At 47.4% G+C, this 72089-nt stretch overlaps 1 protein-coding gene across 1 annotated transcript; it reads left to right on the top strand.

Moving 5' to 3' along the window:
• Positions 1-41196: 41196 nt before the first annotated feature.
• Positions 41197-49841, top strand: LOC120843931. The gene is made up of 4 exons (XM_040215416.1): positions 41197-41240; positions 43027-43248; positions 44830-44915; positions 49745-49841. The coding sequence occupies exons 1-4, from the start codon at positions 41211-41213 to the stop codon at positions 49839-49841; spliced, it is 435 nt and encodes a 144-aa protein (XP_040071350.1). The 5' UTR covers positions 41197-41210.
• The last annotated feature ends 22248 nt before the right edge of the window (positions 49842-72089 follow it).

Below are 72089 nucleotides of genomic sequence, written 5' to 3'. Positions count from 1 at the left end.
GTGTGAGGGCAAATTGGATCGGTGTCTTGGGCACAAGACTTGAATTTTCGTGCTAAATTTAGCGGTTAACTGAATTGGTCTATTGGTCACGTTACGTCTATTTCTCGCTAAATTCAGCCGGGAAACTGAACTGATGTTCTGCTCACAAGACGTGGCTTTTCCTATTAAATTTAGCGGGAAAACAAAGTTGACGCATAGGTACAGTGCCGTTAGTATCCCCAAGTTTTATAGGTCACGTGATGTCAGGTGACATCACGAGACGCAACTTCCCGACCAAGTTCAGCGGCGAAACTGAATTAAAGTATAAGTCACGTGGCGTTCTTTTTTCCGCTATATTTATCGGGGAAACTGAATTGGTCTGTATGTCCCGTGACGTCACGCAATGTGACATCAATTTTGCTGGTAACATTAGCTGAGGAGCTGAATTTGTGTTTAGGTCTCGTGATATCAATTTCCCCGCTAAATTTAGTGGGAAATGCAAAGACGGACGGACACAATGTTGGGATTCTGGGTGACGTTAAATATAATTTCATGCTTTAACACATGTGGTGTGTTATTTTGTTGGCGTCTACTCGTTTCCTTCCATTTTTTCTTTTTTTTTCATTTTGAGCCGGCATCCTTAATTCCTGCTTGTTTCCTGGTCTGTGTTCGGTTGCTTCCGCTTGAAGATTACAATCTCTGAAGTTTGAGCTGGGCGATTCCCTTTTCCGTCAAGAAATTACCATTACATAAAAATATTGGCTTAGGATGTTCTGGTGCAAAAATTACGTGAACGTGCTCAAGCGAGCGAGGGTAGTCCCTTGACCAAGGAAGCAAGATCTAGCTGGCTCTTTTGAACTGAGGTGACCGAGATTAGGCATCTCCAGTCTTTGTTGTTCTTATTCCAGCTTATCTTCCACCCCCCCCCCCCCCTCCAAGTTCGTCTTAGGACGCTTCTTTCCTCCCATTCCTACTCCACGCAATATTTCATCCTAGAAATCCTGCATATGAGCACTGAAAAAAGTATTTGAGATAATGATACTAAGATATGTCATTAAGATGGAGTAGCAAATAATTTTCAATCAAATGTATTTGCAAGTTACCAAATTATTACCAAAATTATTTGAAATAGAGAATGTGTGTTGTGTATTTAAAACCGACAGAAGTCTGCTTTTCTGCCTCCATGTTTACGAGAGTGCCTTCGATCTGGAGGCGCAGTTTGGCCAGTGCAGTATACGACTATACTAACGTGCGTTGTAGTATTTGAGCGGCATTACGCACTAATAGGCGCCCGAATGCACGCCTGTACAACACCCGATCATACTAAACCCAACACGAGCGTTTTGTGAGATTTTATTAAAAGCATAAAATAATAAGTGTGTTTGAAGCCATTATCAATGGGCAATGGTACACGTGGTCTATTGCCAAGTTTGTCGAGGCCGAGGGCGTGAGACGTAGTCTTTACTTTCTGTCCATTTGTGCGCTTTGAAACTTCCTACCACTAAAGGAACCATGAAATGATCTCCCAACTTTTACTAAGTAATTCCCATTAACGTTGAGCGTTCATAGAACTCAGAAAAGTTATTAATTTTCTTTTATTTCGATGTGTTATACACATGGCAAGAGGGAAAGCCAAAGAGGCCGTGAACGATATGTGGTTCAAATGGTTCTCAATTTCACTAAGCTTACTGGCAGCAAGATGAACCGAGTGCACTCAACGCCACTGACCAAGGAGCTTCTTTGTTGCAGTATTATTTTAAGAATAGAAGCGGTCCTTTTATTCAGTTTTTCTTTCGCTCAAAACTAAAGATACAGGCAGGGTCACAGGGCTCACGTAGTCATATTACCCCATGGTGACGATGGTCAAATTAAGATTATAAATCGGACACGATGATTGCGAAAGCAAGCGATTTGGGCTTGTGAGAATCAAGACCTGGCCGCTGATTGTGGTGTTATCCAGCGGTAAGTTTATAATTCAGGCTGGGGGGGGGGGGGGGGGGGGGGGGGGAATGATTTGGTGGGGAGATCAGCAGAGAGATTTGCTAAAAAAAAGCAGGTGTATGTCGACTTTTTGTGCAAAGTCGCCCGCAAGAAGCTTTATGAAAGCCCTTGCCCCCCCCCCCCCCCCCTTCCCCACCTCGCCCCCTTCCGCCTTAAATTTGCCCCTGGTAGTAGATTGTGTCTAATCGCTGCAAAGACGGCCGTTAGTTAGTCAAATTTCAACAATTTCTGGACCACAGCACTTGTCCTATGCCTCGCAAACCGTTGCACGTAGCTATGATAAACATTGGCGGCATATAATCAGCTCCAGATCACTTGGCCGTTTGTCCTGGCTGCGATATGAGGCGGATGATAGGGTTAACGCTCCTCGTTCTCTAACTTTGCACCGCATTTGTTGTGCTCTGTTGGGAGAGCCGCAAATGCCGTTCACGACAAAAACGCGTGCATGCTTGTAAAAAAAGATATAATAATAAGGTTGCAACACGCGCGTAGATTTGCTGTAAAGGCATCAAAAACGCCAAACTGGTCCGCTTTTTCCCTCGCCTCATCGCCGTCGTCTAGTCCCCTTCCTTGTTTTAGAAAGGTTCAATGACTACAACTGCGGAGTTCATGCCGATTGAAAACAGAGCATGTAATGGCGCATTCATGCTAGCGGTTGAGCTGCGATTGCGAAGCGGATGCGGATGCGGCTCGCGAGCGACCCTATTCAGACACACAAAGACGTGGTTGGCGGTTTCAAGGCGTTCACGCGTGATCTTTTGAGACTTGAATTTGGCGACCCGGTTTACAATCTAAAATTTATCTTAATTCACGAATCAAAGCCAAAATTTAGCAATTTTCGCGCCCCAAAGATTTTTCTTCAGGAACAGATCACAGGTTCAGGCAGCAAAAAAAAAAAAAGACACGGACCCGACAAAGCCGTCTGCGAATCCCTCGACATTGCCCACAAGCAAAGCCCATCTAGGCGCGTCTTGCTGACTTAGTGTTTTGGCTATCCAATTAGTTTTACGACGTCTTTATCGGCCTTCGTGGTGGCCATGCACGCTATCAAAAGATTTCAGTAATACACGCGACTGTCTTAGTGGGTACGAAAGCTGTCATTTCGGTCAATATGTAGCGGGTTTCCACGTTCTATGGGAAAATAGTAACAAGGCAACGAGTGACGGGCTTCGGCAACCCGAATAATACACAAACTCTAACCCGAGCCAAATTGTCGGAATGAAGCCCGTTCAGATTACAACTCAACTCTTTCCACGGCGGATTCGAGAGGCGGACTTGAACATCACGTTTCTTCGTTGATTTGTCTGCTGCAAGGCTAGGCCTAGCGCCTTGGACGCCTCACAAGCGACAAATGCCAACATGTTTTGAAGACCACCTATGCCACGTCAGCATCGCGTTGCGATTAGTCGCCGTTTCGCGGTTTGCGAAAGCGGTTGGGGCAAATAGGTCCTGAAGCGATTGGCAAAAACGCGCTCCAAACGCTCGATCCCAGCCGCTTTGCTGTTGAGAAGGCACCGATCCGCTTCGCGTTTGCGGATCGGCATCCAGTGGATGTCCGGACCCCCATAATGAGCACGCTTAAAACCTTCATCCGAGGTCGGAAGCAAGAAACATCCTAATTCCCGGCAAAAAAAAAAAAAGTCTCAAATTAGAACAGGGCTTGAAGAAAATTTCCACTTTTGGTACACCAAATCTTGTGACAGAAGAAACAAAGGATGCGAACCTTTGGTTGAGAACGGAGGGGGGGGGGGGAGTAAAGGTTATCTGCTTATTGCTCTCGGACGCAGGGCGCGCGAGCCCGTCTGCAATTTAACGCAATCATCTATTGCTGACTGCACCATTCACGGAATACGACCAAAGAAGAGGCAATGTACCATACGATCATTTTGAGCCACGTTCGAATACAAGCCTATTTCAACATCTCTCTATATGCACTAAAAGGCGCTAAAAAGTTATGACTAAATATTGCAGTTTGAGGTCTCAACGTCTCATCAAGACTTTCGTTCAGTGTTATTATTTCACTACCTTTTTTTTCACTTGACGTGATAGCGAAGCCGAAGCTGCAAGCAAAGGCATGTTTCCCTGGAATGGGCGATGCAAGCATGTTTGTACTTGCGGAAATTCCGCTTAGAAAGAATCTCTGATTTTAATGACCTATGAAACACGCGTTTGTTTTTCACCACACGCAATAAAAGTCGGAGAAAAAATTAACGAAAAACGAGCAGCGTTCACGCCCTCAACGCCAGAACAAGTGGCCACGTGATCTGGAGCCAAATATAGGCCGCCAATGTTGATCACAGCAACGCGCACAGGTTGGCAAAGTACAGACCACTATGGTTTAACCAGATTTGGACCACTGGCAAACTACCCGATAAGTGAAAACTTTTGTGGGTAACCCATGCACCTAAATCCGGGAAGCCTCCAACTAAACCAGGCAGTGTACGACCCGTTTCACTCGCTTCCATAATGGGAAAACTCATGGAACGAGTGGACTTTGCAAGAATTCAATAGAAAGCTGAACAGCTAAATGACTTCCACCCCACACAGACCGGCTTCTGGAAGATTTTTAGCACACACGACAGCCTAACAATTATTTTCAAAGACGTGGCCAGCCTGCACGAATCGAGCCGTCAAGTTAGGGCACTAGTGTCAAAAGAAAGTAAGAAGGCTTTTGACATGGTACCCTACGACTCCTTTGTCAAAGCCATGGAAGAAGCTGGACTTACGGAGAGTCAACTCAACTTTGTGAAATGCTTTCTCGACAACCGAAAATACCCAATCGGAGCTGTGTACGGAAAGGACAGCCAAGACGGCCCAAACAAGGAAAACAACACCGGAGTTCCCCAGGGAGCTGTGCTATCGCCGTCTCTATTTACCATCGTGATGGCACCGCTGCTCTGGAAGCTGCAAACGATCCCACAACTAAAGGCAACGGCTTACGCCAATGACATCCCAATCTGGACTCCCCTAGAGGCAGAAGAAATACATGAATCCACACTCTAAAGAGGCCTAGATACCTGTTTATGGTGTTTATGGTGGGGTTTATAAACAGTGTCACACAAGCTCTTGAGGCTTATACCGGATCGTTATCTGTATTTGTGTACTGTTGAAATGAAAAATAAAGCTATGCTCTATGTTCTATGTTCTATCTACAGAGAGTGGGCATGCAACCATCCTGAAAGAAGTCTAAATATACCACTTTCGTAAAAGTTCACGATAACAAAGACCTCGGCCTCACTTTTGTTGAGAATGCATTACAATGCGAACCCTTCGTCAAGATTCTCGGCAAAAACTTTCGTTACAAACGCTTATTGGCAACGGAATTTGTAAAAAAATCGGCAAAGGAATGGAGGCAAGGGATGCAGCTTGTCCGACGTATCGTAAGCAGACTTGGCGGTGCTGGGGAAAAGTTGGCCAAGACTCCATGGCGACCGCAGTCCTGATGGCTAAGGTCACGTACGCGGCCCGATTCCACAAACTCAGAAGCAAACACTTTAAGAAGTTCGACACGCTCTAAAACGAGGCTCGAAGAGCCATTCTTGGCCTACGAAGAACGACTAGGCTAAATGAACTTAGGAAATGTGTTTTTATACCGAGCCTGCAAGACTCTCTCATCCAGCAAAGTCGCAAGACTGGAGCACACGGTAGAAAGCAGAGCTATAGCCAAATACCTCGGCGTTCAAAATCAAGCTAAGAACCCCATGCCACGAGCCAAACCGCCTTGGAAACTAAAGACCCTGTCACACTGAGGCAACACGACGGCAACAACAACACAACACGTTGTTCAACAGTCGGGCAACTTGTTGCTCGCTCCCCGTGTTGTCCGACAAATCTGTCACATCGCGGCAACAGCACGACAACATGGACGACAACTAAAATGTTGCCTCGGTATGACAGCTTTCGGCAACAAAAACAGCAGCAACTTGTGTTGGACAACGTGCGTTGCCCTGATAGCTGGCTAAGCGAATTTCGGGCCAGCAACACGACAACATAGATAGCTTCGATGGTAGAGCTAGTCATCTATCAATAAAGTGTTACTCAAACAAAGGCTTCGAAAACGTTATTTAACAATAATTAGGGCTGGCGTGCAGTTAATGTATATTCGATTAATGTTTTTGCTGCAAAGTTACGGAAAGCGGTTTTCGAAATGGCCATAGCTGCGGTCATGAACGTTCAGTCTGGTTTTAAAATTAGAACTCCCGAGAGACCAGCTCACATTACTGACAGTGAAATAAAATGGCATGCCTACTCACCCGCTAATAAAGTATAATAAAGATAATCCAGAAAACCAAAGATTAAAAAATCGAAGCGTAAAACGACCACTCTGATCATGATTGTTGATGCTTGGAACTTGGAAACAGCCGCTACCAGACACCTGATTTGTTTTAAAAATATCCAGGACGTTTTGGGGTAATGAAGCGGACACATAGCAGGCGATAGGCAAGTAGACAGCGTTGAAACATATTTATTCCACCGATTATTATGAAGGCCGATGGTGTCGTTGTCGTAGTTTTGAAGCACTGTCAGTTCAGCTGAACACCACGTTACAAAAGACGCTTTGGGTTGGTACTACCGGTGCTAACGCAGTTTTACAGCAGAAATGAGAATTGCTTCAAAGAGCCGGAAAGAAACACTTCATGCGGTGGCGTGAATGCCGAATATTTATCAGCGATGTCACTTTCTCGGTTGGGGCTATCCGCTTTGTCAGTGAATGAAGAAAATTTCGATAAAATAAAAAGCGGGAAATACCCCGAGTAGAGTTTTCTAAACACAGTCACTGGTTGATATGCACCGTGGTAATTCCCGGCCCTTCGAACGCGCTAGCACTTTGTAGCGTCACATTTCCAGCAATTCCGCACCGCACACGAACGAAGGTAAACAATCAAAATGGCGGAGTGTTCCCCGTGTTGTCCTCGCCGTCAGCGCATTGTGACAGGGCTGTCAGAAAACAAATCGGGCCACACGGTTGCCGGGCGGCAGCAACATTTTGCCCGACTGCTGTTGTTGCCGCGATGTGGCAGTGTCGCCGGCAACACGACTTCCCCGTGTTGCCGGAGAGAGTTGTCCAACTGTTGCCTCAGTGTGACAGGGCCTCAAGGGACATTGCCCAACCCAAGCCGCTACCCAGGAACATGAACACAGAGAGGCATGAAAAGTATAGAGATCAATAATGCCCGCTTCCACCTCGCAGTAGTGTCACAATTGAGCCACGAAGACACCCGAGTTGTCTATGTGGACGCACCAACCGATGCAACGGCAGCATTCACTGCGGTGGTATTTGTTCGCGACATAACTTTTAGAACACAACCAAAGTGTGTTACGAACGCAGCGATAGCTGTTGGTGCTTCAAGAGGTTTGCTTTCAGTCGATATGCTTTCATTCAATGCGGAAGGAAGTGTAGCTTGCCATAATAAAAACGGCGAATGACCAGATACGGTAACCGGAATCATGAGACGTAACTGCAGAATACGGCCACGGATGCGATTTACACATTGTGTTTGACGGACAGACTACTGACCTTGAACCTCCTAGCCGCGGCACTTCGCTCGATGCCTCGGGGAATGACAAGGCCAGTTAATTGTCAAATGAAGGTTTCGAAAACCCGAAAAAGGTCTGAGTGCGCAGAGCTGGCAGGAGGTTCGAGGACCATCAGAAACGAACTACTTCTAAGGAAATAGTTATTCAGTTAAAGGACAACTCAGGTCAATATCTGAGACTGTTCTTAGTTCAGACAGTGCCCCCGTATTACACGGTACACTTATTTCTTGTAATTAAGTGTACTTTTGCAAACAATATAGCTCACATTTTGGCTTTGCGTTCGAACGCAGTTTCTCAATGTGTTCAAACAGTGAGTTGAGATAAAGGAGAGCTAGCTTTGCTCTCTGCCCACTAATCATTCCAACCAGAACTCGGTGCTCAGACGTCTCCGAGCGACCTCGTCTTGTTCTCGACCTTAATTTCGGTTCGCAAAACAACGTCCTTGAAAAAAAAAAAATCTTGGCCAGTTATTTAATTTGTTGAATTATTCAAAAACTAAAATTTTGTGAATCCGAGAGTCGAATCAAATTATTCGGTTGATCTGTACTCTACTCAAATTCGAAGCTCGAACGTTCACACACCCCTTTGGGGGGTATCAACGGAACACCATATTTGAAGGCAATGTTTAGAGTGCATGCTAAAAACGAACTTACATTAAGGCCACGGTCCCACTGAATGTGGCAGTTTAGGTACTTTTTGGCAGGTCATTACTCATCTCCATTTAAATACTGTTTTGTGGGATTGATGTCATTCGAAAGGAAATGCAATCCTCTTTCATTTGATATTATGTGTGTGTTGGTTTTTACTGTTCATGCGCATTTGTAGCGTTGGGAATATGATGGCGCGGACCCTCACCTGCTCCGCTAGTTCATGTTTTATGAACGATCCATTAAAGATAACATGGATCTAATATAGCAGTTTTGTTAAGATGATGTCGGAGCAGAATGTAACGATACACTTTTTTGGTATTTGCGCTACTTTGTTTTATTCATCCCTCCAAATATTGCCTAAAATTGACATTTTTCAGCACAAATATGTTTTAATAACAAGCGCTAGGACTATGAAATTAGCTACAGATGTAGTGCTTATAATTGGTAATATGCAGAAAAAAATTTAATGTTGGGTAAAATTTTTTGTTTAGATATTTTATATCAAACGTAGCACTTTTTTGTGCTTCGAGTCATGGTACTTCAAATCCCGCTGAGGAAATAATTAAACTATGATAAAATCTTTTATAACATTTAGAGCTAGAATGGTTTCCCAAGAGGTGGACGATGGCTTTTTTTTATTTTCAAAGTCATAACGCTTCAGGAGCCCTTCAAACTTACCTGTTTTGACGCATATCTTTTTTGGACATCAAACAGATTTATTGGCATCAAATAACATTTATTGTTTGGAATAGATATACATTGCGATGTATTACATTCTCACAATGATCTTGCTTTGGTTTTTTAATAGATGTAGAGATTAGCTAATTTTAAAAACAATTAAAAACTGTTTGGTTGTTTTGTTGCGCTACCTGGCGGATGGCAGACAAACTGCTGGTTTCTAATGCTCAAAAAATTTCCGAGGGCGGCGTTGGCGTCTGTATCATCGTCAATCTCCGTGTCTTTTTACCTTCACATTTAAAAATATATTGGAAGATTTACTATCCATAAGGGAATATTTTAAGTACTGAGTCAGGTTAATAAATCTAAGACAAATAATTACACAAGCGTAGCGTGATATAATGTGTTCAGTATTCGATATCATTGAAATCATTAAACAATTCAGACGAAGAGGAAAAGAATACACCCGAGCTCACTTCATGCCTAGAGTCGCTAAATGAGCTTTAAAGTATCGGCCCTCCGTTCCCCAAAATTGTTTTGGGCGCGGCCATTTTGGGTCTTGTTCAGAGCAAACGCACCTGCCGATCGTCATGGTCCAAAAGTACGACTTCCTCAGCATTAAATGCAGTGATAGGAAGCTGATGCAATATTGCAATGCTCTGTCGCGGGTTGTTTAAACATTTGTGGGGGACGGAAAAGCGTTTCCTATGATTTTAGATAAAGCTTCAGATAACTGGCAACCATAATTTTAAGCCACAATATGGCCAAGTGTCGTTACTCTGAACCGTAGCTAATTTACTGGCACAAGCGGGAACAATGAGGAAGAGGCAGGTGCCAAAAGGTAGTGGCTTGTGGAATCCACGGGGCTTACGCCATGGCCCCTCCAGGTATTACAAGCCTCTTGAACAAGAGCATGAATAGTGTCATTAAATAAGCTACGCTTCAGAGTAGCGACAATTCGCCATATTGTGGCGTAAATTCATGGTTGCCAGTTATTTGAAGCTTTATCTGAAATCACAAGAAACGCTTTTCCGTCCTCCACTTTAAACAGTTTGCGACAAAGCAAAGCAATATTACATGAGCTTCCTAACGCCGAATCTAATGCTGAGGATGTCGCACTTTTGAATCATGACGATCGGCAGTTGCACCTGCTCTGCATAAGCATGAAAATGGCGGCGTTCACAACACTGTCGGGGAAGAGAGTGCCGATACTCTAAGCGCAGCTCATTTATTGGCTCTACTTCCTTCACACCTCCTTACCCCTGACTGAAACTGAAACTAAATATGAATAATACACCATTATTATAGCTTATTTAGTTATAACCAACTACATAATGAGAGGAGGAAGCGGCCGGGTAGGAAAAACTCGGGTTTTATGTGCAACCGTTCTTACCGTCTCAAAAGAGAGAACGCGCGAGCTTGCGCTAATTTAAAAAAAAATGATCCAAAAAAAAGAAGAGGCGGCACGCTGTGCTTTTTGTGATTATGCGTCTAATTGAAAATCGTTGTGTGTATGTTTATACAGCCGGAAGTTATTCTGCCTCAGTGGGCGTCTGGTGTCTCAGCTGTAGATGAGCAATTTAGCCAGCGCGGTACAACCGCTATACTCTGTTTCACCTTATGATGTATCCTAGGAAGAGGATTCTGCCTCCAGCTCTCGAGGAGGCCAGACGTGCTCTCGTGAACTCTTACCTGAGGCCTAATCATTACTCCGATTCGAAGGGGTCTTGGCACCCCTTCGCAGCCACTCTCGATATCGACGACCAACAGGGACGCCACAGCTAACCAGCCGACAGGCCAATGGACCCTTGGAGGTCCCCGAAAAGGGAATTTGAAGGGTCCGAAGATGAGCACCGGAACCGTAGCGGCTAGGCCTAAACCTACCACCGCTCTCGTCCAGGCAATTCAGACAAGCATGGACAGCCAGGCGACCTCGGCCGCATCTTCGGGAAACCTCGAAGAGGCGTTTGAAGCATCTGGCCCCTGCATTCAAGGACTTGAAGATATGGACACGACAACAAAGGGATCTGCCGCAGGACCCATGCCCGCCGCCGCCACGGCGGACAAGAACTGTCAGATTTCTCAGGCACTTCCAACCGTAGACCACCCTATCAGTGAGCAACTTCCACTCTTAACGACCTGCCCGGCCTCAGACGTAGAGCAAGTGTTACGGACCTTGCTTCGGAGCATTCCATGGGAAAGCCTAGTCAACATTTTCAAGAACATTCTAGATGACTCAACAGGCAATTCCTCTGCAACGGTTAAGGCATCGACGCGGAGAAAGAAGAATCCGGCGGCCGGTAAAGCCCCGATAGCTCCTGTAGCAACAACAGAGGAAATGGACTTTTCGTCAAATCCAACCGCCATTGCATCAGATATTCCAATGCTACGCCAGCCCTGCGGCGCAGAAGGGATGCTGACGCCCACTGACGGTACGAATATGGTTAGCGACGTAGCTAGCGGCGCGCCTGCAAACGACATTGACGGCTCCGAATGGACCCCCGTTACAAACAAGAAAAAGAAGAGGAAACGCTTTCGGGCCGATCCTCCTACCGCTACACAAGGCGGGGCCCCAGCGAAGCCCCGTCAGAAGCGCTTCATCGAGTCTAAGATCCGCCTTACTCGGAACAGGACATCGATCAAGCCGCTACTACCACAACTGAAAACCATGATCAAGACACGACATAGTACGGCAGCATTTACAATGCACTTGATGGAAAAGGCCAACACCATCTCAGTCAGGACTGACTCAGAGGAGGTTGCCAAGTCCATGCAGGAGATCCGGGAGGTTGTTATAGAGCAACAAAATATAGCCGTGCAAGTATTCCGGGCATATGGAGTCGCTTATTGCAAGGGAGTCATTTATGACATCCACACCTGAAAAGAAGATCCGCAGGACGAGGTCCTAAGCCTCGAAGTGGACTCTGAGAAGATTTCTGTGGTAGCAGTCTGGCGCCTGGGCAAGACCACCACGGCGATGCTCACCTTCGACAGTGACAGGATACCACGATCCGTGTTATACGGAAGACGGTAGATGCGAGTATATCCATACAAGCCGAAGGCAGTTACATGCACCAACTGCCATCGCTTGGGACACAAGCCGGACATCTGCCCCAATGCTTCGGTTTGTGCCACCTGCGGCAGCATACATGAAAACATCCTCCAAGACGTCAGCTGCCCGAGCCCCAGCGCCCTGTTTTGTCAAGGGTGTCGAAAGGCAGGTCACATACGCACTGACCGAACCTGCCCGACGTGGCTGGAGGCAAACAAGCAAATCCGGGAAGAGGTAAAAATACACAAAGAGCTGAATAACGCACAGCAACAACGACAAGAGGCGAGGCGGGAAGTCAAAGTTCCACCTCCGCCCAATGCCGGCACGTGGGCCGATATGGTCAAACGCGGCCGAGAACCACCGACACCGCCAGCGGTGCCTGCGACAACACAGTCGGCAGAAGTGCAAGAGCTCAGGAACACATGCGCTTTCCTCAAGGCTGAGCTGGATCTACTCAAGAACATGGTTCAAGCCCAGCAAGAGGAGAACAATCAGTATAGACCGACACGCGGGCTTGACGTCACGGAGCTGCGGCGGCGCTGCGATCCCGCCGGAGCCGGGGGGTGTGGGCAAAAGCGCGCACGTTTCGCATGGGCGTCATAGCATTTCAGCATGCCGCGAAGCTGTGTTGCCGTTAATTGCGCCAAAATGTACAAGAAAAGCAGCAGAGTGAGTTTCCACAAGTTCCCGGCAGACTCTGAAAGGCATAAAAGGTGGATAATATCCGTGGATCGAAAAGTATGGTCGCCTCGCGCGTACGACCGTTTGTGCGGCAAACACTTTCTTGAAGGCAAGTGCGGCTTCCATTTCAATCTCCGTCCCGAGGCTTGCTTGTGTGCAGGGAAACCGTTGTCTGATCGAGACCACCCGGATTTTGTTCCCATGGTGTTCGCGCACAAAGCACCGGCCAAGCGCTCGTCGGAGGCTCATTACGCCCGTGCTACCCAGCAGAAGGGGAACGGCGACAAAACGGCAGTGTTGTAGGCGTTACCGAAAAAAAGTAACGTAATACGTTACTCGTTACTTGCAAATAAAAGTTACGCGTTACTGATCTACGTTACCTAAAAATAAAAGGAACGCGTTACCGCTACCGATAAAAAGTAACGCACGAAGTTGTGCGTTACTTTTTCAAATTATGATCTAACACATTTTACGGTTTTGACGATACAGGTAATATATCAAGAAACATTATGTTCATGCAAAAACTAAACATAATTACTTGATCTCTTTTTACGGTTTCACCTAAATACTCACGAGAAAAAACGCGAAGAAAAACATGGTTTGACGCCCAAAAAACACGTAAAAAATTGAAGTGTAATTTCTTTAAGACTTAGGAAGTAGTAACGAGTAACGTAACTACGTTACTTGAAATAGTAACATAAGTACGTTACCCGTTACTGTGTCGAAAACGCAACGAGTGGGTTACTACGTTACTGAAAAAAGTAACGCGTTACCAACAACGCCGTTACTTGTAACCTGTTACCGCCAAGACTGCAGAACGGACAAAGCGTTACTGCTTGTCATGCCTTGTGGTCATGAGGGCAGGGAAAATATCATACCTTGACTTGAAGACGCTGTGTGTATTTAATCAATTAATGAATACACACATTTCCGCGGACCCACAGGCTGCTGATCCCGCCGGCAGTGCGGAAACCAACTCGAAGTAATCGTAGACCTCGAGAGACGTGTACGCCTCCACCGTGTCGGCCGTGAACTGGCTTGGCGAAAAAACCAAATAAACGACAACGTGAGCCATCGACGTCGGTGGCAGCAACTTTACGTCGGAAGTCCAGCAGGTCTTGTTTATACGGCGTACGGATCCTCGTAGGCAACGCCGTCCACGCACAGTTTGTTTCGATACCGCTGCCGTTCAGACTCGGGCAACGAGCTCAAATAGCCGGGCATAGCATACGACATACGTTGTGAGGAAATACGACGCACAAATAAAGATACAAGCGTCCCTACAACGTCAACAACGAGCGCACGCCATAGAGCGCAATGGCGAAAACACGGAGAGCCGGGCTGCTTTTGCCCACATAGCTACCGCGAGTGCGCGGCCTTCCGGCCGTGTTGGTAAACAGAGCCGCTCCGCGTGTCGGTCTATAAGGCGAAGTTTTCACAGATGAAAACTTTATTTACCAGCCCATTCATCACCACAACAACGTGATTCGGGTCTTACAGTGGAACTGCAACGGGCTCAGCAAACGGGCGGCTGAACTCCGTGCAAAATTCCACGACAAACCCGATGAGAAGCCTGACGTAATCCTGCTTCAGGAAACCAACACGCGCACCATCAATTTTTTTTGGATTCAATGTATATTAATGTCCGTCCATCACTTCCCTTCGCCCCGGCCAGAGAGACGGCCCTCCGGGGAAGTCCCTCGTGTACGTGCGGTCGGATTGGGATGAACAGCACCAGATCGACTTGGGCAATTACTGCACCGAGAGGCAAGAAGTCATCGCAGTCCGCGTCAGGGTGCACCAGGGCGTGAACGTTGTTTTTACCTCTTCCTACTACAGACCCAACCGAAGTAACAAGGAAAAATTGGATCACGGGTGGATCGGGCACTTGCACGCTCTCTACCCGAGGGACCAGAAGCTTTATGGGGGCGACTTCAATATGCAGCACCACCTGTGGGGCTATGATCATAGCACCCACTGCGCAGAGAGCTTCATTGGGGAAATGCAAGCTCATCACATACAGCTGGTAAACAAACCAGGGATCAAGACGAGGATCGGGGACGCCCGGAGCAAAGACACAACTCCGGACCTGACTTGGACCTCCAATCCGCACAGCCAATATCACAAGTGGGAATGTCTCTGGGACTCCTGGGGAAGCGACCACTGCCCGATTTATTTTGAGTTCTCTCCAACAAGGAATGTCAAGACAGGCAAGAAACGCATAGCACGCACTATCAACTGGGACAAGTTTCGTCAAGAGCTAGAACAAGGAGACTCCTCCGCGGCGGCATCCTTCGAGGGATTTCTGCACTCAGCGCTGAAAGAGGCAACCACCGAAACTCGCGTCGAGCAGGACGCGCCGACACCGGATCTCCGACTACTGGGCCTATGGGCAAAGCGGCTGCAAGCGATACAACGGTACCGCAACGGCCTCAGGACCCCGTATGCTCGGCGTGCGATTACGCGCGCTACGGTGGAAGCCAAGATCTATGCCAAGCAACTAAACTCCAGCCGCTGGCTCGATTTTAGCGCCTCTCTCTCAGAGAAGACATCGGTAAAAAGGCTCTGGGAGGTCAGCCGAACACTTCTGGGGAAGAGGAAGGAGAAGGGAGCCACTTCGGCGATGGCCCTCAAGATGAACAAGACCGACGAGCAGCTCGCCAACATGGCAGGGGACCTCTTTTTTCCCCAGCCAGACAGCGCGAGCGACATTACATCACCGTACGACATGGAGATTCTGGCCCCGGACGACGGCCTGGACCGGCCATTTACGCTGGGGGAGCTTGAGTGGGCTCTCCACAAGGGTAAGTCCAGCACTGCACCGGGACCGGATCGGGTCACAATTACCATGCTGAAAAATCTTCCGGAGTCCACCAAACTTCAATTACTTGAGCTGGTGAACCATGTGTAGATTACACGCATGCTACCCGAGCATTGGAAATACTCTCTAGTCATCCCTATACCGAAGCCTGGCAAAGACAAGGGCACGCTGAGCAACTTTAGGCCCATCTCTCTAACGTCTTGTACGTGCAAAGTTATGGAGCGGATGGTTCTGTCCCGAATCGACTGGCACCTCGAAAGGACGGGAGCCTTCCACCCGGCGCAAACAGGGTTCCGATCGTGCCTTGGCACTCAAGAGAGCTTGACACTCATCTCCGACGACGTAATCCATAATATGCACCGATCCAAGTTCCGAACCATCGTGGCAATCGACGTGAAAAAGGTGTTTGATTCTGTGCCCCACTCCACAATCATTGGAGAAGCCCATCGGCTAGGCCTTGCGGGGCGGACTCTCAATTTTATCAAGAACTTCTTGGCTGGACGAACTTTTTCAGTCCGCTGTGGCCAGCATGACAGCGAGCCCAAGCCGAACCGAGTGGGGGTCCCGCAGGGATCCGTACTTTCACCAACCTTGTTCAATCTAGCCATGGCAGATCTACCTCATGAACTTAGCAAAATCCCGGGTCTTGGATTCACCGTCTACGCAGACGATGTGTCCATTTGGACCTACATGGAAGATCTAAAGGTGCAGCAAATGGTACTACAAGCTGGACTCGACACAATCGAAGCCCATTTAGCCCGAGTGGGGATGCGGGCTGCACCAGAAAAGACAAACTATACAGTCGTCACCTCGCCTCGCCTATACAACCGAGGTGAAGACTACGCATCAAAACTGAACCTCGTACTTACCGGGACACGCATTCAACCATCGACGTCGGTCAAGATCCTCGGTATTACGATCGAGCTGAACGGCAAGGGTGACATTTGGTTGCGCAACACACTCAAGCAAGGCAGGTCTGCGCTCAATGTGATTCGCAGGATTTGCAGCGCACGCGGAGGAGCAACTCAAGCGGTCGCATAGCGAATGGTCAAGACCCTTGTCGTGTCCCGGGTGTGCTATGGGGCCATTCATTACAAGATTACGGCGCGGCAGTGGAAACAGCTTGAAGCCCTGAACAACCAGGCAATGAGGGTTATTACGGGCCTGCCCCGCTTCACCCCTCTCCCGAAGCTGAAGCAGTACGCGCAACTCAATCAAACTCAAGACGTCGTGCGTGCTAGGAAGGATGCACGTGAAGGTCGTCTCTGGACAACTTCGCAAGGCAGGGCCATCCAGAGCCTTCGCGGGATCACACGTCCACATCTTCCCGAACTATCGGGGCCGATTCCACCCTGGGAGGACCTCCCGGTATCACTAGCAGCAAACCACAGCTCCGCAAGAAGGACTGCAAACAGGAAGAAAGACGCGTAAAAGCGCATATCAAGATGGTGGAGAGCTGGCAACACTGTGGATCGACAGTAGCCGCATACAAGGACACGGCCTTGCTAGAAGGTCCCATCACCCGAAAATCTGCCGCCGTGGTTTTCCCTGACTTGGAGTTGGAAGCAGCCGAAGCCCTTCCACCTGGGGTGTCAACCAAGGGCGGGGAGCTAGCAGCCATTCGGCTCGCACTTAAGATCATCAGTGAGCACTTTGGCCCCCTTCCTGAGAATCTTCGAATATTTACAGATTCTCAGGAGGCAATCAAAGAGTGCCGCACCCACAACAGTCCCAGCATCCAGGTGCGGAAAATTAAGAAACTTTTCTCGGAACTTTGTTCGCGGAGAGGAGTCACGACAAGAATTGAATGGGTTCCAGGCCATGCTGGAATTCCCGGAAACGAAACGGCTCACAATCTCGCCCGCGCGTCTCTTCTAGCTCCTCCCGGGCAATGAGACGATGAGCCGCCACATCCACGCATCGATCACCGGTACGACCGGAGAACTCGCTCTGAGGAGCGGGCTCTGTCACCCGTCGACTGGGAAAATCAGGAGTATGACCCGGCTGAGGAGAGGGCGAGGATCAAAGAAGACATCAAAGCGGGATTAGAGGAGCGCCTATCAGAACCGGATCTTCCCGGACTCCCTTCTAAGGTGTTCGGTCGCAGAGGGCAAGTCCTGCTCACACGAGTAAGAACAGACGCCACCCTATCCCCGGTCCGCCTCGCCTTGTGGAGCAAGGGTAGAAGATCAGCTTTATGCTCCCACTGCGACATGCGAGTCAAAGCAGACATCCGACACTTGATCTGGGAATGTCCCAAATATGACATAAGAGCAATATATAGACCCCAAGACGTTGATTCATTTGAAGGCTGGACTCACCCTCCTGGAAATGAAGACCGACAACGAAAGATTCTACGAAGCCTACTGGACTTTGTCCATGAGGCCAAAGTAGACTCTTTCATCTAACCTGATTTTTATTAATATGCCAGCACCCAGACCTCGAATTCAGTCACCGGTGCCCTCCCCAATCCCACTCCCTGATTATTTTTGGCTAATAAATCGCGTTCTAATCTAATCTAATAACCTAGGAAGAGCTACAAGCGCGAGATTCTTGCTTTGGGGCACATCTCGGCGGCACAAGCTCTCGTGCATTAAGGGCAGCAGCCAAGGCTGCGAGCTCGCGCTTCTAGCCTTCGCTGCGGTACTACATTAGGTGAAACGAAGTATAGCCTGGGGTCTTTAAAGTGCACCACGCAGATAGTGATACACGACCGCACGCCGGTACGATGCTCTTCCAGATCAAAACGGGCAGGAGCGGGGTGGGTTCTGCAGCGCGAGCTTTCGCTCCACGTGCTCCGAGCTGGTGTGCGCGATACTCCGTTTCACCTTATGTTGTACCGCAGAGAAGGCTAGAAGCGCGAGCTCATAGCGTTGGTAGCTGCTCCTAACATACGAGAGCTTGTGCCGCCGAGATGTGCCCCAGAGCAAGGAGCTCGCGCTTGTACCTTTTACTGCGGTACATCATAAGGTGAACCAGAGTATAGACCATGCACTCGGCCACCGATCCCCTTCCCCCCCCCCCCCCTTTGTGCGTCTAATTTATATACAGGTATGAGTATTTGAAGATCGACGAGGGACGTCGATCATCCCGAGGTAATGTAACGTAATGACATTATATAAACGATAAACACATTGAAGGACTGAACGACTCAAGTTTTCAATTCTTGGATTGTAATGAGGCGGTAGCCTATTGTACTTACTGTCGATGAAGAGCAATATGAGGTGAAGAGGTAATGATTAAATGATGAGGCTCTATAAAAATGACGACATTATTGGGTGTCGAACCACAAAGTGCATTGCCAGACTTGTTTCAAGTATCGTGTACCCAAAGACCTTTCTTCACCCGCAATAGAATATGGGAGAATCAATGTGGATTCTGCTTTACAACTGTATGTTGAACAGGAAAACTGCACTGTGCAGAAGTGCGGCTTATTCGTTTATATGAGGGACGGATTTCTAGCAGCACTCCCTGATTAACTGCTTGGAACAAATGGCTTTGTTGACGTAAAGTGTCCCCTTTCCAAAAGATTCTTGAAGCCTGCTGAAACCGCAAAGGAGTATGAGGCGAAAAATAACAAAAAGGAGCCTGGTGTAAACGATATGTCACCACCATAGCTTCTACTACCAAATACAAGGACAGTTACACAATATACAAAGAGAGTTTTGTGATTTCTTTATATTTACACTGAAGGGCATTGATATCCAACGTATTCAGAGGGATGACACCTTCTGGTCAACCAACAAAAAGCCTTTTCTACTCAAGTTTTACATGAAAGGCCCGACTTCCGCTGAAATTCCTCACGTAGATGAGTTGCCCGACCGAATAAACTGCCATTACACCCGATCTGGGAATCTCTCGATCTTCGTTCGTAGGCCATAGTATCATGAGATCGAGGGGTGTGGCTCTTCGTCCGCCGAACCGTATAAGATGAGACCGCCGCGTGTTGCTGGAACAAGAACCTGGCGATTCTTCACTGAACTGCTTCCTCCGTAAGCTTCAAGAGGGCTTTCTTCGTTTCGCACACCATCTGTTCTGCTTGCGCGTTAGTTAGAGGATGGTATGTTGCACTAAGGTAATGCCTGATGCCGGTTTCCTTTTTTTCAAAAAACTTGTTTATTTTATTTGAAGCAAGATTTGCGCGTTATCAGAGACAAGTATTTTCGGTAGGGCAAAAGTAGGAAAAACAGAGCGTAGAACGTCAATGACGCGTTTGGACGTCGTGGCAGGCATCGTGTAAACTTCCAACCACTACGCATCGACAATGACTCCGCAGATGCGGATACGTTTCGCCACCCACCGACTGAATAATGGATCGTTTTCAATTACTGTTCATGATGGCGCTGGACTCGATGAAAACTTCGAGTCTTCCCACAAAGTTAGCCCAGGTGCCAGCACTTTTGTCGAAAGCGGTAAGTGTACGAAAAGCAGAAAACGTCTGTAGCCACGTGCTGTGCTCGATGCTGGACGCTTACCATTCACTGAGGAGAAACTTGCTTGTTCGTCTTCCACGAGTCGTCCGATATCAGGTCATCACCGCTACCCCATCTCCCAACAAAACAGGTCTTCATTGTCCGCATGTCCATAGTTAGCAATCACGTGAACTTATAAATTCCCGAACGCTCATAACTTGCAGTCGCTAAACGCCGTTCATTCATAGCCTCTTCATTGCAAATAAACGTCTTCCTGTTTTTTGTGATGGTTTTCATGATATTCCTCCTAAGCTGTACTTACAACATTATGTGTGTCGGTAGTTCCGAAAATATTGGAACGGCGTTTGTTTTCTGTGAACTATAATGTAACAACCTTAACAACGCCTTCCGGATCCCGTGAAACACAATATTTCGTGACGTCACTTTTCAGTCGTCATTATAATGGTGAGGTAAGTACCGTAAATTGCGAAGCAGTTTACTTGACGCCCGCTTTCACTGGTATTTTGGAAGATTGAGTCTACTGAGCGTGCTTTCCTGCAGAAGAAGTTTTCATTGATAGAATAATGACACGCCAATGAACAAATGATTCTTCTTGGTAAGACTTATTGCGAAAACCCGTGACAACCGCCGAACCGCATTTATACCCAGCCTGGCATTCTCGCACACAGGAGTTTGCTGGGCCACGCTACTTGAGCTAGCTGAGCACAGCTGGCAGCGGCGCGAGCAAGGCCACGAGGGGAACGTGATGGTGCTCGAGCCATCCCACTGTGAACCAATGTTTCGGCCACCCCACTAAAGCCCCTCTATATGTTTTCGTTCGTCTTTGCAAGTAGCGCCAAATGCGCGAGCACACGTGGCCCAGGTCTCGAGCGGCCCTTGGAATCAAATGGCGGCGCAGCACTGAAATGAGCGTCCCTTGGAAGCGAATGGCGGTGGAGCACCCGCTCGTGGCACGTGTCTTGCGCATTTCCACAACAATGGTTGGCGGTACTTGTGAAAACACCTTTATCAAGGGGCTTTACACCCCACTAGGGTGCCTACATGTCTGTCTGTCTCAGGGTGAAGACATCCATTGTTGCCCTGGATGTGTCAGCGCGTGACGCTCTCGAGCGCTCCGTGCGTGACTTGGGCGGTAAAATGGCGCCTATCCGTTAGCCAAAGCTACGCGCTCGAGCTGACTGACACCGGATTGCGCGCACTTCAAAATGCATAAAAAAAACGACTGGGCGGAAAAATGGCTGAGATGTCACCACTCAAGCAAAAGCGTGCGTGTGTATGAAGGCACTCTACACCCCACGGGTGCGTGTCGCCATCTATTGGTTGAACTAACGCTTTGTTCAAGATGGCTGCCGTGGGACCGCAGCCTTAATAGGCTGGCAAGCGCCGGTTGCACCAACGCCGCTTAGCGCAAAGCGGAGCTTAGCCGGGAACCTAAGCTAAGTTTCGATTTCGTTCGGTTGCACCAAAATCACTTATCCCTCAACCTATCACTAAACTACGCTAAGCGCTCAACATTGGGCGCTTTGCTTGGTTGTTTCTTAATCGTGGATTTAAAACATGGCGGCTGGTTTGTGGCGGTCGACGCGATGGACGAAATTGGTTGTACAAAGTGTTTTAGGCTACAAGAGCGTGAGAGTCTCGACAAAATGACATTCGATTGTGACAAGGATGCAAAATACTGTCGCGTGAAGTGTTTATCGACCCCTGTTTTCAAGTTGGCTCTCCACTTTCAGTGCGTGTTAGCCCTAACCGAGATACGTGGGGAGCTGTGGGGCTCACCTCTGTCTTCCCGTTGGTTGTTCTGTCAACGAGCTCATTCGTATGTACTTACTCTACTGATTTTCGCGTAACTGTAACGTATTGCTATTTATCACCTTGTTTATTTCTACTTGCAACGTATATCCTTCAATCCGATCAGCGAGTTGAATAGTGGCAGTACATGATCTCGGCGATCAGCTGATTGTCGACACTTCTGCCATTTGCATCGGATTCCGGACTTTTAAATTATAAAACAGCGAAAAGTCAATTTCTCTCGTTTTCTGAGTTTCGAGACAATCTTCGGTGCATTTTTCTTGTCTCGCGAGTAGAATCTTGGCTTCAGAAAACTGTATCGTTCCATAACCATAACATTTCTGGTGATCGCGTTTTTTTAGAAATATTTTGCTTTATATCTTTCATTCGTGGCGACGACAACTTCTATTCGTGGCAACGACAACTCGACGACTTCTATTCGACGATTTCCGGGCATTTTCGCAGCTGCCGTGGCGAGTTCGTCACTGTTTTGCACTTCATCGGTCTCAGGCCTGACTTGATTTTAGTAGTCATCTTACCTGCCTACTTATTCTCGATGATGTTTTGTCTTCAGCGATGTCGCGAGTAGAGCGTCCTTCTCGCGTTCGGTTAGATTTGGGCCCCCGATGGCGCCTTTATTTCAAAATGTAAGCACGAAAACTACTGTCACTGTCAAAATATTTTGTTATCGACCGATATTAAACACACAATCACAGATGGGAAGAGCATTCGTGTTTATTTAAAGCGTTGACTTTTGTTTTTGAAAGTTAAGCGAAAAATGATTGAATTTGGAGACCTTTAATTCCTTACTCACCGAAGAAATACAGCGAAAAGCAGACGCCGACTACAGCAGGTTTTTTGTTTACATCTCGAGATTCCTGAGTAACGGTTGATAGTGGAGCTTGTTGGTACATACTTGTATATATATTTGACAGCTTGAACCAGGGGAAGATATAGAGAAATTGAGACAGGAGAGAATAGACAGCTGACTACCAACGATTATTTAGTGGGAACTTCTTTTTCCTTGCGTGTTTTCAGACACCAACAAAAATTATTACATATTAAAACCTATTATACTAATATAATAATGCATGTGTATGTTTACAAAATTTTCACATTACCTAAACCTAAACTAATATTTTAAATTCACCCGCCACAAGCTCATACTGCCATTTTCTGGACCGTGACGCACCGTAGATATTGTCTCTCCTTTTTGTGAATAGTGATGGACGGGGTGCTGACGCACCCACTCGCTTGTTCTTCGATAGCAAGCGCCTCGAGCATCTCGCGCGCATGAGTATTGTTATTACTGGCTAGGATGGTTATGTCCTTGAACGCTGCACTGCAGTGGCAAGTCGTGCAATGAGCTGCAAGATGCCCTGCCGACGTTCCTTTAAGGGATGCTGCGTGCTCGCGGGCTTTGTCGTTAATGCATCGGCCCGTCTGGCCGATGTAGCACTTCCCGCATGAAAGGGGAATGTTGTAAACCACTCCTGTCATGCATGGTACATATTGTGTTCTGTGGGCAATGTCGCACGTTTTTTCTTTGCCTGTTCTGTTGTTGACTCGTCTGCACATGGAGTACGCTTTGTTAGGCGCGGAGCATACTACTTGGATCTCATTCCTCGCGGCGATCTTTTTTTTTTTTTTCGAGATTCCTCACCGCCAACCGTATTTGTCCCTCTGAGCGTTCCCTAGTTCGCTCTGTTTCTCCCTACGTTCCCTAGGCAAATCTAGCGTTTAGCTGGGGGCGCGTTTGTAAAGCCGGGTTAACGTTGGTGCAACCCGAATTTAAACGCGTGCTTATCCGAGCTCGGTTTAGGACGCTAAGGCGACTTAGAAAAGAGCCATTTTGGGTTAAGGTAAGCGACGTTGGTGCAACCGGCCCTAAGACAGGCAATCTCGGAGGTGCGGAATGCACTTTGGCAAGTAACTGTCGAAGCTCGCCCTTCAGCACGTGCTCAGCAGTCGCGCACGCAGATATGGGCGCCAGTGAATGATCCCTATCCGCGGTGAGAAGCTCACTGGGGACGCATCTGTTTTGCTCACTATAGACGCTTTGCAGCAGCTGTGCATGGACGCCGCCATAACTGACTTTCAGTTTTTGTTTCCTCTTATTCCGTTTATTTCACTTCATCATTACCATAGCAGGCCAGGTTATTGCCATATTAGATTCAACTGTGTCCTTTTCAAAAGCATCGGCATTTGTAGAGGATCGTCAAGTACCGTTTCAGTTGCTCGGCATCTCGGTAAGACAAGAGAAGGTCAGTAATGGCGGCTGTACTTTGGCGCTTGTGTAAAGCGTCTATAGGGTGCCTACCTGTCTCTCTGTCTCAGAGTGAAGACATCCATTCTTGTTCTGAGAGTGCCAGCGTGTGACGCTCTCGCGCACTCGGTGCGTGACTTGGGCGGTAAAATGGCGTCTATACATTCGCCAAAGCTACGCGGTCGAGCGGAATGACACCGGATTGTGCGCACTTCAAAATGCATAAAAAACGATTGGGCGGTAACATGACTGAGATGTCACACCTCAAGCAAAACCGCACGTGTTTATGAAGGCAGTCTACCTCACTACGAATAGTGCACCTACTATCCACGAGGTTATGTTTCAGTCTTAAAAAGCCTCTGACACTTCAAATGAATTAAAAGTGCCCACCAGTGCCCTGTGACGTGTACTGCAAGGCAACGTTACTGGAGCAAGCTCAGTTTTATAGCTCCGCCTGTGACGTGGGCTCAGTGGCGGTGACGGGAACTAGCAGCTCTGCAGTCGAGTCTTTCTTCCGGACTGCCTAGCCCGCCAAGTTTGAATAGCAATTCTTGAGCTTGAGCGAGTTGGTGATTCATACGAACACTTCAAAGCGCAAGGAGACAGACGCAGACAAAAATAAATTTCAAGCACTCAGAGAAAGGACACTCACAGTGCGCTGGCTCTGATCTCTGCGGTGTATTACACTTTGTGTTTATCGTCTTTTTTTTTTCTATTATACTCATGGAAGTAAAAAAAAAGGAAGAAGAAAAAGAAAAGAATGCTCTCAATGCAGTGGCAGCGGACAACGCGCGAGACAGGGAAGCAAGATTCGACTGCAGCGCCGCTATTTCTCGTGACTACCACCTGGGCCACTCGCCTCTGCAGGGGAGAATAGGAAGCTGCGAAACTGAACTTGCTCCATTAACGTGGCTGCAAGGTGTCGGGACGGTTAGAAGGAAAGCATCGACCTACGTCACTAAAAGTGGCTTCGCCAGAAGTCACGTGAGTTTCACTCCTCGTGCCCTTCCCAACCGTGCCTAAGACTTCCTTTTTTGTTGTTTTTCAGTTATTCTCGTTTTCTCCATTAAAGATCGTAAAAAAAAACGAAGCTTCAGTTCCACTAGCTTTCTATCGCTGCACCGTTGGTTAGTTTGCGTGCTGCTAAAGTTTCGGACGAAGTGTCAGTGGATCGACGTGATGGAGGTCAATGATGAAAGCGTTGCGAGTACAAGCCAGTGTACGAGTGCATGCCATCAGTCCGATGGTACAGAGCAGTAATGGGCACTAAACAAGCTATGGATTTCTGAAAAAAAGAAAAAAATTTAGAACGCTCCCAGGAATAATAATTGCTAGCATACAACACGCCCAATTGCATTGCTGAAGGTTCAGACACCGAAGTCGTCAAGTCATCGGATACTCTCCAGGCTGAAGATGCCTGCCGTTTAGAGAATACGAACTGATGAGCGTACCTTAAAAACAAGAAAACGTCGAGCATAAAGTACGTGTTTTGTCTAAAACATGAGTAGAACTTGTTTACTAGGTTCACTGACTCCTATTCTTCTACCTTTACAGCAACATTAGGCGATGGAAAGCAAATAGAAGAGACCTTATCTGCTTGGATTGCTCGTGGAAATGCGGAGAATAAAGAAAAATTAAAACAATATTATATGCGGTTGCGGTAAGCACAAGGAGTGATACAACTCACGTGACTTCCGGCGATGCCTCCCTTCCGACCGCCCGACATCTTGCGGTACATTATCCGCAAGATGTTCGCAAGATGTAGCGCAACATTGTCCTGCGGACAATGTTTCGGTACATGGTCCGCAGGAGCACTGGCGGGCGGTTCGAATTGGGCTTTGTAATAGACCGATGAGGATGATGATGATGATGATGATGCGGCCATTTCCCTTTAAATCGGGAGGACTCAAACAAGGTTTGTGCCCAAGCCTGGGAGCGTAGGTGTCTTAATGCTTCCTGAGGTGGATCTTCTGCCACAAGTCCTCCAGTTTCCTTTTCGTGCCTGCAAGGAGCTTTTTTGTGTCGTTGGAGGCTACCTTCAGCCCCGTAGCTGGGCAGACCGCTGTAGATTGTCCGATTTCACTGCCAGTGGACCCCAACGCTTCAGCGAGCGCTAAGGGTCTCGGACGCCTTGGGCCATTGTCCTGAGACCGGGACGGCTTGGGTCTCGCGCAGTCTAGCACAATGTGCTCCACCGTTTCGTCATTTACCACACACCCCCTACACATTGTTGGCGTAACAGTGGTGTCAAAACGACGCCTATAACACAGCGTCCGCAGTACCCCGGCACGTGCCTCGAACAAGAAGCGGCTACCCAGGCAGTTGTCATACAGCCGGACTTCCGAGGCGACGGTTATTTTATTGGCGAGGTACACCCCCAGCGTCATTTCGTTTGGGCGTCTTGGAGCCATTGTTGGGTCTCGCAGCCTCGAACTCTCTTCCTGACTTACGACGCCCACTCTGTCTCCGTCGACGCATCAACAGGCTCCGAGAAGAAGCCGTACTTATGTTGAAGCTGATAGAGGCGCTTCTGCCAGCGGGTCCGCAGCCCAGTCAGGTTGGTGTATATAAACAGTCTCTTCGCCCAACGGCATCTATCCATAAGTCGAAGGCGTCCGTCATACGCAATCTTGCTTGAAGCCTCCCGAGCCTCAAAAGATGACCATCCTAGGTCACCCTGCACTGCCTCGTTGGCGACCGCTCCATGACAGCCCAATGCCTGGCGTCCTACGTCTCTCTGCCTTCGCTCCTTATTGGTGCGGACATCTCCTGGGAAACAGACCACTGCATTTGAAAATGTTAGTTCGGGTACCATTACTGCTTTCCACAATTCCCGCGAAACGATGAACTTGCTGCAACTCCAGAGGCTTCGCTTACGGAGAATGCTGGCTACTCTAGGGCTGCTTGGCGGAGATGGGTGTGATGGCCTTGCAGGTAGTCTGTGTCGTTCGACATTGTGATGGCCAAGTACTTGTAAGAATTAAGAATTGGTATATCGGACCCTCCGAGACGAAGGCTATTGAGAGTTATCTCGACGGAGCCCGAAAACACCACTGCCGCTGACTTGCTGGTATTAAACTTTAACCCAAGTCCCATAGCCTCCTTGGAGCATATGTCAAGAAGTTTTTGCATTTCAAACACTGATCCTGCGGTCAGTACCGCACCGTCCGCGTACGTCAATCCCGGTAGAACCCAGTCAACTCGATCCCCATGCTCCAAATGTGCTAGTGAAAAGCCCAGTCCTGATTGTATAAGTTGCTTTTCTAGGGTGAATACATATAACATATACAATAGGGGAGAAAGCGGGCAACCTTGGCGTAAGCCCCTCGTCACCTGCACCTCCTCAGAGTGAGCACCATCAAGGTGGGTCATAACCGTGTTGCCATGGTATAGGCGGGAGATGAGTGTTGTCCACTCCGGCGGCATGTCAACCTGTCGTAGGCTAACAATAAGCTGGGCATGGGAAACACTATCATAGGCCTTTACGATGTCAAAAAAAAAACATATTAGGCTCCTCTCCTCTTTCCGCGCAACCTCAATACATTGTGTTAAGGTAAAAAGATGGTCCTCTAATCGGCGTCCCCGTCTGAAGCCTCCTTGGATTTCTGTCAGTATACCCTCCTCCTCTGCTCATTCGGTCATGCGCTTTTTCATGATCTGGTCGAATACCCTATACACCGCGCTTGTCACTGTCAGGGGTCTGTACCGTCGAAGGTATTGGCGGTCACATCGTTTTTTAGGAATCAGGAACCCCCTGCCGGATCTCCAGTCTCGAGGAATCTCTTCTTTCCCAGATGCAATATCATTAAAAATTCCTGCAAGTTGGTATCTCGAATCCTTGCCCAGTGCTTTGAGCACACTGGCCGGAATGTTATCTAATCCCTGGGCGGTGTTGTTCTTAATATGCGCTAGTGCGCGTATAACTGACACCCTACCAATTGTTACATTATTGCAATCCGGTGCACAGTCTGCGCCTTGCTTGGGACAAAGATTTTGTAGTAGTGTCTCTGTTGAAGGCGAGAAAATTTCAACGAGATGATCTGTAAGGCATTGCGCAAGTCTCTCTGTGGACAGCCCTGTGTCTTCGTCCAGGATTGGTAAGCACTGGTCTCTTTCATTGAGAGTTCCGATATATCGCCAGAACTTTCTGGGTGCGTCTCGACCACTTGAACGGATGTCTCTCGTTGTAGCTACATCAACTTGGGCCACTTTGTCCTGCACAGGCTGTTTTACGGCCTGCTTCTGCAACTTGTACTTTTGCCACCTTATTACAACAACGTCTGCCGGGCCGCCATGGAGAACCATGCGGTGCTCCCTGTTTAGCTCCTGTCTTAATGTGACCGCGGCTTGAACTTCCGCGTCCCACCAACGCTTTCTTAGTGGTCGCCCACCTCGGTCCTTTTTAGAATGTTGACAGATGATTCGCTTTAATTCTGCCACATATTCCGCGTATCCAGCCGCGCTCTTTCTCTTGGTGCTGTTTTCAAACTCTTCCACCACCTTCTCCACTGCCGTTGAAGATAGCCGGGAACGGCCTGTCGGAGAGGGCTTTTCTCCTATTATTTTTGGTGTAGCTTTGGAGAATTCTAACCGTATCGGGTTGTGGTCACTCCCAATATTGTGTTCTCCAGCTTCATCAATGTGTGCGTGAACCAGATAACGGGCCAGATTCTGTGAGACTAAGGCGTAATCAATGCACGTTTTGCTGTCCCGGTCATTTCATCTTCACATGAGGCCCTGATATTTAGTATCTCCAAGGCGTTATCTTCTGCCATCCGCAGCATTTCTCGCCAATTTACGTCCTCCCATCCGTCCAGTTCATGCAGGTGTCTATTAAAATCCACCATGATGAGAATGTCTTTTGTAGCAGCCAAGTCCTTGACTTCAATTTCCACACAACTCATTAAACTTTGATTCTCCTCTCTGCGCGCAACTCCCACCGACATGTATACTATACAGGCGGCAATAGGAATCCTGATTATCTCTCTTGTTACCCAAATATGGTCCCAACAGTCTCGTGGCTAATTAAATTACAAATAGCGCTAGGACGAGGACAGACGAAGAAGTGGGCAGGACAGGCGCTAACTCTCAACTGACGGTTTTATGTACAACGTTAAAGAAGAAGGTGAAGGAAGTGTCTGGAGTTGAAAAAAGAAGAAAAAATTGGTCTTTTTTTAACCGGGCGCTTTAAGAAGATTCTTAGACTAGGAAGATTAAAACACAGCAGACCAAAACGAAATTAATAAAAATTAACCAAAGGTAATGATTTTGAACTCTATACGATACTATTCTGAAGGCCCTTAGAAAATAACTCCGGACCGTGGGAGACAAATTGAGAATAAAAATATTGGATAAAAATTAATAGAAAAAAAGTTATCGTCCAAAGGCCGCCGATCAGTGCCTCGTACAGCTTATTTAGCTTTTTACATCCAACAGGCACCACAGCCAAAGCTATACCGGCGCGAGCGCATAGACCCACCCGGTGCACTCGCGCTCGCGCCGGTATAGCTTTGGCTGTGGTGCCTGTTGGATGTAAAAAGGTAAATAAGCTGTACGAGGCACTGATCGGCGGCCTTTGGACGATCACTTTTTTTCTATTAATTTTTATCCAATATTCCCACATCACGCCAACTCCCCCATTTCGACGCAGCCCGACACCAATTTGCATCGGTTGGAGCTTCTTCAATATCATATAGGTGCGTCTCTGCCACTCCAAAAAGCGTCATTCCTTCCGCCTCCAACTCCCTATATAGCTCTTCCCATTTGTGTTCCCGTCTCGCTCCTTGAAGGTTGAGAAATCCTACCACATCTGTCAGTCGTCTGCTGCGTCTACGTCGTCTTCGTCTTTTTTTTGCCACACCTACTTTTGTTCCTCCCCCTCTTATCTCCGACCTCCCTCCCCGAAAGCGGCCCTATTGGGCAGGAGATCAAACCATAGGGGGCGCTCTGACCCGTTTGTTTTCCCCACGCTCGGTGTTTACTCAACACAAGGCCTGTGCACATGCCGACAGGCCTTATGGGCATGTCCATGTCATCTTCTACAATAGAGCGCGGGGCACAGTTTAATGTAAAAAATACTAACAATCGACGAAGCGATGTTAGGTGCCGGATCTATCCTCAGAGAATGCGAGCTTGACCCACTTCGGCTTTTGTGCTCAGCTGGGACCGTGCATGCTGCATTGTTCATGCAGGCCGTAGTGGAAACAAAAGAGCCCATCCTCCCCCTCGCCGGAGAACACGACCTTTAGCCGAACTCTGACGCCGAGTTCGGCTATGTCGGCCGAGCGCTAAGTCATTACATTTGTTGTCCCCATCAGTGTAGTTCTAAAGTTAACCGCTTGGGGCGTCACGGTCTGTCCTCCTCCCCAATATCTTGTGCCACTGGTAGTGGTAACCCAGTTGTTGGCTCACCATCTCGGCCACGATTGCACGCAGGTCTTGGGGTTGAGGCAGCACCGGTGTATACATTTGGGAGAGACGTGTTGACGGTGGGGGGGTCCAGGATTGGGGGGAGTACCCTGGGAGTCCCCCGTCTGACAGTGTTTGTTTGCCTCTAAAGTTGTAGAGGGTCCATATGTGGAGCCCGCCCAAGTGCTACTGCTACATGACTGTTTTGCGATGGTGGAAGTTGCATGTTCGAGTCTACGCAATGTACTATGTCTTGGGGTCGTGGCGCCCGTCTTTCTAATTCGCGAACTGGGCCCAATGGCGGAAAACTTCTCTGGTATTCCGTGAGTTGCTCTTCGCCTGAATAGTGATCGCAAGGCTTTCTAGCTAGCACTTCACGGTGTCGTCCGTGTGTTGTGCATGCAGGCACCCCATTGCCTGATGCATCGTGCGGTGCTTTTCGGCTGGGCAATAAGCTTGAGGTTTGCCATACATTGTTGTTGTATTCCGTCCCTGCACTGGTTCGTTCCTGTGCTCTACCAGTGGACTTCTCTGCTGACCGATCTTCGAGGTTGGTGAATCTCTTCGCCACTGTAAGCCTAAAAAAAGGCTGGCCACGGATCCTAGCCTGTTGATCACGTTTCGCACCCCATCTTTCTTATAGTGTAGCCTGCCTCTTTCCATTGCATCTTCAGCTTTGAGATCTCGGCTCAGGTCTATAAATCGTGCCTTGAGGTCCTTACAGAACTTCTTTAGTTGGGCATTCAGAAGCATGGTTGCTGCTTGAATTCCTTTGCCTCTGCCCTCAATCCCTGGTATTGAGCATATGGCCAATGCGTCTTTGTGATCTGTCCATTTCAGCCTCAGTTGCTCTACAATCACCGCAGGTTGTTCGCCGTGCAAGATGTCATTTACACCCACATCCAATATATACATTCGGGGTACTTTCCTTGCTTTCTCTTCATATTCGCCTATTAGGTGCTGTACATCTGCGATTGTTCCACCTCTGTTATATAGGATTTCCATTCGGCGATGGTCCCCTACTCGATCTACGAGAGTGCGTGCAAACCGAGCAACATTATTATCACCTGCAACAATCACTTCTCGTGTCACTCCTTGAGGAGGTCGGATGAGTTCATCGATGTGCCTTTGGTTTATGCGAGTCACATTCATGGTGGTAGCGTTGCTATTGTCTTCCACCTCACTGGGCAAGTCGTTTACTGATGTGGTTGCCACTTGCTGCTCTGTTTGTACCTGCATTATGTCATTTTCATGTTGAAGGTGTGGTCCTGCTCCGCTGTCGTAGGTCTCAGGAAACAGGGTACCACTTTGGGACATCACAGGCCCATGTCGCTGATAGTCAATCTGGTTAGGCGTTTTCTCATTTTCTTGCTCACGTCACGCACTATACTCTGGAGAATCCTCCATTGTTGTGTCCAGAGTTACGTTGTCCGTTCAACTGGACGACATTCGCTTCACAAGCTCTTCGACACAATGCTCTAATTTATCCACCTGGTCTAGGAGTGCATGTATCATGTCGTTCTGATCCACGGCACCTGCTTTGTTGGTGTCTTCCCACCTTTTAATTATGTCCGTCATGGTCGTTTTCAGTTCCTCACTCTTGTTTCTGCGTGTCGTGTCCACCTCGTCAAGCATCTTGCATATTCTGCAGACGAAGTGAGCATTTTCAGGCTCTTGAGTGTTTTTGAAATCGCTCTCGGAAACGTATGCCCATCTCCCGCATTTGTCACAGCCGATGAGGGGGTTCGCTGGCTTCGCAACCTTGCGGCTCCTCCCCTTGGACATCTTGGCAACGGTGTGCGCTATTTTCGTGTAAAAAAACCACGGTGTCCAGCACGTCGCGACGTTTAGAGGGAGACCCCGAAAAAAAACGATCCTCCAGATTCGAAAGCGGCGCGCGGAATTCAGTGCCCTCTGGTGACTCGAATGGCAGTTTAACGTTTACCGTAGTGATGGCGTCAATGAGCCTGTGGTCTGCTGTATTTTATACGGCACCGTCACCTTCAGAAGTCAACGGTAAACTAGAACGTGCGCCTTCAGTGTTCAGTTCTTTTTCAATCTCTTTCAGTGTCGATGGCGAAAAGGATGCAAACAGTCAGAACGAAGCGACAACTCACATAAACGCCCGGATAAAGTTCTATACATCCAGTGGCTTTGAAAATGGGTGTATGTACTAACAGATTGATGGGCCCCGAGTTAGAAATGGATGCTTACGCAGATCTTGCGCCCGATTCCTGCTTCACGTCGCGCTAACGTCTAGAATATATATTCCTCGAATCATCTGCTTAGAAGCATCTTCAACTTCTTACTTCATCAGTAAACAGAAGATCGCCATTAGTATTGCACATATGCCATTTTTCCGGATGATGATAGTGATCAAAGTGGCCAGACTGAAATCCGAAAAGGGCCTATTCTATTTTTTATTGAAAAATAAAAAAAAACTACGCAACTCTAATGGTACGTTTACACTTGCGGATCCGCCAGCGGATCCGCCCAGCTTTTGCCGCTGAGGCGAAACGCTGGGCGGAAAACGCGGCGGCGAGCCGTATAGGTCCGGGATCTATTTCTGCTGCCGAACGAGGCGTTTCGCTGACCGGATGTGACATTCTTGCGCAGCGCGACGCTGCCTACGTCACGAGTACGCGTTCTTCCGGGAGCAGCAACGCCCGGGAGAGAGAGAGCCGAGGCGGGAACTCTCGCGCCTTCTCGTCATATTTGACGAGACGTTACGGGAACCGCTGCCGCCACTGCTCGAAGGAAATAGATGTAAACACAACCAGCTCGTCGCCGCCGCCGCCGGGAGCGGATCCGCTCCCGCGGCAGCGGATTTCTTTTCAGGTGTAAACGTACCATAAAGTGAAATAATTTTTCGGTGATGTCCTGATACATTTTAACGCCTAGCATAAAAGGAATATCTTTTTTCAGCGTGTTAGATGCCCCTTAGTATTGCATAAGAGCTTGGCATTGCACGTGCTTGCATCATCAGAGGAAGTTGAGGTATCCTCACTCTGGGTTGTGGAAACATTTCCACCAGGCTGCGATACCCAAACTTCTCGCCGCGAATAGTAAAATCGTCTCAGGGCATGTTCATTGCTGTATTTATTTTAGCACGAGCATTTTGTGGCTGGCAGCCGTTACGAGCGCCCGGTGACTGCACCGTGTAGGGTGCCTGCATAGCTCCGTGGGTAATGAATTATTACGAAAGCAGTAAAAGGTTTACGTACAGTCATGATCAGAAGTAATTGGAACACGGGAGCGGTAGCTGAACTGCGTCGCAGCGCGATCTAACCGCGCTCGTAGGAGCTGATAGTAGAATAAGCGCATGCGTTCATGCCGGCGCCCACAGTCCTTCTGTACCGCTCTATCTATTTCTTTTACCGGCGGTGCAGATAACCGTTCGCTGCTTCTCAGACACAGCACTGCAACCGTGATGACGGTGATAGCGTTCGACAGCGTTACGAGCACGCTCCCCGCGAGCGCCAACTAAGGAAACGGGTGCACTATCAGGGTCATCTGAAGCGGTTCGGTGCTGGTTCAATGACGTGGCAAACGCTAATGGCGTGACGCATCGCTACGTAAAAAAGGTCTCTAAATTGTTCTCGAGTGGATAGCACCGCCAGCTGCAGAAAATGACACGCAAAGTTGACAAAGGCCATAAATTCCAAGCAACAAACAGCGTTTTTATTTCATTTTCCTCAAGATAAGATATTAAAGAGCACAATAAAGAGATAATATAGAGAATAAAGGACGCGGTAAGCGTGCATACTCTCTGCTATCAGCGCCATCGGGGGCATAGCGTTGCGTCTCAGAAGCGGTAAAGAACGATTCGAATCGCCGGTAAAAGAAATAGATCAAGAGGAGCAGAGGGGCCATCGGCGCCGGCATGCACGCATGCGCGTAGTCTCCTATCAGTTCCCACGAGCGCGGCTAGATCGCGCTGTAATGCAGTTGGGCCATCGCTCCCGTGTTCCCATTACTTCTGATCGTGACTGTACCTTTACGTACAGGGTCATAGCGGGAGGTGGGAGACGAGGGGGGGGGAGGACGGTGGGGGAGAGGGAGAATGCCTTTCCTCCCCTATTGGAAAAAGCAGCATGAAAATCAAACTGTCCAAGGTGGTAACTAAGCTGGTCAATCTGGTTAATGCGGTAATCAAACTGGTTTAACTGGAAATCAAGCTGGTTTAAGCTGGGCAAGGTAGAATTTAAGCTGGTCAGTCTGGTTTAAGTAAAAACCAGCATGGTCTAACTAGAATCTGGTTTTAGATTCAATCTGGTGTAGCTGGGAGCCAGTCTTGTCCTAACTGGTCAAACTGGTTTTCCATGGAGCCAATGTGGTCAAGCTGGGAGACAAGGTGGTCATGCTGGGAGACAAGCTGGTGAATCTGGTCGAAGTAATAATCGTGGTGGTCAAGCTGGTCATGCTGGTAGCGCGGACGCCAAGGTCGGCTAGAGATAGCCGAGCTGGCATTGCTGGGAGCGCGTGAGCCAAGGTCGGCTTAAGATGGAGCGAGGCCACGTCCTGTTCTTTGTCCTCTCGTTTTTGGTAGACGACAGGGCGCGTCAGGCGCACTGCAAGCTACCTTTGTGTGTGAGAAAAGAGAGAGAGAGAGTGGTAGGAACGGAGAATTTTAGGACGCGTTTGGCTATCTTAGGCAAACTTTCGAAGGGACGGCTGTGTCCGCGTTGTCTGGAGACTAGTTGAACGACGATGCAAGCGAAGCGGGTTCTGAGGAGACAGCGAGCGGCACTCCGTTCGGTGGGGGAAGATGTCGCACGCCCCGACTGAGGCGTCACTTCGTGTCTTTGAACGTGTTTGTGCTCGTGAATGACGGTGGTGCCGAGGAGTATCGCCAATGCTATCCAAGCCACACGGATTTCCCCGCCTCTGCTGACCACGCAAGTTGCCACTTCGCCCCATCACTGGCGGGACCCAGGTTCGCTTCTCTCATCCGAGTAGTTTTTTCTTTAGCTATTGCCTGTTTTTGGCGTGTGTTTAGTATTTTTCGTGTTGAAAGATAAACAATATGGTTTTATTAACATTGTTGGCTTTGCACCGAGAGCCACTGTCTGTGCGCCGGTTAGTATACTGTGTCAGCGCCGAGGATATGTAGCATCTGAGTTCATGTGAGGCGGCCGCAAGTACGAAAATAATAAATTGGATGCCGAGTTGGCTTTTCTGAAGAGCTTTGCTTGTTTATCCTGTGTATTAATTTAAAAAAAGGTAAACTGGTTGGGAAGTCCACCAGCATGAGCAGTATAACTAGCATGTCCAGCATGCCAAACTGGGCATGCTGGGGCAATAACCCAGCTTGAAGCTGGGACCAGATCAACCAGCATGACCAGCATGCCAAACTGGGCATGCTGGAGCAATAACCCAGCTTGAAGCTGGGACCAGATTAACCAGCATGACCAGCATGCCAAGCTGGGCAGGCTGGGGCAATAACCCAGCTTGAAGCTGGGACCAGCTTAAGCTGGTTTTTTCAATAGGGTCACTTTACCTATTGGGAAATTTCCATAGTCACCAAGAAAATGGGAACGACATGGCTTGTTTGTTGAACGCCGAGCCTCCACCACGCACTCCATGCCTTCCGCAGTGCTCTAATTGCGCACGCGCTCTCGAGGTGCACGAGACGGGGAAGAGTTATCGGAAGTAAGAAGCTGGCGCTGGAGGTGGAACGATTGAGGCTCCTGTCGACTGCTGGGAACAAAGGCGAAGGAGAGGACAGAACTTCCAAGCACGTCCAGGGGGTCGCGTGGGTCAAAACCACCTAAGGCATTCCGAACGCGGCTGCACTTTCGACCACTGAAGACTACGCTACGCAAGCGGAACTCATGGCACTCCTCCGAGCATCCCAGTGGGTTCTTCAAACTTTTGCACCAAAAGACATCCCACACAGGCTCCTACTGTTCACCGACTTGACCCGCGCGTAGAATACTTACAGACGAGCGAACGCGAACCCCTCAATATACACGGAAATAGTCGGCGAGTTGCTCGCCACCATTCCTAGAACTTCGAAACAAGCTCAACATCTAAGCTACTATTTCCTGGGTGCCCGCGCACGCGGGCATTGACAGCAACGAGTGGGCCTACAGCGAGGCGCGAGTAGCAGTTCTTCAGATGGCATCCGCGCCGAACGCATTCCACAACTCAGCCGGCGAGGCAGCCGTCCTGGCTGACCCGTCTACCGTCAAGGAAATTGCTAAACAGCGAAGGCGGAGAACCCTACGGCACCTCCGTGAGGAACGGGTGGAACGTCCGGACGAGCAGTTGCGTCCCGTTCCTCCGGTGCCGAATGACCTACCGAGGAGCACTCAGACCCTCGTCCGGCGCCCGGTGACCAACACTGTCCTATCCCTGGCGCTGCGCCATAAGTTCTTCAGTGACGACTCCGAGGAGGGGGAGGGTCGCTGGTTCCGCAGGACCGCGGCGGCTGCCCATGTTGTCTGGGAGTGCGAGCGCAAAACGAAACTGGAGGAACTCTCCGACGGGATCCGTGCGGCGACGTATGTTGACTGGATTCTGCCCACCAGTCATGACAAGGCGATCGTCTCCCTGCTCTGGACAAAGCTGGCAGAGTTTGTGTATTACGACGACGGCCCCGGCGGACGACTCTGCAGCAGCCGAAGGCGCTGGGGCCAACACCCACCCGGATCGCGGTGACCGCAGTGGCGGATCCTTGGGCCCGCACCAATGCAGACGACAATGGTGCATTATATGTGTGTATAGTATATATATATATGCATAGATAACAAGGCAGTAAAGAACGTTCTAACCTTCCTGTCATTTTCACTTTGCCAGTAAGTATAGTTAATAATATGGAGAGGAAAACCCCCTCTCCCCCGGTGTCGTTTGTCCCCCTCCGAGTGCTTCTGACGCCCTTGGTCTAGAGTTCCGCCATTCATTCATTTCGATTCATTTTCGTGGATTGACTGACAACATGTAGCTTTAAGTGAAAAGGTTCGCCTTTATATGGCTTGGCTGTCCTGAGGCTGGAGGAATTGGAGTTATGGGTTGTACGGAGGGGCTTAATTACTTTAGCAAACTTACACGGTAAGGCCCAAGCAGGGGAGGGTAGAAACGTAAAATAAGATTTAAGCACGCCAGATTATCTCTCTCTATATAAATCTATATAAGTGGCGAAGGTTTACAACTGCTTCCGTTGATATATCGGCAAAAGTAGGCCATACACAGCAGCCGTGGGGTGATAAAAATGAAAAATCTAATTTAATGGCGAAAGAAGTCGCACAAGAAAAAAGAGTAAAGTTCCGAGAAAAGAATTGTATCGGTTTACAAGAACGATCAATGCTAGACAGAAGAACGCTAGATATGTGGGGAGTACACACGTAAAAATGACAGAAAAAAAGTGAAACTTAAACGCTAGAACTTACAAAAAATAATTTTGACATGGAAAATACAATAAAGAATTAAAACGAAAACTAAGAAAGGGGCCTGACGTCCGTCGACGTTCCGACAGTGGCACAGTCAAAACACATATGGGTGATTTCATCTCAACTCAGGGACGAATTTCGGGTCGAACTTTTAATTTTGACAAAAAAAAAATATATGTTTTGAGGAAAATCTTTTTGTGACAGGGAGTACAAACGGGCATGTTCGAGAGGTTTCAGTTCTTGAGTTATGGACATTTTAAGCAGCCGGAGCGCAAACTGACCTTTCTCTCGCCTGTCGGAGGTGTCATGTTTCAGTCCTTTCAACCTTTGGCTTTTATTGGTAGTGCAATCTAACTTTTCGGGCCACTCTCAGAATAGAAATTATTTTATGGTCCATAATTTTTATTGTGATTATTTATCTTCACTTTTGTTTTAAATATTGTCACAGTGTATCGTTTTTACAATATTTTTCAAAGTTTGACCAGCTCTTCCTTGTGACCTATTTAAGATATCGTAACATATTCAGTATTTTAAGAAAGCTATGAGTATACTTTTTCGATTGATAACAAATTTAACGTTGTGTGCAAAAGAGAAAAGGCAGTGTATTCTCGTAAAGCAAGGACTATTTAAAATATTGGGAAATTGGAGGTTGATTTGCTAAAAAAAAAACCACTTTCATTTGGCTGTTTTTTTCTCTCTATAAGCAAGCTATTGCAGTGCTTTATAAGTCACTATAAATAAAAAGTGTAAGATTTTGTACGTATGGCAACTATCAGAGCTTGAAACCTCTTTTTTTTTTTTTTTTTTTTTTTTCAGGAAATTATCTTACTCGCAAAAATACACTAATTCAAAATTGGCGCCTCTCATTTTTTAATAGATACCTGTGAACACACTTATTTTCTGATAAATCTTTTTAACGCAATTATTTAAAGAAAATATATTATAGAAAGTTGTAAATATGACGTTTTTGGACGATATTTCGAAAAGTTTACCTACTTTTCCGTGTGACCTATACACCAACTCATGTTTACAAACAAACCGAAGCGCCCCTAGCGGACGCCACCGGCGCCGCGCATGCGCGATGGGGGTGTGGGCAAGAAGCTCGCCGTCGCCCATAAACAAACCATTGAAATGCGATGTTGTCGGCGTCAGTGTGAGTCCTCCTGCTCTTTTTTGCGTTCGAATTGTTGATTCTGCGTCTTCCTGGCGATGTCTAACTACTTGAGCGGCGTCAGCGAAATTACCGAGTCTCGCTACACCGCGAAACTTCGCGTGAATAATGTGACATGTGGTGATTCATTCCGCGTGGACGCCGCAGTATGTGCGCTAAAACCTGATTCGCATGATGAGATTTCGCTCGCAATTTTCAGTCGCGACGCCACTCGGGCTCCAAAAGCGTGAACCGTAGCTGAGGTGGTCGACGTCGATACTGAAAATCGCAAGCAGAATCGGACCAAGTCAGTTAGGCATAGCAAGTCAGTGATGGTCGCGGGAAACAATTATCAACATCTCCTTTATTTACTTTTTACATTGAGCCTGCTTACCAACCTTCAAACTTAAGTGTTTTGAGGCCTGCACTTCTTATAGCAAGTACCGGGCCCACATTTGGTCTACGGGCCGGCGTCGTCTAAGAGAGCAGACGACAAGCAGAAACGTTTGAAAGAGCAGACGACAGTTCGAACGGTCAGGCGGCCGTTTGAACTTGCAGACGCACTGAACGTAGTCCGCAGATGGTACGCACAACTTGATGGCTTTCTGGCGTTCATGTTGGAACAAAACAAATAAATCTGACGACCACAAGTATCTCTGAATTCAACCCAAAGTGCTTCGCGCCTAAGCAATCGTTGTCCGAGGGCGTCTGTTTTTTCCTTTTCACGACACACATCCCGACTCTCGGACGAACCGAGCACCGTGAAAACTGACCTTCAAACCTTTCTCGACTCTTTTGGTACGGCCCCAGTCCCGGCGTTTTGACGAGAAGGCAGGTTTTTGTCTGGCTCCAACGCAGGAATGCACGTCTGGCATGGGGACATCTGCCCACAGCCCCAGACCGGAAGTGCGACCGACAGGTCACCACCGCGCCATGACGTCACAGAGATGAGTTGGTGTATATGAGGTGTCTTAACATACTGAGTATTTTCAGAAAGTTTAGAGTATACTCTTTCTAATGATAACAAATGTGATGTCGTGTGTTAAAGAGAAAGGACAATGTGGATTCGTAAAGCAAGGACTTTTTAAAAAATTTGCGAATGGGAGGTCGATTTTCTGAAAAGCCCAACTTTTCTTTTGGCTAATTGTTTTTCTCTAGCTACCAATTGCAGTGCTTTATAGCGTAAAATATACAAAAAGATATAATATTTTGTTTGTATGGCTGCTATAAAAGCTTACGTTTTGTTTTTTGTTCACTTGTCGCCCAGTAATACAAGTGACTCACAAAAATACACTAACTCAAAATTAACGCATCTGAAATTGATAGTGACTACCTGTAAATTTCTTTAATAAAAGAAGATGCCAACGGCGAATTATGCTAATAAAGCGTCTAGGTCGTAATGTGTTTAATGTTTTTTTTCTAATTGTCAAACCGCCTATCTGCGACAATATTTGACGAAGTTCAGCAAGCTGTGCTGTGTGACCTAATCAATATATTTTATAATCTTTACATCACCATAAAACTCTAACTAAATTCTTCCCTTCGAGTATAAATTGAATACTTCGCGCTATACATATAATGCAGAACATTTGCCTCAAAAACAAATATTTAGAAAGATTTGCAAGTTTGAATTCAATTTTCTAGAAAAACCCACCTATCATTTCTTTCATTTTTTATTTACAGTTAGGCATTATAGACGTCTGTTAAGGACTACGAACAGAAATTGTAATATATTGTTTGTATGGTGGGTATTAGGACTCGAATCTCGTGCTATGATAGTTTTGAACGGGACTTCGCATAGACGCTTATCTGAGCAGAATTTTGACCTCTGCGAGCGTCTGGGGCTAGATAAGAAAGGGAAATATCGCGCGGGCGCCTTACCGCAACCGCTAGCATTGTACCTCCTCCACGAGTGGTAAGTTTAGTGCGCTACTACTCTTCTCACGCGCTCAAAGTCTTTCTAAAAATGACACAACTAAGGGTTTTCGATAACGCTCAGAAACGTTCTAGTCGGAACCATATGTCTACTTCCACTAATTAAAAAAGTTAATTAACAAAACTTCAATTAATTAGCTGGCTAGTTAGTATGCTCTTGCCAATTCCTGACGTCCGCCGTAGATGGTACCCTGTTCCCGAAGACACTTTTTTTTTTTGAAACGCCCTAATTTTTAGGATTTTTGAAAGTCTTCGCAAAAACACCCGCTATTATATATATATATATATATATTTGTTTACTTTGGGCACCACCGCTGATTCCTTCTGGCTGGCTCATTTATTAATTTTGTGCTTCCACTACTTATAATTAGTAAAGCATGTTCCTACATACGTTCGTTATTTTTCTTTTTCTTTTAGAGATGTGCTTTCTGAGCGTATGACTGGATACAGAGCTACGGGCACGCTGGTGAGTTTGTTTAGCCGGTTGAAACGGACGGGGTTCCGGCGCACCGGAGATTCCAAGTTGGTGAGAGCGAACCACGAGCGCGTCGTGAAAGTCGCCGAGATGCAGCACGTGATGCAGTTGCTTCATTGTTCGGGGATGCAGACGAAACACACCGACAAAGCAAAGGACTGGGAACTCGGACACAAGCTGGCAATTCTCCTCGGAGACTTTTTCTGGGCTCTAGCCTTTAAAGAGGTCGCAGATACCCAGGATATGACTGCAAGTATACACTTAGCCAAGTACACACCTCTCGTGATCGTGGCACAAAATGATAGCGTACCAGCGTGCATGACGGCCAGACGTCTCAATCGCGTAATCTCTAATTGCGTACGTTCTTATAATTTCTGAGTGCATGTGTATTATTAGTTGAATGCACGATTGTGTACAGACTTCATAATTCCAGTTCAAGTACCATATATCCCATTCCTTGAGTTTGAAGTGGTCAGTTCTACAATAGGGGCAATTTTTTCATTTTATCAAACCTGACGTCGGCGGTTTTCGATAGCTTTATTCTGATGGAATAACTTCTCTTCTTAGGTAGTTCTTTTTTTTAGTTATTTTCAGTTGTTTGTAAATCACCCGATAGATTTCAATCGTTGCAAATATCTTGGATTATCATATTTTTCTCCGTACCAAGAGTATAATCAGCAGGGATAATTTCGGCTAAATAGAAACGTTTTCTTTAGATAGTATGCACTAAGTGAATAGCCCGCATCTGATGCATACTTCGCCCTTGGTGCATATTCCGTACCTGGTACATATTCGGCACCCATAAGAAAACTCACACAACAATTTGAAAAAAAAAAACTCTCTCTTTATTAGCGAACAAATTAGCTTGTATCACCGAGAAATCGTCATGAACATAATTTGTCTGTCACAAAGTTCGTCACTTCCTGTCTTAATGAATGACCGAGAAGAAGCAAACCCATTTTTATAGTATGCACTTGTGGATAGCCTATACCGCGCAAAACTTTAATGTTTAAACATGTATAAAGCCTGCGGTCCGTAGTCCCGAAAATAAGTACAATATATTTAAATATACCTTTATTGTATTTTTTGGCTTAACAAATGTGTAAATGTTACCATACGCAGAGCGTTGTGCCTTTTGACAAAAAGAAAAAAAAAGGTCACACATAGCCAGCATACTCTTCTCATCTTTTGCAACAAATATTTAGTAACAACAGCCTCGAACACAACAATAAAAAAATAAAAAAGCGACATTTGGGAATGACAATGCAAATTAGACTCAGCATGCAAAATAGACCACTTTCAAAAGTCCATCAAGCAACATTGGCGGTCGCCATTGCTTGGACAGGAAGCGTGTGATTGGATCCGAGTCCTCCCCGAATACTGACGCAGCTTTCGTGGTCAATACAAGCCGAGCCGAGTTCACGCCGAACGCTGACGCAACACTCGTGTCCAATACATGCTCGGAGTACCTGCCCAAGCAACGGCGGACAGGCAATAGAGTACACTTTTGAAAAATTACCCATTTCCCGCCGAACATTACGCTCTCCTATTCACCGATTCACTCTGATTACCGTTCAGTACTGAAAGAGGAAATAACATTTGTTAGTTCGACATGATTACCTCCCAACTCAGCACGCTTATTTCATATTCTTAATTGATTTAGATTGTTTGGTTAGCGTGCGTGAGGAATACCATATATATATTTACCCGGAATGATGGCGCTTGTATTTTGCTGACGGTGAGTTTATCTCCATTTTGTACATTTCCAAAACTTCAGGTACTTTGGACTTTTGCCAGGGCTATTGAATATTTCGCCGCCAGCAGTTTTGAACAAATTCCACACTGTGTGAGCACCGAGTGGTGTAAGGACTTCACTCCAAGGCAATGTTCCTGGTTTCCAAGTGCGTTTGAATGCTCGCTCCTGGTGGCTGGTGTTGATTGTCCAAAGGAACGTGCTGAAGCTCGGAAATGTGGGACCAACCTTGTTTTAGCAATACAGGTGAGCATTCTGTGTTATCGTGTAGCGTTGCAATACTGGGTGTGCGGAGGGGAACAAAATTAAGTAATGGCCGAACTTCAGCGGGGAGTATGTTACTTCCGGTTGGCTATTGTTTTTGCTTGTTTTGAGGACCATCAGTGAGTGGCGCATGCTTTAGAGGTCTCACAGTCAAGGACTAACTGCGGTACGTCTGGAAATTTACTTATACGGAATCGACATGCCTTCCTGATTCCTTGGGTTAAAAAAGGAGCACTCGTTAATAAAAAAAAAAGATAAAATTTGCCGAAGATATTGTGGGCGCATCTACAGGATTACCTATTCAAATAGCCCGGTGCAGGCTGAGAGCGACTTAAAACCAGCAAATCCCTAAACGCGTCCAGCTGCTTTATGAACAGCAAGGCATCAGGGGTGAGCACACACCTCCCCTAGGTGCCGAACATACGCGCCGAGCTTCTCTGCAGGGGCCACCAAGCCGGACAATCTTCCGAAAGTTTATATTACGCTACCCTTAGCGTGACGAGAATCTTTGTGACGCACAATCCTAGTGTTTTGACATACTTGCTTTGGTATTCAAGGTTCGTTCCCTAGAGCGCAGTGCACATTGCGTTTGTAATGCCGTAATAGCCCATCGCCGTACGGAGAAGGCCAATTGAGGCGCCGCGGCGGCGTCGCCGGATCCTCCCGTTTTCGCGTTGCGTTATAAGTCGGGAGCATACTAGCACGGCCCGCCAATGCCGTCGTCCTGGAGTCCACAACGCTCGGCGGCGTCGGTGGCGTACTTCGTCTCAAGATAATCGAAATAATTTCACTCGTGACATTTTCTTCGTGCCGGTACGCATCGGCAACTTAAAAGCACGATACTGAGGCAGCTCTAACGTAGCTCTCACGCAATTTTTCGCTAGTGTACCAAGAGTCGACGCAACAACCATTCAAACACAATGGTAAACATAGGAGAACCAAGACTATTTTTATCTCCCTTCCATGGTGGCCGGAAGTGGGGCGCACATCCTGTATTATAAGAATAGTAATCCCCGTTGTTCCTCACTTCTCGTTGCATAAGTAATCGTTTTAAGAATATACACTAAAACCCTTTTCGCTATTCGGATTATCTAAAAAGTAATCTAACTGAACCATTTTAGTGGAAACCTTAAATCCAGGCAGAAAACCTGAAATTAAGATGGAATCCAATTGTTTGTCGCACAATCCAGACAGCGAAAATATATTCTTTTTTATTTGGGGTAGGGATATATATCCTAAAACTACTGCTGCTTCTAGTAAATATACCTATGGTGTCTGGCAGCCTAAGGAACGCGGGGTGTGGCCACTCCCGAGCATCTCATTAGCTCTCCAGCAGTCAATCGATCGGATTGTGGCATTGCTCAATAAGAAGGCCGAAGAATCAATCACGAGGCAAAAAGTGTGTACATATTAAACCGAGCCCTGCCAATTAAATCTCTAAGGGACTATAGTTACTTTTTTCCAAGCTGTATAAATTATGCAGCATCTACAAAATGTGCAAGTGAAAATATTTTGTTTGTGTAATGTAAAGAGCAGAACTTATTTTATTTCTGTACCCTCCAGGCAAAGGATATCATAAACCAGTTCCTGAAAAACCAAGGCCAGATTCCTGAAATGAGTGTCGAAGAAATTTCTTTGATGGCATTGAAGTTTGGGTGTTCAACAGCAGCATCTGTCTCGTCATCAAAATTTTACGAAGTAAGTTTTATATTTTGTGATCGGTTGTCTTGCTTCATTCTTGACCCGGAGGAATAGCGCGAAGCCAACGGTTTCAACAACAAGAATCTACATTTAATTGGACATTGACGGTACAATGAAGAATAATAACAGAAAACCAGAGAGCACCTGTGGCGCATGAGTCCCGCCAGCGACTCCTCGTGCGTAGCCTCTCATCCGCCTTATCTAGGCGGCACGTGTGGTGTGCGCGTGGCCGGCATGACGTCGTCGCCACGCGGGAGAAGTTCTACCCTGTGCCCTGTAGTCGGGCAACTGGGCTGGGGAACCATCAAGGTGCCCACACTTGCCCCCCTCCCCCATCCCTCAGACTTCCTCTGGCATGTCCATGACAGGGTCGTCGTTGTGGGCGTCAGGGGGAGGAAGGTCCTGCTGGGCGGACCGGCGTAGCAGGTCCGGTCGGCGCCGCTGGCGGAGCGCAACGGCCCGTTCGAGGTCGCGCTCGCCGAGATGGTTGATGCGCGCGATGTGTGTGGCGTCCGACCTCTCGCCATTAAGATGCCCGCGTTCGTGGGCCGCGGGACGGATCTCAGGGACCCCACAGTGCGGACAGAGGAGGCGCAGCTCTTCTGAGGTGTAGAGTGCAACCGGCTCTGCGGGGTGACGATCCTCTAAGGTTCGTCCGCGGAAAGGCTCGGGAATGGAGGGCGGTGCGCCGCCCAGCTCTGGTTGAGGCTGGTCCCTCAAGCGTAGCTTGAACACCCAGCCTACAGACGTGTGCCCCTCGAGTACGGTCCAAGTGGCGATGGTCCGTTGTTGCCGGCTGCTGCATCGCTTGCAGGGGCCTTGTCCGCGGGGCCGTTCTGCTGGGGGTGGCAACGGTCTACGATCCCCTGGGCCGCTCCTGCTACGCCGACGTCCTTAATGGCCCGGTTCACCATGAGCCCGGTCGCCATGTCGTTCAGATGACGGAGTGTGCTGGCGGTGTTGTTCACGAGCCATCTTCGCGGAAAAACAAGGAAGCAGACGACATGGGGGATTAGTTGTGGGTGGAGCCTGACGTTATCTTCGCACCCCCCCCCCCCCCCCCAGAAAGTTTGAAGGGTGGTTACATTTGAAATCGAAAACGCTTGTCGGGGTGGGTCTTTTGATTCTTTTTTAATATATGTAATTGCCCCATTCCTGGAAAAAACAAAACCGCTTTCGAAATTTTTTTTTTAATATTTCGCTTTACAAAACATGATTGAGTGGAGAAGGGTGAAAATCTCTTCTTTACTCTGTGATTTTTCTACCCACTTCTGTATGCAGGTACGGATACGGGAAGCATTGTAACTCATGAGTTAGTAAGTTTGTCACTTATTAAATACTATGCGGGTGTAGCTCTATACATGAGCTATCGACGGGCATAAGTTTATTTCATTTTATTTTCACTGAATTGTTTATATAAAATTTGAAATATCGTCGAAAATGAAATTATTTGATATTTTGAACCCACTTTATCGAAAAAGGCCATTTATTATTTCGTTCAAATTTTTTTTATTATTGCTGCCGATCTTATGAACTTTCAATTGGCTTGATGCGACTTCCCCTTTTTCTTGTTGTATCTTCTCAAGAAGTGATCGAAATCGCTCTCACGTTCTCTGAGCGGCCAAACACGGTTTCCGCAGGTCGGCTTTGCTGCAAAGACTATACTGCTTATTTGTGTGTTCAAATGCAGCGGGTAAATTTATTTCGATTGAGAACACTCATGCTTGGCTAAATATTTCATTTTCTTAATTTTTTAATCATGGCACCTGACATTCTTTATTTGAGAGTTAGCGGTGCAGCGGATGTTCCATTATCCGATGTCTAAAGCCAGGGCACAAAGTGCGGAGAAAACAGAACGAGCCCTTTATGTAGCCAGACCGGGGTCATATACCTGTTCGTGTTATACACAGGTTGTAAGGCTTGAAGCATTTCGCCACAGTACACAATTTTCGTTCGCAGGACGGCTTCTTGATGTGGATGTCAAAGGACTTCGTTAAAAAAAAATTAAAACAATGACAACAAGCGTTCAGCTTTTCAACTTGCCGGAGAAAGAAATAGATATAGTCAGGAAGCACAAAAAAGAAGAGTGGACCTCAGTAGGTGCCGCACGGGATTACGCTCCTCACATGTGTGGTGCCCAGTTCGCGAGCCGGGCGAGGAAACTAAGGGGACATTAGCACGAGATGTACAGTCTCCGGCATTATGAAAGACACATTCGCCGATGCTGTTTATGCAGCGGTGCCAAGCCCGGCTTGGCCGGACGCGCTTTATTTTGAAGGAGAAAAAAGAACAAACCTTTATTTACTCCCAAACCAAAGCAATGTGTGCCTAGCCAAAACAAATCTATCGTAGCCACCTAAGATAAAATCTTCAAATCGCTTTTTCATATTCCCGAAGGTTGTACAATCTTTGCATTAAGCGCGGTGCGACAAAGTGGAGAAACTAAAAGTCTTCAGAGACATTAAGTGACTGCTTTCGCTGCCTTCTGTGCACATTCTTCTTGGCATCAGAGGTATCGATCAGTCTTGAACAAAACCCAACCTCACACACTCGTTCAAACAGAAGGGCCACCGTCTCGGATTCACCGCCCACTCGCTTTGGCTTCAGTTTTCGTTCTGTCCGTCTCGACTTACCACGCTGTTGAACTTCTCGGCTGCATCCGACCGCTGCGGTACAAAGTTCAGCTCGCCCCCGCGCTCGATCGCCTCCACAGGCAAGCCGATGCCGTTGCCAAAAAGTGTCAATATTGCGTTGCTCGTGAACTGGACTATTTATAGCACAACAACATGTTGTTTTACAAGTGCATCCTAAATATACTAGCGTTAATTAATAAAAGTGACTATCGCCAATTGGTGTTTGTGTTCTGTAAAAAATTGTCTTCGCTTCATGTAAACTCAGTCCGTTTTCCTCACTTTTTTTCAGCAAACTGCTTTTCCTTCTTAAAGAGGGGCATTGATATTACATATTTTTTATATACACGCTGACAATAATGAACAGGCGCTTGAATGGTTATTTGGTCGCACGCGACAAGTGTGTAAATATTGCTTTTATTATAAAATTTAAAGAATAAATAATATAGAAAGAGGGATGCAAGACGCATTGTTAGTCACCCATGGGGGGTCTGGTTCGTCGTCTTGCGGGGATCGGGAGAAAAAGAGGATAGGGTAGGAGGCGACAATGGGGATGGGCGTATTTACAGAAATGAAGGGTATAGCCGCCGATGCGATGGAAGGACAGGCCACATCCCACCGCCGCCCCAAACGCAGCCGGAGCACGCGCTCCCCTGCTGGGTGCCGACTTCAAGAAGCCGAAGCGCCACAGGGGCACGAGCGCCCCCGCCACGACTAGGGCGACGGAACGAAGCACCCGCCGCTTCGACCCATCGGCGGCCATAGGATGAAGGCATGTTGTATGCTAGTTCACAGTCTTGATGACAGGTTTGTTGTTTCTAAAAAGTCAATTAGTGCTTTCAGTATATTTGTTCTTCTCGTCCGGGATCCTGATGGGAAGAGGAGAGCGTTGGAATCCCCCGGCGAAACATGGAGAGCCTTCAGTGTTTGCGTTAGTGTGGTTTGCTCTGTTTCTAGCGACTGACACTCCCAAATAATGTGGTTTCTGTCTTCGATGATGTTGCATGTGGTGCGGTTGGGAGACTTAATGCGCTTGATAAGGTGAAGTCTCTTGTTGGTTGAAGCGCAGGCGGCTCGCAACCTGTGTAGGAGTGATTATTGAGGCCTGGAGAACTTTTTTCGCGGAATCAATGCTGGAATGGGTGTTGAATTGGTTTCAATATACGGGTGCATGCTTTCTATTGCCGTTGTTATAAGAGATTTCGCTGCGTTGTACGGGTGGACAAAGATAGTGGGACTTTGGTCTGAGTGGGCCTCTGCTGCCAGCGAATCTGCTCTTTCATTTCCGGGTATACCTACATGTGATGGGATCCATTGAAACCAGATGGTTGTTTCCTGTTTCGCAGCGCGCCTGGTCAAATTTGCGATGGATCTTGCTAGTGGGCACGCTTTTTCCAGGCGTGTTAGTTGCTGTAAGGCGTCTCGAGAGTCCGAGAAGATGGCGATGTTGGTCAGGTTGGTTTGTCGTAGGGTTTGGGTAATTGCTAACCAAATGGCAGCAAGCTCTGCGGTGGTGGAATCAACGCAGATATCAATTCGCCCTTTACCGTGGTGTCTATCTTCAGGCGAGACATAGGCTGCAGTGCACGAGCTGTCTTTTATGCTTCCATCGGTATAAATGTGCGTCATGCCGGAGTAGGTATTTTCTATTGTCTCAACGGCGATGCTCCGCGCTACCACTTCAGAAACGTGCTTGCGTCGGGGGAGGTCGGCTATCTCTGTTGAGACGTGGAGTTGACAGTCGTCCCGATAAGGGGGAGGTATCGGGCATACATCCGTTGGGTAGCCGATAGTATCGCGGAATGTTTTTACAGCCTTTCCAACCTGAGAGTGGTGTCGTGTTATGAGGCGTTGAAGAAGTGGGTCCGAGGATGGAGCATCTGATAGACGGCTGACATATCTTAATGTTTTCTCCTGTGCTTGGAGCTGCAGTGGAGAATCTCCCGCCTCGGTCAAAGTTGGAATGTTCTGTGCGGATTTAGGTAGCCCAAGGCAGAAACGGAGGGCCTTCCTGTGAAAGGTTTCTAAATATTTCCACTGCGTATGATTTATATTTAAGAATGGCAAGGCGTAGAGCATACGACTTATTATTAGTCCTCGGTAGAGTGTCGTCATTGTCATCTGTCTGGCACCCCAGTTTTTTCCAGATATTCGATGGAGAGCGCCGAGGAGCTTATGGGACTCAATGAGGACACCTTTTACCGCGGGGCGCCAAGTGACGCGGTCGTCAATGATTACGCCTAAGTATCGAACTTGTGGTTCACGTCGAATGGCATTGCCTCCAATTTTAAGTGCAGAGTATTTTCCTTTCACTCTGCCTTTAGGGCGATAGGTGAGAGCTTGTGTCTTAGATGTGGAGAGTGTCAGACCGGCATGGTGGAGGAAGGAGGCCGTGCGATCTAGAGCTCGTTGTAGCACTGTGCGGACGGTAGTGGACAGTCGGGTAGGCCCAGCGCACCATAGCGCGACGTCATCCGCGTATATGGCACAGTGTATGGGATAAGGGCCACCCACAGGAAGAGCAGTCGGTAGTCCAGCCATTACGATGTTAAAAAGCAGAGGACTCAAAACACTGCCCTGTGGTACCCCCTGGGTGCTGCTTCGTATCGTGCTCAGGCGGCCAGCCAGTCGGACAGCGAATGTTCTGTTGTGAAGAAAAGAAGTAATGAAGCGAACGGCGCGCCCTTCTATTCCTGCGTTCTGTAGTCGTTCTAGGATTACAGAGTGTGGCAGAGCATCAAATGCTCGATGGATGTCGAGAAAAACGGTGTGGATGACCTTTCCTTCTGCCTTTGCCTGCTCTAACGACGATACGATGTCGCCGATGGCATCTGTTGTTGACCGGCTTCTTCGGAATCCTGACAGCTGATAAGGAAAGGGTTGCGCTCGTTCCAATTGCCAATTTAAACGGCGGTGGATCAGGCGCTCAGTCAGTTTGCATAAGCACGAAGTCAAAGAAATCGGACGGTACGAAGATATGTCAGCTGCAGGCTTGTTAGTTTTTTTTATTGGTACTATTACTGAGTGTCGCCAGGTGTCAAGGACATCCCCAGATTGCCAAATATTGTTTATAAGTTGTAACAGTCCGGGTAGGAATGACTCGTCTAGGTTTTTTAGAGCCTGGTTTGTGATGCGGTCAGGACCCGGAGCTCCACGTCGAGGGCATCGGGAGAGGGCATATCGGAGCTCGGACAATGTAAAGTCATCGTCTATGTTGATTGTTGAATAGGTTGGATGGGGGGGCCTTTTGGAAGGCGGATTTCCTTGGGGAGGGCTTATGGGGCGTGAGAACTCGTCTGCAAAATGTTCAGCCAGTTCTTGGAGCGATGTTTGATTTCCCATTGCAATTGCTGCATAGGAGCATTGGGGAGTCACTGGTTCTAAGAGGCATTGCACAGTGGTCCAAGGCCGCCTTCACCCAGTATCTGTCGATAGACTTTCACTGCGTTGGTCCCATTGTAGTCTCCCCAGCCTTATGGTATATCGACGAAGTGCTGCGTCGATGCGTCGAGATTTTATCCAATCTTCATCTTGGTGTGTGCGTCGGGCGACTCGCTGTGCTCGTCTGGCATTGGCGCGTATTTGAAGATACGTAAGATCGGGTACGGGCTTGCTTATCGGGAGGGGGATTTTTGTTGTTAAGGACGTTAGTATAGCTTCTTCTAAGCAAGGGGCCTTTGTGCTTTTCATCAGATTTGAGAATACTTCTCTGTACCTGTCCCAGTTGGTAATGTTGTGAACCCTGGTTTTTGGTTGGGTGCCATAACGTGCGGTGAGTCGGATTGGTAGGTGGTCGCTCCCCCAGGTGTGTGGTTCGATGTCCCATAGGAAGCTTATTTCTTTTGATACAAAAGTGAGGTCAAGTACACTCGCCTTTTGTAGATTCGCGCGAACGAATGTTGGGGCTCCGGAGTTGAGACAACGTAGTCCAAGGTCTCTGGTGACTTCAAGCAGTGCGGTTCCTCGTTCCGTCGTTGTGTCACTTCCCCAGGCGTAATGATTGGCATTAAAATCTCCGCACCAGACTATAGGCCCTGGGCATCGGTCTCTTATTACTCTCAGCAGGTCTGGGTCCCACGATTGGGCTGGTCGGATGTAGGATGATATAATTACGACTGTTTCATCAGCAATCTGTAATTTGACGGCGACATGTTCGGCAACAGTGGTGTTCAGGTCAGACAGATCTATTTCTCCATGCAGGAAGTGTCGCTTGACTAAAAGGGAAGCCCTTGATGTTCCATCGGGGTGAGCGCCGAGGAGGCCCCTCGATGAGGGGATGCGAGACCGTGATCGTGAGCGGCAGGGTGGCCGTGATGTGAGTGGCTGGCCGTGAGTGTGAGTTCCTCATGAGTGTGAGTAGCCGTGATGGGGTCGTGAGTGGGGCCTCCTCTTCATGAGTGTGAGTAGCCGTGAAGGGAGCGACTCCGAGGGGCCGTGATGTGAGTGGCTGGCCGTGAGTGTGACCTCCTCATGAGTTTGGGTAGCCGTGATGGGGTCATGAGCGGGACCTCCTCTTCATGAGTGTGAGTAGCCGTGATAGGGGCGACTCTGAGGGGCCGTGATGTGATATGAGTGGCTGGCCGCGAGTGTGTGCTCCTCATGAGTGTGAGTAGCCGTGATGGGGTCGTGAGTGGGGCCTCCTCTTTATGAGTGTGAGTTGCCGTGAAGAGGGCGACTCTGAGGGGCCGTGATGTGAGTGACTGGCTGTGAATGGGACTTCCTCGTGATTGTGAGTAACCATGATGGGGGCGAGTTTGAGGGGGAGTGATGTGATTGGCAAGGAGTTTTTGGCACGGTTGAACTCTGTGATGTGAAGGGCTGTGACTTTTGAATGGCGGTGTACTTTGTGATGTGATTGCGAATGACTTTGATGGGTTGCCAATTCCGGTGATGTGATGGTGAGTGAGTGGGTCCCAAAATGCCGACCTATGGTGAGCAGTGACGCTGTGGTACTTCACGTAAGGGGAGGTTCGCTGGGATCCCTTCCGGGTGTATGTCTCCTGCAGAGCAAGTACGTCCGTTTTAAGTACGATGAGTCTGCGACGAAGCTCTGGCAGGCGACGGTGGAACGAATTGGTATTCCATTGGATGATAGATGAAAGTTTCTTAAGGCGTTTTGAGGTTTGTGATCGTTTTCGGGTATCAAGCATGGTGTTGGTATTAATATCTGTTAAGGCTCTGGCAGTTGCCTGAGTCTACTTGATCCAAGAGTGGACGAGAGGTAATGTGAAGTCAATTAGGGTAATGCCTGCTCGTGCGAGCGGGTGCTCCAGTGTGGCCAGAAAGGTACGAAGTAGCGTCGCAAGGGTGTATACCGCGGATCCTAGTCCTTGAGGTTCAGTATTATTGTCGGAGCCTTGGGTACGACATCGGTACGTTGTGTCGCTAGCCCTTTGAGCAGAAGTTTTTATCACTCTTGCGAAGTTGTCCTGGCGTTGCCGCGGTGATGTTTCGGGTCCAACGGTAGTTGATGCGGATGTGGACGCAGCTGACTGACGTGGAAGAGGAGGAAAGTGATCGTCGTCTAGTGGCGGCATCATAGCATCCTCCACTTTCTCGTTTTAGCTGTTCCTGGAAGATGGATTCAGAGTTCCAGCAGTTTTGTTCTTGGTGTCGGAGAGGACAGCTGATTTCGCTAGTGGGTAGCTGACCTTGTGGGTTTGACGATAGCTCGATACAGCTGCTTCCGTTTTATAAAAGGGACAGCTTCGAGAGGTCGCCTCATGCTTTCTTTTGCAGTTGACGCACCTAGGTTGGTCGGCTTGGCAGTCGATGCGGTCGTGAGTGCCGCCACAGCGGCTGCAACGTTGCACATGGGAGCATGCGGTCCCGAACCGCCGACATTTGTGGCACTGTCGTGGTTTGTCGGTGTACTGCAGTACTCTGAAGCGTATATGCCCCACAACGACGTGTTCTGGCATGGTCTCGGTTGCAAAGACAAGATTCACCGTTTCTGAAGCTCCTAGCCTTTTTACTAGGATGACTGGCGTAGTTGCGCTTATAGCCTTTTTGAGGTCGCTTTCTGTGATGTCCTTGTCTACGTCACGAATAATTCCTACGGCCGAAGATCGTGGGTGAGCTTCGTAGGTTTGGACTTTGATCCCTAATAGAATTGTTAAAGTAAGGATCGTTTGCATGGAGCTGTTGTCCTGCATGTCGATTGCAAGGAGGTTCAGTCTGTAGTTCGGTCGAATTTGAATCACTCCATGCGGTGTGATGGAATCTAGCTCTTGAGATAGGGTTAGAGGGTTAAGCTTCGCGATGAGCTTTGTCGGGTCTTGGGGTTTGACGATGACCGTCCGGTTCTTGTGATGGGCATCAATGATGGTGGCTTGACTTGAAGCAGAGCCCCCGGAGAGGTGGCGTCGCTTCCTACAGTTGAGGGTCCAGCCGGAACCCTCTTTTTCTGCGTCATCTATATCGTTGTCATCGTAGCTCTCAGAGCCGGGGGTGGATTCGCTCATGGTTGCGTCGCTCGGAGTACGGGCTTCGGTCAGGATGACTGCCCAAGAGGTTTTGCAAACGCTCCCAGGGGGTTCTAGTTTAAATTACCAAAATGATAGGAAAAAACTAATTTACTTGCAGAGGTGAGGAATCGAGCATCCGTTTAGGTGCGTCGTCGTCGTCGTCCCACCGCACACGACAAGACACATCATGGATTGGCGCCCGTGCAAGATGCTTCCTGGGTGTAACGGAGATGGGCCTATAGTGCAAAGGGCCGGGCGTGCTGTACGTGCCTTAATATCTGTGTATAGCACAAACAGAAACATGACCCCGGTTTGGCTACATGAAGAGCTCGTTCCGTTTTCTCCGCCCTTTGTGCCCTGGCTTTGGACATCGGATAATGGAACATCCACTGCACCGCTAAATATCAGACCAAGGAATGTCAGTTGCCATCATTAAAAATTAATTTTTAATGATGGCAAAGAAGAAGAAGAAGGAGCCGTAGCATCCGAACGTTTTTTTCCACCGCTCTGTATATATTATCTTGTATAGCAATCCAGGATAGCTAGGTTCGACATTGTACATGTACTTTTTTTTAGTACACGGAAGTGACGTCATCACGTCTGATTGGTCGGAAACAAAAGTGACGTAATTTCCCTAGAAAAATATGGGCGGAGTCGGCAAAACTGGGCGGAGTCGGCTACCGGACGTGACAACAAAATGACGTTTCGTTTTGTACCGAGTACGTTTCAAAAGGTAAATTGGGTTGTTTTGGATGTTTATACAGCCTAGAACTTGGTCTGCCTCACAGGTGCGACGAGTCTCCCAGCTGTAGATGAGAAATTTAGCCAGTGCGGTACAACCGCTAGCCTGGGGTCTTTAACGTGCATCACGCAGTAGTGATACACGACCGCACGCCGGTACGATGCTCATCCAGATCGAAACGGGCAGGGGTGGGGCTCGAACCCAGGATCCCTGGGTTCTGCAGCGCGAGCTTTCGCTCCACGCGCGTCGAGCTGGGTTTCAAAAGGTACTTGCTCGGAACTAGGTGTCATTGGCAGCATGTGTTCGGCGGCGAGGCGTCGCCGTCTCGTCAAATCGTCTTTTTCTTTAATAGAGCTTTTTTTTTCGCCAGAAAGGCTGTATCGGGAACACAGCGATGCATTCGAGCTCCCGGAGGAGATCTTATGGAAGCAATACCGCCTGCCGAAGATCGTGGTGCGGTGGTTGTGCGACGAACTTCGCGAGGAACCGGAGGTTAGGAGAGTGCGTACCTCGTGGACGGTCATGACTGTGGAGCTTCAAGTGTTGTGTGCACTGCGCTTCTACGGCACGGGGAGCTTCCAAGGCATGGTGGCGAGCGACGAACACGTAGCGCGGGACCAAAAGACAGTCAGCGTTGCGGTCCGCGCCGTGTCCGTCGCTATCGTGCGTCGTCTCGGGGTCCAGCGTGGCTGGATCCACTTCCCCGAGACGCCGAGCGAGAGGTTCGACGCGGAGAAGGGCTTCAGGCTGTTCGGCAGGATACCCGGCGTCATCAGTTGCGTGGACGGGACCATGGTCTCCATCGTCGGCCCGTCCAAGAACGACCTCACCGTCACGAAGGCGGCGTACTGGTGCCGCAAGTACTTCTACGCCCTCAACGTGATGGTGGTAAGTACACTCATGTTACGTTGTCAAAACGCGCCCCAAATCTCTAGAAAAAAAAAAAAAAACGTATTGCCGATACGGTTTAAGTATGCCGTTTTATGACTGCGGGCTGTGGGGTCTCACGACTGCGCGAGCGTGTGCTCTACGTAGCATGTGAGCCGTGAGACGCTTCTCCCAAAAATAATACTTTTCTGTTCAGACGTGCAAGCTTCCGCAAAAACAACAACAACAACAACAAAAAAAAAACATTATTTTTGTTTTAAGGTAGTTAGTTGTACCTTGCATCCAGAAAGGTGTGTTGACATGCATGTGTCAGACAAAATAACTTAAAAGGTTCTGAAATTGCGACTGCTTTGTGAACCATAAGTACAATCTACTACTTGTGGATTCAGGTAATTACATGTCAATATCTCTCTCACTTTCAGGTGTGTGACGCCGACTGCCGGATAATGTGCATCGACCCACGGTATCCCGGGTGGGTGCACGACTCCTTCGTGTGGCAATTTTCCTGGCTCCGAAGCCAACTCGAGCAAGGGCAGGTGCCACGCGACGGCCGGTTCCTGCTTGGTGAGCATACTAAATTCATTCCTTACGCACACGGTGGCTCCCACTGCTTGAAAGCCACAGTACCACACGTACTGTGCTTGTTGTGAGGCACACAGACACAGTTGCTGGAACTCCTTGAAGTGAGACAACACCCAAAGTTTGGTCATTAATCTCTGTTTATGTACACATAACTCTCGCACTCTGCAGGCTACGAAAGCCACACTAGACCAATCTCAGGACAGTGATAGACTATGCAAGGCATGCAACCGCAGTGCGAGTCGTTGTCCGGTTCGGCCCACTCACTGTTACTGTCTGCCTGTACCCTCTTGCTGGTTGGTTTTTGCATGAAGTTGGAGCTCTTTCGCCGATCCCTGAGGGCTCGCCTGGTCGCTTTGACGGTCGTCAGTTTGTACAGAATGGGATCAATTCCTCCTTGGCCACTTGGGGCTCGGCAAATCTGTCCTCGGGTCGTCTCTGTCCCACACACTGGATTCTTTTCCCTGACCCTTCTTCTTCGGTCTGCCTGTATAGCTCCTCCTATTAGACCCTCCGTGTCCCAACAGGACCTGACTACTTTCCAATCTAACCACCCCCTCTCTTTTCCCCATCTCCAACTCCACCGAGGATTAGAAAACAGGTTCGTCAAACTGGCGCCTTATCCCCTTGCTTGCCAAAGACAAGGCCAGCGTGTTCTGCTCTGCCCGTGCCTAAGGTCACGGCCACACTCCCAAAAGCAACAGAGCTTTTATCTGTCGGATGCAAAGGCCTAATATTGCACTTGCATACAACACAGCACCCCTAAGGAATCGTGCACACATCCCATACAACCCACCAGGAAAACACATAGTTACATGAAATAACAGGGAGTTTGCAGGCAAGCTGGTGCTAATTAATCATAAAGTAAACTGATACTGTAGTGCAGAAATATTAACACACTTTTAAGTCACACTTAAGTTACATTATAATTGACATAGTTGCACACAGCTGTTTTTGCTGTTTTCTTGCCTTTCATTTTAAAAAGTAGAGAATGTAATATGTTCCATCCTCTACATGTACAGGTGACAGCGGCTACCCCTTGGAGCCTTGGCTCATCACCCCTGTCCCCGGGAACCACGCGACCTCCACCGCTCTCGGCCGGTTTAATAAGGCGCATTCCTCGATCAGGTCTGTTGTGGAGCGCTGCATCGGCCTGTTGAAAAACAGATTCCGGTGTCTGTAAAGGCACCGGGCTCTGTATTACCACCCTTCAACAGCCACCGCCATTATTTCGGCATGTGCAGTGCTCCACAACATCTGCCTTGCATCGAGCGAGCCAGAACCGGAGTCAGACTCCGACCCTGAAGAGTCAGAGTTGGAGTCTGAGCCGAGCTCGGACGGCTCTGAGCCGAGCTTGGAGAGGTCAGCGTCGGCTCCCGAGAGGCTGGCTCCTGCCGGCCCTCCGGTCGGCCTTCCGGTCGGCCTCTCGGACGGGGTGAAGGCTCTGAGGCAGCGCGTTGTCGCCCGGTTCGGAACCCGCCGCAGACGTGCCCGTGCGGAGCGCCACACGCAAGGGGTCCGCCGCCACGACGGTAGTCCCGACCACCAGGGACTCCGTCGGGAAGCCCCTCAGCGCCCTCGCTGCGGTGGTGCCCAGCACGGACGCCGCCAGCGACAGGGAACCTCTCGCCACCACGACTGAGGTCCTGACCACCAAGGACCCCGTCACATTCTTGCCCTCAGTGAAGCCCTCCCCGTGGAAGCCGTAAAGTGCACACTTCGCTTCCTGCTCCACAGTCATGGCCGTCCACAAGCTACATACTCTCTTTAGCTCCTACACCTTGTGAAGTTCGTCGCACAGCCAGCGTGCTGCCTCCGGATACGTGTCGAGTGCATCGCGGTGAAATCGATACAGCCTTTTTTTTTATTTTTATGAGCAGAAGGCACGAGACGCAGTCGACAGTGACAGAAAAGGTTCGGAGGTTTAGTTGCCAGACCAACAGGTCATCTGGATTGCCCCTGCAAAGAACTCAGAAGTAATTTAGACTACCTCTAGAAAGAAATGCTTGCTTTTGCAGAGATTGCTTTCTTAGTTGCTGATTGAACCAGGGATATTGTTGTCATGGACATTGTTTCATTTTACAAATGCTTCAAAGCGTCTTGCCTTCTGCTCCATTTTATTATCTCTTTTATGGTACTTCATCAAAGTTAGGTGATTGTGTTATCTCAAGACAGTGCACATGTAGTTCGTTTTGAAAATTGCTTTATTTCTTAAAGAAAAACCTGTGACTTCATGAATAAAAGTGTGATAACATGGAATGTAATATTTCATTCTTGGAAGTAAAACTGAGCATCGACTGGAACGATGTAAGCAATTGGGCAATCTTAAGTATATATCACAGATATCTTGTTGAACACTCCGGTCTTATTTGAGCACAGTAGTTAAATTTCGAAAGGAAAAAAAATATATAGATATTCTCTGACTAGCATACCACCATATAAACACTGGACCACTTTGAAAGAATTATCACAGATGTTGCGCCAAACATTCTTATTTGAGCACAGCAATAGCAAGTTCTCGAAAGATAAAAAAAATTGTTTCTGACTAAAGCAGCCGTCACTCGCGCGCTCCCCGTTGGTTCCGCCGACCCCTCCGCTGCCCCCGGCACACCCGGCTCCTCGTGGTTCGACATTTTGGTTTGAAGAAGGCGCGTAGCGCACATCCCGCATAATATTGGAACAACTTTCTCTCAAATTAATTCTTAAATGTATTGCAAAAGGGGACAAAAAAGCGGTTTGTTTTAACAACGCCCAAAAGGTTTTGATTGTTTTTCAATACTTTTACCTGTACTAGAACAGATGCGACGGCCAGCGACGCACAGGATTGGTTGCCGTTCCTTTGCTAAACGCAGGAACTGCTCCCCGCGTCGTAGTAAATCCTACCCCGTATCCCGCGCGTAGGGACGCCTCAGGGAATGCGTAGCTACTTCCGCTCGTCGGTGGTTGGCTCCGGACGTCGCTGAAACGGGTGACGGGTGTCAAGTTTGCGATGACGTAGCGGCGTCGAAGTGGGCAGAGCCGCCACGTGAGTGTTGCTAGGATACGCTCCTCCTTTGCATTACGTCACTTCCATGTACCTTTTCTCAAATGTCCAACCTAACGATCCTGATGACTCACAAGTGACTTGCCAACTACAGATTTGTGCCACGGACTCGACTACCGCTATAATCATCCGGCGACCTCCAGTCTGGTGACGGACTTCTGCCTTTCTACGGGATCACATTCGTTCTCGATATGCTAAGAACGACCCAGGTATCGCATCACGGAAGCTGACTCGTCTGTTACCCGCGCCTTCAAGGAACTGCGTGGCTTTCACCGGCAACAGTCATCACAAGCGAAGACGTCTGCCTCACCCAACTGCAGCAAGTATTCGCACTTTTCGTTTGCCACTTTACCATGCCTGTGAAAGAGTGCATAGCATGCTCAAAACTGCTGCCTGATGGTGGACGCTTTCTAACCTGCGTAGAATGCCCTTTTCCGTACCACATGGGTACTCCTTGCTCAGGTGTGGCGGAATCTACGTTCCAGGTTGTGGGAACTAAGAAACGAGAAAAATGGCGCTGTCGGTCATGTCGCGCGAAAGACGGACGGGAGTCATCGGCCCCTGATAAGGTCTCCTCACAGTTGGATATTGCGAACCTGTCAGCTCAGTTTGCTGAAGTGAACGAAAAGCTGGATCAACTTCTTTCACTTAAGGACAAAGTAGATAGTCTCCTTGGACTACCAGCCCAAGTGAATGACCTGTTGACCTTAAAAACAACATTCGAAGAAGTGAAGGCCACTGTGAACGAGCTGAAGACCTCCGTGGAGTTCAACTCAGGCCAATATGACCAGCTACTTGTTGAAATGACAACAAGTAAAAAGTGAAAGCCGTTTACAAATCCCTGTAACGCCGAATCGGAGCGCAGCTCTTGAGGAGGAGGAGTGAAAGGTACTGAGGGGAGGGTAGACCCCCCCTTCTCCTCCTCCTCCCCTCATTCTTTAATATGCTCCGGGGGGGGGGGTCACGTGACCTCGGGAAGGGGGTGTCAAGTGACTTCGGGGAGGGGAGTCACGTGACCTCGGGGAGGCGTGACCTGGGGGTCACGTGACCTTGGGTGTCTCATGGGGGTCACCTCAAGGTAACGTGACCCCCAAGGTGACCCCCACGTGATTTCAGGGGGTCACGTGACCTTAGGGGTCACGTGACCTGGAGGGGTCACGTGACCTCGGGGGGTCACGTGACTTCAGAGGGGTCACGTGACCTCAGAGGGGTCACGTGACCTCAGAGGGGTCACGTGGGGACCTTGGGGTCACGTGACCTTGAGATGACCTTGGGAGGGGTCACATGACCTTGGGGGTCACGTGACCTCGGGGGCCACGTGACCTCAGAGGGGTCACGTGACCTCAGAGGGGTCGCGCGACCTCAGATGGGTCACGTGACCTTGGGGTCACGTGACCTTCAAAGGGTCACGTGGGGTCATCTTGGGGTCACGTGACCTTGAGATGACCTTGGGAGGGGTCACGTGACCTTGGGATGAGCTTGGTTACGCCGAGGGCGACGGCGACGGCGACGCCGACGCCGCTCAAGCCGGGAACGGGCCCCTAAGAGCTGCGCTCTAAAAGGAAATAAAAGACCTGAAAGCACAGATGACTCAACTGAAGAATGTTGTCTCAGAACGCTGCATGCATCTCCCATCTCCAGGTCGAGTTAAACGACGCTGAACAGTACAACGGCCTGCCTAATTTAGAAATCCATGGCATGCCGGTGTCAACCAATGAAGACCTCAAAAATCCGTTTTTGACCTCGCAGACAAACTGTCAATCACGTCTTTTCAACCTTGTGACATAGTGGCTGTCCACAGGCTCCCAAGCAAAAAGGATAAGATCCCCCCGATTTTGGTTCGATTTTCGTCATCAGCTGCACGAGAGATATGGATGAAGGCACGTGGCGGTCTGCGCGAACTCGCACAAGCGAGAACTCTACCCCAGCTTTATTTTAACGAGAATCTCATCCAAAGCAACCGAAACCTGTTCTGGAAGGCTCGAACACGGGGAAAGGAGAAAAGATTCAAGTATGTTTGGGTTCGAAATGGCAAGATCTTTGCCAAGCGGCAAGATGGCAACCCAATGCGCATCAGCTGTGAACACGATCTTGAACTGATAAACTAAAAGGATATTGGATCCAGAGAGGACCGTCTGATTATGGACTGTGATGACTTTCGTACTTTTGTTTCATTTTCAGAAGTACAGAACTTTTTTACAAGTTTCAAAGGTAATACTTTTCGTATTACCCATGTTAATATCCGAAGCATCCGGAAATACTGGGACCATTTTCTCGCGTTAATCTCCCCTTTTTACTCTTGTTTTGATGCTTTTGTACTGACCGAGATTAACATTTCTTCGGACAGTTTCTGTAAGTATAAAATGCCATGCTATCAGGTGTTCTCCTATACTCGTCCAATGGGAAGAGGAGGTGGTGTGGCTGTGTTTATAAAAAAATAGTTGGTCGGTGGCCGAGTTAAAATTTTCATTCCAACAGGCAGAAGTAGTTACGCTGCACTTAAGCACTCCTTTGTTATCCCTGGTCCTTTTCTCAATCTATCGTCCCCCGTGCTGTAATGCACGGTTATTTCTGGCCGAATTCGATTTAGCTTTGTCCACTCTTTCATCTGAAGAGCTTGTATGTGTAAACGGCGATATTAATATCGACGTACTTGGTCCCACAGTGACCATAGTCGCAGACTATCTTGATGTTTTGTCTAAATGGGGCCTAAAAGCAACAATTCAGAAGGCAACACGGGAGGAATTTATCTCTGGCCAGTTGGTGGTATGTAGCATTGATCATATAAACGTACGAGCACAGAACGTAGTAATTCAGTCTGCAATTATTGAAACCAAACTTGCTGATCATTATTTTGTCTGTTGTTCATTAACACAGATATCTAAGCCGTTGACTTATGTTGGCGCTGTGAGGGAGTTGTCAATAGTTGATCCCAGGCACTTCGATAAACTTCTGGAGCAACATGATTGGAATACTTTTCTTCTAACTACATCTCCAGCTGACGGTTATGGACAGATTGTAGCTCAGTCTAACCTTTTTAAAAAGGCGGCTACACGCACCGTAAAAATTAAACATCGTAACATAGACCAGAAGTGGATGTCTTCAGAAATATTGGCAGCCATCAAAGAAAAAGATATTTTATGGGCACAGTCAAAACGCTCCCCCGGTAACACTATGCTACGATTGAAATTTAAGCAATACAGAAATAAGGTTAATGCCATGATCCGTCAGGCCAAACGCATGCACTTTAGAAATAAATTTAAGGACGCTCGTTCTGATATAAACAAAAACTTGGTCGCTCATCAACGATCTCCATGGTACGAAGAAGTACACTAAAAGCAATGATAGCTACCTTCTTTCGCAATTCTCTACTGATGGACAGAGTATTGCTAATGAATTTAACGATTTTTCTCTCAAGTATCAGGTATTGCAGGGCAACACCCAGCTTCATGTACCTTAAACAAAAGTGTCTTAGACTCGGCTTATCTTCCTCTTCTCTCTGAAGAGCTTAGGTCAATCCTTTTTAGCCTTAAGCCCAATAAATCTCCAGGTATCGACGGTATTTCAGTTAATGAGTTGTGCAGAAATTTTGAAGGGATTAGGGCTGTTCTACTTTCGATTTTTGATCACATAATATCTAATGGTATCATTCCATTAGCAATGAAAACAGCTTTGGTGATTCCATTATTCAAGGGAGGCGCGCGAAATAACGTAGAACATTATAAACCTATTTCCATTCTGTCTTGCTTTGCTAAATCCTGGAAAAACATATGTGGATAACTATGAATAGCTTTTTAGATATACACAGTTTACTATCTCCTTATCAGTACGGATTCATACAAGGCCGATGCACTCAAATGCTCCTTGAGGACTTTTCTGACATGCTCAATTTATCTTTTGAACGGAATCAAGTTGCCTGCGCAGTGTTCCTTGATGTCCGCAAGGCATTTGACAGTGTTAACCATCACATTTTGATAACAAAGCTTTCAAATTTAGGCTTTCGCGGTTCTTTTTTAAATTTACTGGAAAACTTTCTACAGGATAGGCGTCAATGTGTTTCATTTGGAGGGTATCAAAGCGGATTCTTTTCAATCAAAGCGGGTGTCCCCCAGGGCTTGGTTTTAAGTCCACTGTTATATAATCTTTATGTTAATGACCTCTCCATGGTGGTACCAGTTTCGCTATTTCAATATGCTGACGACACCGTTATTTTATCTAGAGCGTCCAATTATTCAGATGCCTTTTCGTCTTTGCAAACTGCGGCAATTAAAACTATGGACTGGTTTGAAGCTAATTTAATTAAAAATAATGCATCCAAAACGCAGCTAGTATGTTTCCACAACCTTTTGAAAAAAGTTAATATGACCTGTTCTTTACGATTACATACGTCCAGGTGCCTATCATGTGCATGTAATCCTATACAGCATATATCTTCTATAAAATATCTTGGCCTATTCTTTGACAGTGACCTAACCTGGAACACTCATCTTGCTCATGTGTGCAAGAAAATTCGTGCAGTCCCTTGTTTGCTATACAACATGAGATTTTTTATGGCACTATCCGTTCGAAAAATTGTTGTACATGCTCTTGTTTACAGTATGCTCCGTTACGGTATTACCGTGTATGGTCATTGTGCTCTGCGTTGGCAAATTAGAATTAATTCAATTCTGCGTTCTTTGCTAAAGAACATTTCCTATGATTTATGCCTTGATAAGGACATTGATGTGTTTAAAGCACTGCATTTGCCTGATTTTAACTCGCTCTTGATGGAAACTGTTGTTCATAGGCATTTTTGGGATAGTCAATTTAAAGTTCCATATGTCCCTTCTCGTATTCTTAGACCCAAAGAGCGTTACCGGTTACCTCGATGTTCGACAAGATTTGGAAAAAGAGCTCGGAGTTACTATGTACCAGCATTTATGAACAAACTACCTTCTAGTATTCTAAATTTAAGAACAAAATACAAGCTCAAGAAAGCCCTGAAAAATTTTAGATAGTAAAGTGCTCACTAGTTTGCTTTTGTTATTCTGATTTTTTGTGTGGATTTTATTTTAGATGTTTCCTTTTGCGAACGGCATGGTTTGACTGATTTTAAGACGCTGCCAGTCAAGCCCAATGTGGCTTAGGCAGGTCAGACTTAACATACATGTTATGTTCATTTGCAATAAAATTATTATTATTATCATTATTAAAATAAAATACAATATATAGCCAAGCACCAGTGTTTTCAATCAAAATGAATTTAACCGCTGCATTTGAACACACAAATAAGCAGTGTAGTTTTTGCAGCGAAGCCGACCTGTTTGAACTGCGTTTGGCTATTCTGAGAAGGTGGGAGCGATTTCGATCACTTGTAGAGAAGATAAAACAAGAAAAAAAAAAAGAGGGAAATTGCATCAAGCAACTCTAAATTTCGTATGATCGGTAACAATAATAAAAGAATTGAACGAAATAATAAATGGCTTTTTTCGATAAAGTAGGTTCAAAATATCGGTTAATTTCATTTTCGACGATATTTCAAATTTTATATAAAAAAATAGTAAAAATAAAATAAAATAAACTTATGCCCGTCGATATTCCATGTATAGGGCTACACCCGCATGGTATTTGGTAAGCGACAAATATAATAACTCATGAGTTACAAGACTCTGAAGTTCTCACCGCATTGTCTCGTGGGAGCGATTTCGATCACTTCTAGAGAAGATACAACGAAAAAAAAAGGGGAAATCGCATCAAGCCAATTGAAAGTTCATATGATCGGCAGCAATAATAAAAAAATTGAACGACATAAAAACTGGACTTTTTTGATAAAGTCGGTTCAAAGTATAGGTTAATTTCATTTTTTTACGATATTTCAAATTTTATATAAAACATTCAGTGAAAATAAACTAAACTAAACTTATTCCCGCCCATAGCCCATTATTACGGATACACCCGCATAGTATTTAATAAGTGACAAATATAACTCATCAGTTACAAGGCTCTGAAGAAGTCACCGGATTATCAAAGAGGCAATGTTTGGCATTTTTTACATCAATAAACAAAAATACAAAAGTATTTTCCGTTAAACTAAAAAATAGTCCAAATAACATACAAGAGCACAAAAACTTACCGTGAGGTTTTTGTGCTTCCCGCATACCAGCGTACAGAACTGGGTGGAAAAATCCCGGATTAAAAAACTGATTTTCACGCTGCTCCACTCAATAACTGTTTGTAAAGCGAAAAAAAAAAAATTTGAAAAGCGGTTTTGTTTTTTTTAGGAATGGGAAAATTACATATATATATATATATATTTTTTTTTTCAAACAAAAATCGAAAGACCCACCCCGACAAGCGTAGTTGATTTCAAATGAAACCACCTGAAATAACTAATCTGAGGTCTGTACACAATCTTCTCCCTCCTCTCTTGAAAAGGGAGCAGAGCCGTCGAAGTAGAAAAATGCCCCCAAAATGCAAGAGAGGCCAAGCCAAGGAGTCTAAAAAAAGGGTTCTTCTCTCTTCGTGTCACCGACGACGCAGGTTATGCCGCCGCCTTTGTGGAGACAAGGGGGTTTCCGGAACGGGACTGCCGTCAGTGTCGTTCCGGTCCAGCGAAGAATCTACGTCTTCTGCTTAAAGAAAATTGTTTAAGGTCGGTGACAGCACAGGTCTGGGCCGGTTTGCTCGAAGCGCTGACCGCGGAAAAAGTTAGCCGCAGTACTTAAGAGAGGGATTTTGAAATCACGTGACTGGCTCGGTAGGGATGCGGGGAAACAGGGCGGTGCCCCAGTGAGTGAGCGCCGCTCGCTTTGGAACAAATCTGTGGTTGTGGCTGCAATATCGGGCGCGTTTGTCAGCAACGAATGGTTCAGGAGGCTTTAACCTCCGATTATCAACACGATGCCCGCCGTTTCTTCCCTTGCAGCTGAAAAGACGGACAAAGGGCAGCGGCAGTAAACTCCATTCTTTCTTTGGACCCAATCGTGTCAGGTATCGCCGCCGGTGGCGTGCTGTGTGACGAAGAGGCGTTAAGAAGCGACGCCGGGTTGTCGTGCGAGAGTTGCCCTTCAAAAAAAAATGTTTCCTGGCTTGAAGCAAAAAAATTACTTTGATTATAGTTTTAGAAATAAAAGACAGTCGATTGTTCTTCGAAACCCGCCATCTTTTCTATTCTTACTTGGACCACCCCAGGGAGAGATAAACGGCTGTTTATGCGCCAAAACGCACTTATTGGCAAATTTAGGTTTTTTTTTTTTTTTACCGCGAGATATTCAATTGAGCGGTTTTGACATTTTTGTCTATAATATATACCTGCAGGGCAGCCAGTAAAACGTTCTACAGGGTGATACAAGGCAACGCCAGGCTCTTTAAATCGACCGCAAAATTCTTAACCTATCGCGCTACGACTTTGTGCAGCGTTGCCCACAGGTGGTGCATTTTTTTTTTTGTAAAATTTACAAAGAGCGAGCTTACCTGAACAAAAAGTAAAGAAAGAAAAAGAATTAGCTCCTATGGAAACGCAGCGACGCCACCGGTCTGCAAACTGCACGGCGCCGTTTCGCACCGGAGACAAGAGATGGCGCAACGAACGCCGCCAAGGAACGAGCATACGGCGCCGAGAGCCAGCGTCTTTAGCAGACAATCTTTTCGACTCAAAAGCGGCACGCGTTCCGCAGGCGGCGACAGTTGCAAAAACAATTACAAGCGCGGTAACACCAAGGAACTGCAGTTCCTTGTCTGCTAAATACGCCGGTTCTCGGCGTCGTCTGCTCGTTCGTTGGCGGCAGTTGTCGTCGCGACCGCTTGCGCCATCTCTTGTCTCACGTGCGAAACGGCGCCGTGTTGTTTGCAGAACGGTGGCTTCGCTGCGTTTCCGTAGGAGCTAAGCCTTTGTCTTTCTTTACTTTTTCCTCCGGTAATTTCGCTCTTTGCAAATTTTACGAAAAAAAAAAATGCACCATCTGTGGGCAACGCTGCACAAAGTCGTAGCGCGATAGGTAAAGAAACCGAATTTTCCGGTCGATTTAAAGAACCGTTTGAAGCGGTTAGCCGATGGGAAGGAGCCAGACTTGTTGCCTGCCAGGACGTTATAACACGTCACGGATAACGCCCTGCCTTTATCTGCACCAGCACTCAAAGACTTCACCGATATAATCATCACAGAAAACAAAAATAACGACCCGACTCCTACTCGCCCATTAGTCCCAGACTACCCAGACATAATAGACATTGAAAGTGATGATATGTACGTCGATGCGGTCGAAAGTCTACCACCGGTACAAGCAGCTAAGGATCCGAACCTGGACGACGCTCATGAGAACCCACCGCTGTTAGACATCCTCGACAACGAGCTTCACGTTGGCGACCAAGTAGAAGGAAACGGTGACCAGGGCACTGACGGAGGTCAGCACAATACGCCACCAGCGAACGGTGCCGAACTTTTGGACGACGATCAAGTTCCAGTCGTTTTTTTTTGCCCCCTGAGGACGTCACTCCAACGGACTTGCCTATAGATGTGACACAGCAGGCAAAGCCAGCAGAGCGATACGTCCTTCGGCCACGAGAAACATTGAGTCGACACGCCCGGTATTGCGATTGAGTGCTTCTAGCATGAGAAGCCTAGTGCCGGGATGGCAACTTCCTCGTAAAGGGGGATAGTGTGATGATTGCTAGTATCGCCACGGCGAAGAAGAAGCAGCGCGCTCTGAGAGCGCGCGCCAGGGAAACGCGAACAGATATAAAAGAAATCGTAGCCTAAAGGGCTGTTTATACTCCGACGTTGAGCGCAGTGAACGCAGCGTATCGCAGAACACGCGCCTTTCATTGGCCGGCGACCAGGAACTCGATATCTGCGACCAGTCAGAATCAGTGCGCGCTGTGTTACGCAGCACCCGTCGACGTTACGTTTAAGTATAAACGTACCTTAAGACCGAACGCTGTCGCTTCTTGGCCATCACGCTACATTTATATTTAAATAAAGAACCACGTAAAAGGACTTATCAGACAGAGAGAACGTTTTTCCTTGCTATTTTTAGGAAGATACGGCCAGACAATAATATAAAACTTTAAGTTTCAATATGCGCATATTATGACCGTAAGGTGAGCTAGTGTAGGTTAAACGTAATTTCTGAAACTGGGCTGGAATGGTCACAACGATAGGATAAGTGGGCATCACGAAGACTTTAATTTCTCACGAAATGCACTCCAATTAATTTTTTTATTGGAACTGCCTATTGAAGAACACTGTTGATAGCCATAATTGTGGAGCCCTTATTCAAAGTTAAGATATTGTTAGTAATTATTTCAAATAATTTATGTGTTCACGAATGCGATTTCGTTTGTGCTATTAAACTGTATACGCTCCTGATGGGACCCTAGGGAGCTTGCAGTATTGTGAAATAAATCAATATTATTTTTTCAAGTTGCACATTTGAGAGAAATCTCTCTTGTTGGAAAACGTAATAATTAAAGTATGGCAACTAACCGAGTTATAAACATGTAGGAGCCCTACGTTTCGAACCTACATGTTTCTTCGTCAGGGGTGACTGTGGCCGTTGAGGAGCGTCGTTTTTAGGTCTTCTTCTTCTTTCAGGGATGCGCAGCATTTCTCGATCTTTTTCTTTCGCGGATATGGCGAAGCCCGTTTACACATTCTGTTGGTTTGAATGTGCCAGGACTCGACGAGAAGCCTATGTCGGTTATTAGTCTCTGCGTCGATAATGCTTGTGTAGTAGAAATTAATCGGGTCGTCCTTGACTTCGCAGTGCTCAACGACTGCGCTGCGCACGAGGTCGAGCTTGCGAAAGTCGTTTTTATGTTGGCGTATACTTTCCTTAAAGTTCTTTGTCTCGCCGATGTAAGTGGCTGACAATTTGCACAAGGGATCTTATACACCACGCCCTGCGTTTTTTTTCTTTCGGAGGGCGATCTTTTGGGCGGGGCATGAGTAACCCAAGCGTGAATATAGGCTTGTGGGACCCGCTGATTCCTTCTTTGGCTAGCACGCGTGGCAGCGCCTCGCTTGTTCCTTTGATGCAGAGTACGCAGATCCGCGAGGTTGAGCGTGGCTGCGTGCATGCTTGTGGTTGCTGGTGTTCGTGATCTCGAGCTTGATGACGGGCAACGCGTTGGATAAAGGTGCTCGTGTATCCGTTCTTTTCGAGATCAGCACCGACGCTTTTTTTCTCAATTTCTTTTGTCAGCCTCAGAAGAGCATATAATCTTTTCAACCACCCTTTCAGGGGTTAGTGCACTGTCTCAGGGGTTTGCGTTCTTTCGTTCTGCCTCCCCTTTCTCTTCTCCCATGCTCTATGCGCGGTTTTACCACGATGAGGTACAAACTAGCTCAAATTACTAAATTAATGCAATCATGTTTATTATTTGTAGTGTCTATTGAAATATCCCAAAAAAGACAACCACCGCAGTATTAGTATGCGCATTTGTGTTAATGTTGACAACAACCAAGGAAATGTAAAAGGTCACAAATCGTCTGCTGAAGTTCAGACTCATTTGACAGTAACAAAAGTAAGAAATTACTGACAATATTGCGATTGAATTGTAGCAACAAAATATCTTAGCCATAATTAATAGAACTATCTCCACGAACTGTAAGCATAATGATGGTATTGAATTGTTATGAATTGATAACCGAACATGTGCAGTCTTGTTGCACGTAATATCACATAAAGGGTTTTGTGGCATGGAATGCTTTGTATCTTGTTTTCTACAGAAAATATGGCGTATTATCGCCATTTCGAAAACATGACTACGATAAATAAAATACACCCAAATCAAGAAAAGTGATCAGAATTTAAGCCACGGTTTGAAATACTCCTAACTTTTTAACGAATCGTGAAATCTCGAACCTACAAGTCTTTTCATTCCTGAAAATGATTCCGGGGCATAAAATGTAGGAAGTCGTACATTTACCATGGATGTGCAGTTAGTGGTTCCCAGATTAACTTTATGTGCGCAGTGACACCTAGCGGCTCTAATCGAACAGCGTTGAGTCATTCATAACCTTCACAAAGCTACGTGATCATTGATAGCTTAGAAGGCCAGGGATGGTCTTCTTACGTCCATGCTTTTTTGTGATTCGTTTTTCAGTGTGTTCATCGGTTAGCGCCGCAATCCCATTGGCTGAAGAGAAGTAATAAGATGCTCAAGATTCACCCCGTCCTGCGTTTTCTAATCTCTCAGGGACCATGTAGTAAACCACACAACATACCGTTTCTCGTTACATTTTTGAAAGTTGATATGGCGCTGCGCAATCCGATTCTAAACACTGTTTGGACACCCCTCGAAAATTATGTTATTAAAATTTCCGACCTGCTGACTTAAAAAAAAAAGAAAAAACGAAATGATTACATCATCTCCAATTTCCCCCAGGTAAATGAGCAAGAAATGGGCAAGTTTCAGAAACTGCTAAGCACGTGCTCTGAAGAAATACTTGATTACATCGATGGCTGTGAAGAATCGAATGAAAGAAACACTATGCAAACCATAATGTCGTGTCTCAAAAAATCCTGAAGAAAAATATGAACCCCATTTTGTATCTGTTTAGAGAATAAAAAATTGAAAACGATCACAAATCCTTCTAATGCCGAATTAGAGCGCAGTTCTTAAGGAAGAGGGGAGGATATGAAGTGGAGGGTATGCCCCTCCCCCTTTCCGCTCCTCCACTCCTGCTACCCTCCTATTCATCGTGAATTTTTTTTTCTCCTAAATATAGCGAGATAGTTTTTTCGTAAAAATTAGCGGGAAACGTTTTACGCTATATTTAGCGGGGAATTTTTTTCATTCAATTTAGCGGGCAATGTATTACTTAAATTTAGTGGGGAAACCTTTCCGCCAAATTTAGCGGGGAATTTTTCCTGCTAAAGATAGCAAGGAAATATTTCCGAAATATTTCCGCTCAATCAGAATTTTTTTGCTATATTTAGCAGAAAAAATACTCTCCTAGTCCTATCTCGTGACACTTGTGTCGTCACTCGTGACCCTCGTGACGTCGCTCGTGACCTTCGTGACGTCGCTCGTGACCCTCGTGACGTCACTGTGACCCTGGTGCAACGTTATTAGATGACCTCAGTTGCGGAACTGCCGAGGAGGGGGGTACCCCCCCTCACTCACTTCAATCCACCAAGCGTCGTTCGAAGCGCCATCTATATTTTCGTTTCATAACTATGCGTTCCAAAGAGCCCAGCTGAAGCGCCAAATGGCGATCGCAACGCCGCATTAATCCTGCAGCGGTCACTCGATGAACTCGAGTGACCGCTGCAGGATTAATGGATTAACACCATTCTAACACCCGCGAAATCATTTCTGGGCATCTCGGCATCTATTGCAGGGATTGCGGGTGCTCAGCAGATTTCGAGGAGTGTACCGTCAGAGCTAAGAGCAGGAACCCGCTCATCAGAGAAACCCAGAGGCAGAAGGCAGAAATGATTGCGCGCCTATACTTTGTCTCATCCTACGATGGACTAAAGCTCAAGGCCACAGGCAGCCACGTCCAATCACGTTACATGCTATACTATGACACGCTTAACAATGATTAGAAGTGAACGTATAATGCTCGAATCCAAAAGCGCCGCATTATTTCTATAGTTTCAACGCTGCAAAGATCCTCTATGTCGTGGCTTTCTTTATGTAAAGTTTTGAGTCACTAAGTGCTCTTCGATTCGAACCACTTTTCACCCATCCCCTGTAGCTCGTGATTGGATCTGGCGGTCCGTAGCTTTTGCCTTTAGTCCATCGTAGCGTGAGACGAAGTATAGAAGATAATCGTGTCAGTAGCC

This window comes from Ixodes scapularis, unplaced genomic scaffold, assembly GCF_016920785.2.
Source record: "Ixodes scapularis isolate PalLabHiFi unplaced genomic scaffold, ASM1692078v2 ptg000045l_1__unscaffolded, whole genome shotgun sequence".
NCBI lineage: Eukaryota > Metazoa > Arthropoda > Arachnida > Ixodida > Ixodidae > Ixodes > Ixodes scapularis.
The sequence above is the reverse complement of the archived record's forward strand: the minus strand, read 5'-3'. Positions and strand labels throughout refer to the sequence as shown.

Excerpts from the sequence above, each read along its gene's own strand:
- LOC120843931 (XM_040215416.1), top strand. The coding sequence starts at position 41,211 with ATGACTGGATACAGAGCTACGGGCACGCTG. Across the intron at positions 43,249-44,829 it reads ACCTTGTTTTAGCAATACAG|GCAAAGGATATCATAAACCA; the intron begins GTGAGCATTCTG and ends TGTACCCTCCAG. Across the intron at positions 44,916-49,744 it reads ATTTCTTTGATGGCATTGAA|ATATTCGATGGAGAGCGCCG; the intron begins GTTTGGGTGTTC and ends AGTTTTTTCCAG.